The 72,089-nt window shown below is 42.7% G+C and overlaps 1 protein-coding gene across 1 annotated transcript; it reads left to right on the top strand.

The window, feature by feature from the left end:
* The first annotated feature begins 24,625 nt into the window (after positions 1 to 24,625).
* Positions 24,626 to 53,192, top strand: LOC118395681 (histidine-rich glycoprotein-like). The gene is made up of 3 exons (XM_052464342.1): positions 24,626 to 24,774; positions 49,005 to 49,067; positions 49,153 to 53,192. The coding sequence occupies exons 1-3, from the start codon at positions 24,626 to 24,628 to the stop codon at positions 50,627 to 50,629; spliced, it is 1,689 nt and encodes a 562-aa protein (XP_052320302.1). The 3' UTR covers positions 50,630 to 53,192.
* Positions 53,193 to 72,089: the final 18,897 nt, after the last annotated feature.

The following is a 72,089-nucleotide window of genomic DNA, read 5'->3' on the forward strand; positions in this document are numbered from 1 at the left end:
GTGGCGGTTCCGGCTCGGGACGTGGACCCCACTCCATTAATGTCCTAGTTCCTCCCCTTCGCGTCCTGGGATAATCCACCCTCGCCGCCGACCATGGCCTAATAGTCCTCACCCAGAACCCCACTGAACTGAGGAGCAGCTCGTGACTGAGGGGCAGCTCGGGACTGAGGGGCAGCTCGGGACTGAGGCAGCTCGGGACTGAGGGGCAGCTCGGGACTGAGGGGCAACTCGGGACTGAGGGGCAGCTCGGGACTGAGGGGCAGCTCGGGACTGAGGGGCAGCTCGGGACTGAGGGGCAGCCCGGAACTGAGGGGAAGCCCAGTACTGAGAGAAAGCCCAGTACTGAGAGGAAGCCCAGTACTGAGATGATGCTCAGGCAGGTAGTAGGCTCCGGTAGATCCTGGCTGGCTGGCGGATCTCGAAGATTCTGGTTGACTAGCAGATCTGGAAGATTCTGGTTGACTGGCAGATCTAGCTGCTCTATGCAGACTGGCAGATCTGGAAGAGACAGGTTGACTGGTAGATCTAGAATAATCTGGTTGACTGGCAGATCTAGAAGATCATGGCTGACTGGCAGATCTAGCTGCCCTATGCAGACTGACAGCTCCTTGCAGACTGACAGCTCCTTGCAGACTGGCAGCTCTTTGCAGACTGACAGCTCTGGCTGCTTCTTGCAGACTGATAGCTCTGGCTGCTTCATGCAGACTCACAGCTCTGGCTGCTTCATACAGACTGACAGCTCTGACTGCTCCATGCAGGCTGACAGCTCTGACTGCTTCATACAGACTGACAGCTCTGGCTGCTTTATGCAGACTGACAGCTCTGACTGCTCCATGCAGGCTGACAGCACCCTGCAGACTGGCAGCTCTTTGCAGACTGACAGCTCTGGCTGCTTCTTGCAGACTGATAGCTCTGGCTGCTTCATGCAGACTCACAGCTCTGGCTGCTTCATACAGACTGACAGCTCTGACTGCTCCATGCAGGCTGACAGCTCTGACTGCTTCATACAGACTGACAGCTCTGGCTGCTTTATGCAGACTGACAGCTCTGACTGCTCCATGCAGGCTGACAGCACCCTGCAGACTGGCAGCTCCTTGCAGACTGACAGCTCCTTGCAGACTGACAGCTCTGGCTGCTTCATGCAGACTGACAGCTCAGGCTGCTCCGAACAGGCAGGAGGCTCCGGCAGCGCTGTAGAGGAGGAAGGCTCTGATAGCACAGGCGGGAGACTCCGACAGCACAGGAGAGGCGCACTGTAGGCCTGATGCGTGGTGCTGGCACTGGTGATACTGGAGCGAGGACACGCACAGGAAGCCTGGTGCGGGGAGCTGCTACCGGAGGACTGGTGTGTGGAGGTGGCTGTGGATAGACCGGACCGTGCAGGCGCACTGGAGCTCTTGAGCACCGAGCCTGCCCAACCTTACCTGGCTCGATGCCCACTCTAGCCCGGCCAATACGAAGGGCTGGTATGAACCGCACCGGGCTATGCACCCGCACTGGAAACACTGTGAGCTCCATAGCATAACACGGTGCCTGCCCGGTCTCTCTAGCCCCCCGGTAAGCAAAGGGAGTTTGCGCAGGTCTCCTACCTGGCGTAGCCATACTCCCTGTAAGCCCCCCCCAATAATTTTTTGGGGCTGCTTTTCGGGCTTCCATCCGAGTCGCTGTGCTGCTTCCTCATACCAGCGCCTCTCCGCTTTCCGCCTCCAGTTCTTCCTTGGGACGGCGATATTCTCCAGGATGAGCCCAGGGTCCTTTTCCGTCTAATATCTCCTCCCAAGTCCAGAAGTCCTTTGATTGCTGCTCCTCAAAATTAACAGGGAGAGTAGGCTCAGGCCTGACTCCTGACTCTGCTACTCTCTCCCTGAACCCTCCCCAATACATTTTTGGGGGTGACTTTCGGGTTTCTTTCTGCGCCGCCGTGTCTTTCTCTTCGACTCCATTCTCCTATAGCCCTCTTCGCACTGCTCCAGCGAATCCCAGGCGGGCTCCGGCACTCTCTCTGGGTCGACCGCCCACCTGTCTATTTCTTCCCACGTAGTATACTCCATACCTCTGCTGTCCATAACATCCTCCCTTCGCTGCTGCCTGTTACCACGCCACTCGGTCCGTGTGAGGTGGGTGATTCTGTAACGGCGTTCTTCGTTTGTTGAAAGAGAGTCGGACCGAAATGCAGCGTGGTGGTTACTCATGTCTTTAATGAGACAATCGCGATACATGAAATAACTTCTACAAATGCAAAACAACAAACGGAACGTGAAACCTAATTACAGCCTATCTGGTGAAACTACACAGAGACAGGAACAATCACCCACGAAATACAAAGTGAAAACCAGGCAGATAAGTACTTAGTTTAGGAGACCAAACTGAACGATAATTTATAGCCAAAGATCTCAGTTTCCATTATGTAAGCACTCTCAGAGAATTCATTTATGGACACTGAATTCATCTGAGAGTCACAGGACTATGGTGAAGCGCATATAATTAAAGATGGTACTTTATGATAACTCTGACTTGTGTGTGGTTTGTTCTCTCATGATTCGGTAATACAGGAAATTTCCACGACAAAGGTAGGGGAGAAACCCAGTCAGTATCTGGTGTGACCACTATTTGCCTCGTGCAGCACGACATCTCCTTTGCATAGAGTTGACCAGGCTGTTGACCAGGCTGTTGATTGTGGCCTATGGAACATGCTGTCGTACACGTCAACCCAGCGCAACCCAAACATGTCTCACATGCCTCGTGAGTATGCAATCCACGGAATAACTAGGACATTTTCAGCTTCCTGGAATTATGTACAGATCCTGTTGACATGGGGCTGTGCATAATCACATGAGGTGATGGTGGTGGCCTCAGGATGTCGTTACATTTTCTGCGCATTCACTCTGTTCTTAACGTTGACATCAGCAAACCGCTCACCCACACGACGCCATACATGTGGCCTGCGGTTGTGAGGCCGGTTGGATTTTGTTAAGGGATTTTTTTTTATCAATAATGACTAATTATGTATACATTTCAACCAGGACTGAATAATCAGAATACTATTATGTTACTGTATAGATGTATGAATTTTCTTTTAATCCTAGTATTGAATATAATGTGTGTAAATATAATCAAGAATTAGAACAATGACTGTCTGTTCCTTGGTAGAAATGAATGAACTTATCGTCAGTCTGGCTAGAATGCTTATCTACACAGGAAGACCTTGGCTCAGTCATAAATTATATAAAATTGGTGTGGGAAGGCTTGAGATACTGCCTTTGTATCAGGGTGAAGAAGAGACGGGACAGTTCGAAAACTAATGACGACATTTTCAGTTTATAACCTGTGGAAAACTGTATCGTGTTCAGTACTCTCGAGAATAAACGCTACAGATTGATTTTGAGACTGGTCTCTGTCCATTTTATGCAAATAAGAGTCTTACAAATTCTTAGGAGTGGACAGAGTGTTTAATTTAATTGGGTATTAAAACATATAGGAATTTAATTCCCGTAACAGATATACTGGCAAATTCTTTAAAATTACATTTATTATTATTATTACATTTCAGGTGGCGTATTATGTTAGTGAAATGAACATTAAAATGTATCTTGCGACAGTGCTGGTAGACATTCCTGCAATTGCACACTCCCTCAAAACTTGAGACATCTGTGGCATTGTGCTGTGTGACAAAACTGCACATGTTAGAGTGGCCTTTTATTTTCCCCCTGCACAAGGTGCCCCTGTGTAATGGTCATGCTATTTAATCATCTTCTTGATATGACACACCTGTTAGGTGGATGGATTATCTTGGCAAAGGAGAAATGCTCACTAACAGGGACAGAAATACATTTGAGAGAAATAAGCTTGTTGTGCATATAGAACATTTCTGGGAAATTTTATTTCAGCTCATAAAACATGGATCCAACACTTTACATGTAGGGTTTACAGTTTTGTTCAGAAAGTATTCATAAAACTTGACTTATTCCACATTTTGTTGTGGTACAGCCTGAATTCAAATATACATTTTTGTCTTATCCATCTACATGCCCATAACGATAAAGTGAAAACATGTTTTTTTAGAAATGTATCCTAATGTTTAGAAAATGTAATGCATAAATATCCAATTTACATAAGTATTCACACTCCTCCTGAGTGGGTACTTTGTAGAAGCCCCTTTAGCAGCGATTATGCCTGTGAGTCTCAAAGCTTTCCACACCTGAAATGTGAAACATTTTCCCATTATTCTTTTTGAAATTCTTCAACCTCTGTCGAATTGGTTGTTGATCATTACTAGACAACAATTTTCAGGTCTTGCCATAGATTTTCAAGTAGATTAAAGTCAAAACTGGAACTCGGCCACTCAGGAACATTCACTGTGTTCTTGGCAAGCAACTCCAGCTTAGATTTGGCCTAGGTGAATTCAACTCCCAGTGTCTGGTGGAAAGCTGACTGAACCAGGTTTTCATCTAGGATTTTGCCTGTGTTTAGCTACATGCCATACATTTTTTCTTCTGCAAAACTCCACAGTCCTTACCGATTACAAGCATACCCATAACATGATCTAGCCACCATTATGCTTAAGAATATGGAGAATGGAACTCAGTAATGTGTTGTATGGGATTTGCCCCAAACGCAAAACTTCATATTCAGTTCTCTCCAATCACATCCGTTAAACTACTGTTTAAAAGTCACCATTGACCTCATGTTGAAATCCCTGAGCGGTTTCCTCCCTCTCCGACAACTGAGTTAGGAAGGACGCCTGTATCTTTGTAGTGACTGGGTGTATTGATACACCATCCAAAGTGTTATTAACAACTTCACCATGCTCAAAGGGATATTCAATGTCTGCTTTGGTTTTGTTTTACCCATCAACAGTAGGTCCTTCTGTGGCTCAGTTGGTAGAGCATGGCGCTTGTAACGCCAGGGTAGTGGGTTCGATCCCCCGGGACCACCCATACGTAGAATGTATGCACACATGACTGTAAGTCGCTTTGGATAAAAGCGTCTGCTAAATGGCATATATTATTATATTATTATCTACCTATACGTGCCCTTCTTTGAGAGGCATTGAAAAACCTCCCTGTTTTATTGTGGTTAAATCGGTGTTTGAAATGCACTGCTCGACAGAGGAACCTTTACAGGTAATTTTATGTGTGGGTGCAGATATGAGCTAGTCATTCAAAAACCAGGTAAAACACTTTCATTGCACACAAAGTGAGTCCATGCAACTTATTATGTGACTTGTTAAGCACATTTTAACTCCTTGACCGTATTTGGGCTTGCCATAAGGGGTTGGAAACTTATTGACACAAGATAGTTCAGCTTTTTCTTTTATATTCAAGGGGTGTGAATATTTTCTCTAGGCACTGTATATTCAGTATAAGGTAACATACAAGCAATTCATGGAAGCAGTAAACAGGGGATTCTGTGGATAATAAACAACTATTATAAAGAGCAGTGTAATTACACGTTTGGGACACATGATGGTGCCAAGCAACATATTCCTGCACAAGAGGACTGCGAAATATATGTAAAAATATGTGACTCACCACCTGGATTCGGTCTTAGGAGGCAACATTTGAATTTCAGTATGTTACATTGGATAAAAGTAGAGACTGGTATATGCTTATGTGGAAAAAGTTACTTGGGCCCCAGAGAGGGGAGAGTTCAGGCTTGTCTTTATATGTAAACATATATTTTAAACCATGTGAAGGGATGATTGAGGGGGAACCAATTATCTCTTGGCTCCACAATGTCTGTGTGCCAGTCACTCCCTACATTTCCCATTGGGGAGAGGAGGATGGCAGTGTCTGGAACCATTGTATGTTCCCTCTGAGGTTGCCCTTATCTTGACCTAGAGGCTCACTCTTCTCTCCGTGAGCTTGTCCAGGAGGGGTTGTATTTTTGATGGGAGTGTCTAGAATTGACAATTGATATATGCCATTGGATGAGTGTAACGGTTCTCTTCTATCTCCTCCTCTGACGAAGAGGTGGAACAAGGATCGGACCAAAATGCAACGTGATGATGATTCATGATATTTTAATGAAGGAAAAAACTATACATGAAGAAACTACAAAATAATGAAATGTGAAAACCGAAACAGTCCTATCTGGTGCAAACACAAAGACAGGAACAATCACCCATGAAATACTCAAAGAATATGGCTGCCTAAATATTGTTCCCAATCAGAGACAACGATAATCACCTGACTCTGATTGAGAACTGCCTCAGGCAGCCATAGACTATGCTAGACACCCCACAAAAACGCACCACAATAACCCATGTCACACCCTGGCCTGACCAAATAAATGAAGACAAACGTACATACTTCGACCAGAGCGTGACAGACCCCCCCCCCTAAGGTGCGGACTCCCGGACTTACATCAAAACAATAGGGAGGGTCCGGGTGGGCGTCTGTCCATGGTGGCGGTTCCGGCTCGGGACGTGGACCCCACTCCATCAATGTCTTAGTTCCTCCCCCTCGCGTCCCTGGATAGTCCACCCTCGCCGCCGACCATGGCCTATTAGTCCTCACCCAGAACCCCACTGGACTGAGGGGCAGCTCGGGACTGAGGGGCAGCTCGGGACTGAGGGGTAGCTCGGGACTGAGGGGAAGCTCAGCACTGAGAGGAAGCTCAGGCAGGTAGTTGGCTCCGGCAGATCCTGGCTGGCTGGCGGATCTGGAAGAGTCTGGTTGACTGCCGGATCTGGAAGTGTCTGGTTGACTGGCAGATCTGGAAGAGTCTGGCTGACTGGCAGATCTGGAAGATCATGGCTGACTGGCGGATCCTGGCTGACTGGAGGATCTAGCTGCTCTGGCTGCTCCATGCAGACTGGCAGCTCTGGCTGCTCCATGCAGACTGGCAGCTCTGGCTGCTCCATGCAGACTGGCAGCTCTGGCTGCTCTATGCAGACTGGCAGCTCCATGCAGACTGGCAGCTCTGGCTGCTCTATGCAGACTGGCAGCTCTATGCAGACTGGCAGTTCTGGCTGCTCCATGCAAACTGGCAGCTCTGGCTGCTCCATGCAGACTGACAGCTCTGGCTGCTCCATGCAGACTGACAGCTCTGGCTGCTCCATGCAGACTGACAGCTCTGGCTGCTCCATGCAGGCTGGCAGCTCAGGCTGCTTCATGCAGGCTGGCAGCTCAGGCTGCTTCATGCAGGCTGGCAGCTCAGGCTGCTTCATGCAGGCTGGCAGCTCAGGCTGCTTCATGCAGGCTGGCAGCTCAGGCTGCGCTGAACAGTCAGGAGACTCCAGCAGCGCTGTAGAGGAGGAAGGCTCTGGCAGCGCTGAACAGGCGAGAGACTCCGGCAGCACAGGAGAGGAGGAAGGCTCTGGCTGCGCTAAACAGGCGGGAGACTCCAGCAGCGCTGTAGAGGAGGAAGGCTCTGGCTGCGCTGAACAGGCGGGAGGCTCCGGCAGCACTGTAGAGGAGGAAGGCTCTGGCTGCGCTAAACAGGCGAGGCGCACTGAAGGCCTGGTGCGTGGTTCTGGCACTGGTGGTACTGGACCGAGGACACGCACAGGAAGCCTGGTGCGGGGAGCTGCCACCGGAGGACTGGTGTGTGAAGGTGGCACAGGATGGACCGGACCGTGAAGGCGTACTGGAGAGCCTGAGAGCATGACTGGCACAGGACGTGCAAGGCTAGTTAGGTACACAGGAGGCCTTGTGCGTGAGGCTGGCACAATTTTCACCAGCCGACTAACACGCACCTCAGGACGAGTATGGAGCGCTGACCCAGGTGCCATTAAATCCCCGACACGCTCCGTTGGGCGAATATCGTATTTAAAGCACCAAACTAGCAACTCCCTCATAACTCTCTCCTCCACTTTCCCCATTATCTCCTCCACAGTTTCTGCTTCACTCACCTCCAACACCGGCTCTGGTTCTGGTCTCCTCCTTGGCTCCTCACGATAAACAGGGGGAGTTGGCTCAGGTCTGAACCCTGACTCTGCCACACTCTCCCTGAGCCCCCCCTCCCCAATACATTTTTGGGGCTGACTCTCGTCTTCTGTCCGCGCCGCCATGCTTGCTTCGCCAACTCCATTCTCCGATAACCTGCTTCGCACTGCTCCAGCGAATCCCAGGCGGGCTCCGGCACTCTCTGGGTCGACCGCCCACCTGTCTATTTCCTCCCAAGTAGTGTAGTCCCGATATTGTTGCTCCTGCTGCCGCTGTTGCTTCTCCTCATACCAGCGCCTCTCAGCTCTCGCCGCCTCCAGTTCTTCTTTGGGGCGGCGATATTCTCCAGGCTGATCCCAGGGTCCTTCTCCGAACAATTCATCCTCCCATGTCCATTCCTCTCTTTGTTGCTTCTGCTGTCGCTGCCTGTCACCACGCTGCTTGGTCCTGGTGTGGTGGGTGATTCTGTAACGGTTCTCTTCTATCTCCTCCTCTGACGAAGAGGTGGAGCAAGGATCGGACCAAAATGCAGCGTGATGATGATTCATGATATTTTAATGAAGGAAAAAACTATACATGAAGAAAATACAAAATAATGAAATGTGAAAACCGAAACAGTCCTATCTGGTGCAAACACAAAGATAGGAACAATCACCCACGAAATACTCAAAGAATATGGCTGCCTAAATATGGTTCCCAATCAGAGACAACAATAATCACCTGACTCTGATTGAGAACCGCCTCAGGCAGCCATAGACTATGCTAGACACCCCACAAAAACCCATGACAAAAACGCACCACAATAACCCATGTCACCGCCTGGCCTGACCAAATAAATGAAGACAAACATACATACTTCGACCAGAGCGTGACAATGAGGTAATGTTTTGGTTCTAAGTGATACCAAGAACGAGATAAGAACTTAGTTTAGGAGACCAAACTGAACGATAATTTATAGCCAATGCTTTCTGGCTATGTGTGTCTTTGCCATAAAGGATCTCAGTTGCCATTATGTAAGCACTCTCAGAGAATTCATTTATGGACACTGAATTCATCTGAGAGTCACAGGACTATGGTGAAGCGCATATAATTAAAGATGGTACTTTATGATAACTCTGACTTGTGTGTGGTTTGTTCTCTCATGATTCGGTAATACAGGAAATTTCCACGACAAAGGTAGGGGAGAAACCCAGTCAGTATCTGGTGTGACCACTATTTGCCTCGTGCAGCACGACATCTCCTTTGAATAGAGTTGATTGTGGCCTGTGGAACATGCTGTCGTACACGTCAACCCAGCGCAACCCAAACATGTCTCACATGCCTCGTGAGTATGCAATCCACGGAATAACTAGGACATTTTCAGCTTCCTGGAATTATGTACAGATCCTGTTGACATGGGGCTGTGCATAATCATGCTGAAACATGAGGTGATGGTGGTGGCCTCAGGATGTCGTTACATTTTCTGCGCATTCACTCTGTTCTTAACGTTGACATCAGCAAACCGCTCACCCACACGACGCCATACACGTGGCCTGCGGTTGTGAGGCCGGTTGGATTTTGTTAAGGGATTTTTTTATCAATAATGACTAATTATGTATACATTTCAACCAGGACTGAATAATCAGAATACTATTATGTTACTGTATAGATGTATGAATTTTCTTTTAATCCTAGTATTGAATATAATGTGTGTAAATATAATCAAGAATTAGAACAATGACTGTCTGTTCCTTGGTAGAAATGAATGAACTTATCGTCAGTCTGGCTAGAATGCTTATCTACACAGGAAGACCTTGGCTCAGTCATAAATTATATAAAATTGGTGTGGGAAGGCTTGAGATACTGCCTTTGTATCAGGGTGAAGAAGAGACGGGACAGTTCGAAAACTAATGACGACATTTTCAGTTTATAACCTGTGGAAAACTGTATCGTGTTCAGTACTCTCGAGAATAAACACTACAGATTGATTTTGAGACTGGTCTCTGTCCATTTTATGCAAATAAGAGTCTTACAAATTCTTAGGAGTAGACAGAGTGTTTAATTTAATTGGGTATTAAAACATATAGGAATTTAATTCCCGTAACAGATATACTGGCAAATTCTTTAAAATTACATTTCAGGTGGCGTATTATGTTAGTGAAATGAACATTAAAATGTATCTTGCGACAGTGCTGGTAGACATTCCTGCAATTGCACACTCCCTCAAAACTTGAGACATCTGTGGCATTGTGCTGTGTGACAAAACTGCACATGTTAGAGTGGCCTTTTATTTTCCCCCTGCACAAGGTGCCCCTGTGTAATGGTCATTACATTTACATTTAAGTCATTTAGCAGACGCTCTTATCCAGAGCGACTTACAAATCATGCTATTTAATCATCTTCTTGATATGACACACCTGTTAGGTGGATGGATTATCTTGGCAAAGGAGAAATGCTCACTAACAGGGACAGAAATACATTTGAGAGAAATAAGCTTGTTGTGCATATAGAACATTTCTGGGAAATTTTATTTCAGCTCATAAAACATGGATCCAACACTTTACATGTAGGGTTTACAGTTTTGTTCAGAAAGTATTCATAAAACTTGACTTATTCCACATTTTGTTGTGGTACAGCCTGAATTCAAATATACATTTTTGTCTTATCCATCTACATGCCCATAACGATAAAGTGAAAACATGTTTTTTTAGAAATGTATCCTAATGTTTAGAAAATGTAATGCATAAATATCCAATTTACATAAGTATTCACACTCCTCCTGAGTGGGTACTTTGTAGAAGCCCCTTTAGCAGCGATTATGCCTGTGAGTCTCAAAGCTTTCCACACCTGAAATGTGAAACATTTTCCCATTATTCTTTTTGAAATTCTTCAACCTCTCTCGAATTGGTTGTTGATCATTACTAGACAACAATTTTCAGGTCTTGCCATAGATTTTCAAGTAGATTAAAGTCAAAACTGGAACTCGGCCACTCAGGAACATTCACTGTGTTTTTGGCAAGCAACTCCAGCTTAGATTTGGCCTAGGTGAATTCAACTCCCAGTGTCTGGTGGAAAGCTGACTGAACCAGGTTTTCATCTAGGATTTTGCCTGTGTTTAGCTACATGCCATACATTTTTTCTTCTGCAAAACTCCACAGTCCTTACCGATTACAAGCATACCCATAACATGATCTGGCCACCATTATGCTTAAAAATATGGAGAATGGAACTCAGTAATGTGTTGTATGGGATTTGCCCCAAACGCAAAACTTCATATTCAGTTCTCTCCAATCACATCCGTTAAACTACTGTTTAAAAGTCACCATTGACCTCATGTTGAAATCCCTGAGCGGTTTCCTCCCTCTCCGACAACTGAGTTAGGAAGGACGCCTGTATCTTTGTAGTGACTGGGTGTATTGATACACCATCCAAAGTGTTATTAACAACTTCACCATGCTCAAAGGGATATTCAATGTCTGCTTTGGTTTTGTTTTACCCATCTACCTATACGTGCCCTTCTTTGAGAGGCATTGAAAAACCTCCCTGTTTTATTGTGGTTAAATCGGTGTTTGAAATGCACTGCTCGACAGAGGAACCTTTACAGGTAATTTTATGTGTGGGTGCAGATATGAGCTAGTCATTCAAAAACCAGGTAAAACACTTTCATTGCACACAAAGTGAGTCCATGCAACTTATTATGTGACTTGTTAAGCACATTTTAACTCCTTGACCTTATTTGGGCGTGCCATAAGGGGTTGGAAACTTATTGACTCAAGATAGTTCAGCTTTTTCTTTTATATTCAAGGGGTGTGAATATTTTCTCTAGGCACTGTATATTCAGTATAAGGTAACATACAAGCAATTCATGAAAGCAGTACACAGGGCGAGAAACATCAAAATTAAAGTAACAAAAAAAAGGAATTAATAAAGTAAAGAATCTAAAAGACAAAACAAAACACAAAATAAATTTTTTCGCAGTTGTGTTGTTGTGTATTCTGTGGATAATAAACGACTATTATAAAGAGCAGTGTAATTACACGTTTGGGACACATGATGGTGCCAAGCAACATATTCCTGCACAAGAGGACTGTGAAATATATGTAAAAATATGTAACTCACCACCTGGATTCGGTCTTAGGAGGCAACATTTGAATTTCAGTATGTTACATTGGATAAAAGTAGAGACTGGTATATCATACACATCATTTTTGAGGAACAATCGGAAAGTAATTCTACTTTGAAAATTGGTAAACTCACTTTTGAGAAAAGGGTCTTTGAAATTGTTGGTACCTACTGGAGAGCTCTCCTTTGTCTACACCCATTCAGCATTATTCACACCCTCTTAAGCCAGCCCCACACATCTCTTCAAGGATGCACATGAGGTCCTGAGTTAAAGACTAAAAGCGGTAGTAGCCTACAATAAGGAACAATTCCAGGTAAACAGAGTGTCCAGATAAAACTATTTTATAAATATTAGATGATGCTTACCCAGATACACTTGTCTAAATTGATGGGTCATGTGAAAGAAATGCTATAACCCCCAGCCACATCCAGTGGTGGAAAAAGTACTACATTGTCAATCTTGAGTAAAAGTATAAATCATTTCAAATTCCTTATATTAAACTAGACGGCACAATTGTATTTAAAAAATAAAATTACAGATAGCCAGGGGCACAATGTACTTAAGTATCAAAAGTAAAAGTATAAACCATTTCAATTTCCTTATATTAAGCAAACCAGACAGCACAATATTATTTTTTATTGATGGATAGCCAGGGGCACTCCAACACTCAGACATCATTTAAAAATGTGGCATTTGTGTTTAGTGAGTATGCCAGATCAGAGGCACAATGGATGTGTCACGTTCTGACCTTTATTTCCTGTGTTTTGTATTTAGTTAGTATGGTCAGGGCGTGAGTTGGGTGGGCAGTCTATGTTTGTTTTTCTATGTTTTGGGGTATTTCTATGTTTCGGCCTAGTATGGTTCTCAATCAGAGGCAGGTGTCATTAGTTGTCTCTGATTGAGAATCATACTTAGGTAGCCTGGGTTTCACTGTGTGTTTGTGGGTGATTGTTCCTGTCTCTGTGTGTGCACCAGATAGGACTGGTTTGAGTTTTCACATTTTTTTGTTTTTGTTAGTTTGTTCATGTGTACCTTAACGTATTAAAAAGTACCATGGACAATTACCACGCCGCGTATTGGTCCTCTGATCCGTTTCGCCTCTCCTCTTCGGAAGAAGAGGAGGAAATTCATTACAGGATGACCAGAGATGTTCTCTTGATAAGTGTTTGGATTGGACAATTTTACCGTTAAAATGTAACAAAGTACTTGGGTGTCAAGGAAAATATATGGAGTTAAAGATACATTATTTTCTTTACGAATGTAGTGAAGTAAAAGTTGCCAAAAATATAAATAGTCAAGTAAAATACAGATACCACAAAACACTACTTGAGAACTACTTTAAATTATTTTGATATCACTGCCAAAATGCCTTCACAAGAAATACATTGACGTACTTTATATACTGTTACACATGCACTTATCACATAGTATTCCATACATAAGTTAAGGCCATGAAACCTGAGTAAGGAGCATGATGCAGGATTGCTGTGCTATGCAAATGGCGGACGGAAGACAGGGTGGTGCGGCAGGTGCCGCTTCACATTCGAATGCTGTAATTTTATCTAAACCATCAGGTGTACGCCGATCCCAGTTAAGTAACTCATGCAAAGAGTTAAAGCGCAATAATGCGTTTTATCTCCAGTACTCTGCCATGACTGTCAGTTATGTAGCTGCTCTACTGATAATCTCAGTGCGTCCTTGCTGGGATGACACAATCAGTCTACTACCGGAGAATATCAACACCAAACACATTGGTTCACCGTTCCACGGGAGCGGACAGTACACAGCATACCATAATGTTCTGAATAATGGCCAAGTCTACCTCGCTCCTTATTCTACTGAACCGCTTAGGCGTAACAAACACAAGTCCAACATTTATCGGAAACTGTTAAACTACCTGGTTTCTCTCGACTCACCCGGCTCCAGTATAGATTTTGACTCTTCAAACATACCAGAGTCGCTATATGCGATCCCTGACTCTGCTTCTGGTACGCAAGCTATTTTAATTAGTTCCCCGCATCCAGTGCAGGCGGAGGGATTGTTAATTGCGCTACCGAACTGCCCCTAATCAAAACGGCCTAAACCCAGCCTTCAGAAAACACCGAAATTTTTACTTTTTCAATGTGTCAATCACTCTCGAGTCATCTGGGACCCACGAGCTAAGCCCAAGGGACTACTAGGGGGCACTTGAACATTCGTAGTGTCATTCCAAAAAGTGATCAAATTCAACATCTACTCACAGACTCCAACCTTGACTTTCTCTGCCTCTCAGAGACATGGCTCCATAAACACTCTCCATATGCTGCTTTGATTGTGCCTGGCTACAATGTTTTCAGGAGAGACAGGATTGAAGGAAGAGGAGGGAGGGGTGTGATGATTTACATTAAAGAACATATCCGATGTAAACAAATTGAGTGGTCATATGATAATGAACTAGAATGTATCGGCCTGAACGTTACACTGTCTCCCCAAATGTATTTTACCCTCATTGGAATGTATAGGCCACCTTCCACCAAAAGTGTGTTTTTTGATCAGTTTAATACCATGCTTAGGGAATGTGATTTTGGGAAAGAGGTCATCTTAATGGGAGATTTTAACATTAATTATGAAGACAAGTGTTGTAGGAAAACCTCAAACGGATCACTAATACCTTTGACCTTACACAGCTAGTTAAAGGGCCAACCAGGGTGACTTGTTGCTCTAAAACACAGATTGATTTGGTGTTCAGTAATAAACCAGAGAGAGTGACTAAATCATTCAATATGGTTACTGGGCTGTCTGATCATAATCTGACACTTATAGCCAGAAAGCTGTCTAAGAGCAGGTTTAACCTCTCTACTGTTAGAAAGCCGGATCAACTCAGAATACCTAAGAGTGAATTAAACTATTTTGAAAAATCAATTAAGGGAATAAACTGGAATGATCTCTTGTCCTATACAGACGTGGAAGCTGGTAGTCAGGTTTTTCTATCCACAATCCAGACTACAATAAATGGCTTCCTAAAGAAAATCAAATCCAAACCTGGCCAAAAGAGCACTCTTCCTTGGCTAAATGGAGAAATCTGGAAATTGATGAAAGATCGAGATTATGCTCTAAAAACAGCCCTAAAATCTAAATTAGAGCATGACAGACGTAGGTTTACCATGTTGAGAAATAAGGTGATAAAAGAAATCAGACAGGCCAAGGCAAACTTTTTTATTAACATAATTGGTGAAGCAAAGGGAAATTCTAAATTGATATGGGAGAATCTAAAAAGTTAACAGGGAAAGACCATAGTAACACTGCAAAAGACTAGAAATCATGGTGAATAACAATCTAACACAGGATGCAGTTGAAATAGCAACAGCCTTCAATTCCTACTTTATTGACTCTGTTAGGTTACTGACACAGAACCCCTCCACTGATTTCTTGGGCTCAGTGCTAGTGAATGACACTCAACCTGTCTTCATCATAAGGGAGGTTTCTGAGTCAAAGGTGAACAAGGTGATTGCTCACTAAAGAACTCTAAAGCCAAAGATGTGTTTGGGATGGACTCTACCTTTCTTAAAAACTACAAAGAGTCACTCATTGGCCCCATTACTAAGGTCACCAACACATCTATTGGTCTCGGTGTGTTTCAAGGGTATGGAAGTCGGCCATAATAACGGCCATCTTTAACTCAGGCGACCCTGCTGACGTGAGTAACTACAGGCCCATTAGTATACTACCTGTGGTGTCAAAGGTTGTTGAAAAGTGTGTAGCAGAACAACTGATTGCCCACCTCAACAACAGCCCTTTCACATTACACTCCATGCGGTTTGGCTTCAGAGCGAAACACTCCACAGAAACGGCCAACTGCTTTCTTCTGAAAATGTGAAGTCCAAGATGGACAAAGGGGGTGCTGTTGGGGCTGTGTTTCTGGACCTAAGGAAGGCTTTTGATACTGTTAACCATGAGATTCTCATCACAAAATTGTCCAAGTTCAACTTTTCCCCTGATGCCTTGAGATGGATGAAATCATACCTTGAAGGCAGAACTCAGTGTGTCAGAGTGAGCAATGAGCTGTCGCCCACTGTAGCTATGATGTGGGCGTGCCCCAAGGGTCAATACTGGGGCCCCTCCTGTTCAGCCTGTACATTAATGATCTGCCTTCTGTCTGTACTGGGTCTGAAGTTCAAATGTATGCAGATGATACAGTGATATATGTGCATGCAAAGAGCAAACAACAAGCTGCACAAGAACTCACTACTGTAATGGTCCAGGTTACAAAGTGGCTCAGTGACTCGTGTTTGCATCTCAATGTGAAAAAACTGTTTGCATGTTCTTCACAAAGAGGGCAACAGATGCTACTGAGCCAGATGTCTATGTGTCAGGGGAGAAGCTCCAGGTGGTATCCGATTTGAAGTACCTTGGCATCATACTTGATTCCAACCTCTCTTTCAAAAGCATGTGAAAAAGGTAATTCAAATAACTAAATTCAATCTAGCTAATTTCCGATTTATACGAAATTGTTTGACTACAGAGGTAGCAAAACTGTACTTCAAATCTATGATACTCCCCACTTAACATACTGCTTGACTAATGGGCCCAAGCTTGCTGTACAACATTAAAACCTATTCAGTCTGTCTACAAACAGGCTCTCAAAGTGCTTGATAGGAAGCCCAATAGCCATCATCATTGTCACATCCTTAGAAAACATGAGCTCTTGAGTTGGGAAAATCTTGTGCAATACACCGACGCATGTCTTGTATTCAAGATCCTTAATGGCCTGGCTCCCCCTCCACTCAATATTTTTGTTAAACAGAAAACCCAGACATATGGCAGCAGATCCACAAGGTCTGCCATGAGAGGTGACTGTATAGTTCCCCTAAGGAAAAGGACCTTTAGTAAATCTGCATTCTCTATGAGAGCTTCCCATGTCTGGAATACACTGCCATCCGACACACATAACTGCACCACATATCACACTTTCACAAAATGCTTGAAGACATGGCTAAAGGTCAATCAGATTTGTGAACATGGTCCCTAGCTGTGTGTTGCCGCTTTCCATGTTGTCTGTAGCTTATGAGGTGTGGAAACACTTTGTTGCTTTTATGAATTTTGTCTTGCTGCTTTTTGTTCTGTCTGTATGCTATGTCTTGCTTGTCCTATGTTGCTATGTTGCTATGTCTATGGTGCTATTGTCTATATTGTAATTGTTTTTAATAACCTGCCCAGGGACTGCGGTTGAAAATTAGCCGGCTGGCTAAAACCGGCACTTTTACTGAAACGTTGATTAATGTGCACTGTCCCTGTAAAAATAAAATAAACAAAAAAAAAAAAACTAAAATGTACAGTACATAAACAGATGCACGCGCCATATATTTAAGTGGTGGACACTTGATACGGTCACATGATATTGTTGTGGTATGCCACAAAATCATGTTACACTGCAGATAGTGCTGATGACTGGCCTGTCCAAACCACACATGAACGAGGGAATCTATATTCAGAGAGCCTGTTTCTGTCCCGTCCTTGACTTTGGTGCAGAGCATGTGATGTCCGTAGGCTCTTCGTCACAAAACTCACTGATTTTGTCAAAAATATAGTTTGTCTAGCGATGTCCAGTCCAGGTGGTGCTTTTACAGGCAGAACATCTATTTAACATCTATTTATCTAACATTTATATTTTTTTATTTCACCTTTATTTAACCAGGTTGGCTAGTTGAGAACAAGTTCTCATTTGCAACTGTGACCTGGCCAAGATAAAGCATAGCAGTGTGAACAGACAACACAGAGTTACACATGGAGTAAACAATTAACAAGTCAATAACACAGTAGAAAAAAAAGAGAGTCTATATACATTGTGTGCAAAAGGCATGAGGAGGTAGGCGAATAATTACAATTTTGCAGATTAACACTGGAGTGATAAATGATCAGATGGTCGTGTGCAGGTAGAGATACTGGTGTGCAAAAGAGCAGAAAAGTGAATAAATATAAACAGTATGGGGATGAGGTAGGTAAATTGGGTGGGCTATTTACCGATGGTCTAAGTACAGCTGCAGCGATCGGTTAGCTGCTCAGATAGCAGATGTTTGAAGTTGGTGAGGGAGATAAAAGTTTCCAACTTCAGCGATTTTTACAATTCGTTCCAGTCACAGGCAGTAGGGAACTGTAAGGAAAGGCGGCCAAATGGGTTGTTGGCTTTAGGGATGATCAGTGAGATACACCTGCTGGAGCACGTGCTACGGGTGGGTGTTGCCATCGTGACCAGTGAACTGAGACAAGGCGGAGCTTTACCTAGCATGGACTTGTAGATGACCTTGAGCCAGTGGGTCTGGCAACGAATATGTAGCGAGGGCCAGCCGACTAGAGCATACAGGTCGCAGTGGTGGGTGGTATAATGTGCTTTAGTAACAAAATGGATGGCACTGTGATAAACTGCATCCGGTTTGCTGAGTAGAGTATTGACATCGCCGAAGTCGAGGATCTGTAGGATAGTCAGTTTTACTAGGGTAAGTTTGGCGGCGTGAGTGAAGGGGCTTTGTTGCGGAATAGAAAACCAACTCTAGATTTGATTTTAGATTGGATATGTTTGATATGAGTCTGGAAGGAGAGGTTACAGTCTAGCCAGACACCTAGGTACTTATAGATGTCCACATATTCTAGGTCGGAACCATCCAGGGTGGTGATGCTAGTCGGGCATGCGGGTGCAGGCAGCGAACGGTTGAAAAGCATGCATTTGGTTTTACTAGCGTTTAATAGCAGTGTTGTATGGCATTGAAGCTCGTTTGGAGGTTAGATAGCACAGTGTCCAAGAAAGGGCCAGAAGTATACAGAATGGTGTCGTCTGCGTAGAGGTGGATCAGGGAATCGCCCGCAGCAAGAGCAACATCATTGATATATTCAGAGAAAAGAGTCTGCCCGAGAATTGAACCCTGTGGCACCCCCATAGAGACTGTCAGAGGACCGGACAACATGCCCTCTGATTTGACACACTGAACTCTGTCTGCAGGGTAGTTGGTGAACCAGGCAAGGCAGTCATTAGAAAAACCGAGGCTACTGAGTCTTAAGTAATCCTTAAGTAATCATCCTTGAAGTCACAGCAATAACTTATTTATTTTATATCTATTATAACTCAACATTTTATTCGTGGAATTATGCACTTTAGTTCAGTATTACACAACAATGCTTTGAGTACAACCATAGCTGCTTTGACAACATCAACAGCAGCAACCACCACAATCACAGGAGCTGCCACCACATCCACTTCTGCTCCTACTACAACCACAGCTCCTGTCATTACAACCACAGATGCTCCAACTACAACCACAAATGGAGTCACAACATCCACAGTTTCTCCCACAACAACCACAGATGCTCCAACTACAACAACAAATGGTGTCACAACAACCACAGTTTTTCCCACAACAACCACAGGTGCTGCCATCACAACCACAGGTGCCGCCAAGGTCACCACAGCAGGCGTCATAACTACCACAGTTGCTCATTCAACAACCACAGCTGCTCCAACTACAACCTCAACTACGTCCAAGATGACCACCACAGTTCCTGCCATGACAGCGACAACATTTTTGAAAATGTTGTTTCTGAGATACAGTTCATATAAGGAAATCAGTCCATTGAAATGATTTGAAATGTGGCCCTCATCAATAGATTTCACATGACTGTGAATGCAGATATGCATCTGTTGGTCACAGACACCTTAAAATAAAGGATGGATCAGAAAACCAGCCAGCATCGAATGTGACCACCATTTGCGGAACTGGAACATGCTGTTGTACACGTCAATCGAGAGCATCCAAAACATGCTGAATAGGTGACATGTCTGGTGAATATCCAGGCTACGGAAGAACTAGGACATTTTCAGCTTCAAGGAATTGTGTTCAGATCCTTTGATCTTCTATTTCTCCTCACAATTGACCAACACTTTGTTACGTTCATATTTTTGTTCGGTGTTGGTTTGAAATTCACTGCTCGGCTGAGGGATCTTACAGATAATTGTATGTGTGGGGTACACAGTCTTTCATGTTGAACACTATTATTGCACACAGAGCGAGTCCATGCCATGTATTAAGTGAGTCCATTTTACTCCTGAATGTATTTAGTCTCGCCATATCAACTGGGTTGAATACTTAATGACTCAAGACATTTCATATTTTATGTTATTATGTTTTCATTCTTAAAACATAATTCCACTTTGACATTATGGGGTATTGTGTGTCGCCATTGACACAATGTCTCAGTTTAATACTTTTTTAATATTGGCTGTAACACAACAAAATGTGGAAAAAGTCCAGATCCTGTAATACAGCTATTCTTAGATCATTATCATTGGCATAATAATAGCCTTTATTTACTTTATCAAAGACGTGGTTTGGAGAAGTGCACATCCTGGGTGTCATCAATGGTTGTCTTCATACGTATGCGGAAACATATGGGTGTGCTGTCATTGGATAAATAACCTTGTATGTTTGTGGTTTTGGCATTTCCTTAGGAAAATTAGCTTGATGAAAACAAAATAAATGTATCACAAGGATTATGTAATAGATGAATTTATATTATGTATTGCAATCAAATACAATTTATACATTAAATGGGTCCAGGGGTGTAATCATTACAATGGTGTTTCTATTGAGCAAGTTCAGCAAACAGGGAGGGACCTTTCTGAATCTGTACAATAGAAACAATAGTTGTAGTTGTAAAACAGAAGATTTTGCAACTGTTTGTACAAATGATTGCACCCCTGGTATGTGTGTCAGTTGTCTGTGGCCTCAGCTGAGGATCAGGAGAGGGATGTGGATATCTTTTTTGATATGATAACAGCTGGTGAGGACTCAATTTACGATCTAGAGGAGGTAAATGAGTTTCTGGATCAGACTTTTGGGAAATCTGTCAAATTGGCAGATTATTTTGTTGCTGATAAGTTTGTGAGGTCAGCTGTGATGTTACAGAAGACGGTGGCGTTAGACCAATTGATTGAGAAGAAGTTGTTTCGCTTGAGGAAATATTTTACTGCTGTTGCAGCAGCAAAAGGTGGTGGGAAACGTGGTCAGGTTAAGAGAAGAATAAAATAATGATGATGATCATGCTTCATAGGGTGTCTTTTTTCGCTTTGGTTTCTCTGTGGTTTCTTCTGCTATTCTTTTCTCTTTTCTATATGTAGGTACTAAGGGTCGGTTCTCTCAATATTAATGGGGGAAGGAACAGGAATAAGAGGGCTTGGGTATTAGAAGTAATAAAACAGAAAATGCTTAATGTAGTTTTTCTACAGGAGACACATAGTGATGAGGAAAATGAGGTTGACTGGGGTATGTGGTGGGAGGGGCAGCATGTACTCAGTCATGGTACTAATTTCAGTGCTGGGGTGGCAATCTTGTTTTCCTCAGGTTTAGGGGTGACTGTGGTATCTACAACAGAGATTGTCAAGGGTCGGGTTGTATTGGTCAAGGTGGATGTTATGGGTTTAAAAAAAATGTTTTTAAATGTTTATGCTCCTAATGAGGGTACACAGCGTATTTCTATATTTGATCAAATAAGGGAAACCTTAAGACAGTGTGATCAAGAGGGGTGTATGGTTTTAGGAGGTGACTGGAACTGTACAGTGGATTTTACAGTTGATCGCACCGCTGAAGAACCTCACCTGCGGTCAGCCACTTGCCTGTCTGACCTATTAACTGAGTTTGAGCTTTCTGATGTGTGGAGAGGAAGGAATGCAAAAGATAGGCACATGGCTAAAGATTAATGAAGGTCGTATCAGTGCAGCAAGGTTAGACAGGTTGTATGTATCTGAGCAATACTGTAGTAGGGTTGGAAAGTGTGCCATTACTCCTGTGGGTTTCTCTGATCATCAGATTGTTACTGTTGATATTCACTAGTCATGTCCATGAAGGTCATCACCTTACTGATATTTTAATGTTAAATTGTTACATGATGTCTTGTTTTGTGACAGGTTTTTGTTGTTTTGGGAAAAATGGAGGGTTACAAAAGGGAATTTTGAGTCCTTGAGACAATGGTGGAGGGTTGGGAAGGCCCAAATACGATTATTTTGTCAACAGTATACTGCTCTGTCTCAAATTAAAGTTAAAGAGACTATCAAGGCCCTTGAACAGGACATCAAGTCTATTGAATTGAAGCTGCTCACTCAGAAAGACCCTGGACTAGTCATGAACTTACAGGACAAGAGACATGAACGGAGGTCGTTTCTGCATGGAAGAGTGAAGGGTGCCTTGATTAGGTCTCGTTTCTCTTCCCTCAAGGATATGGATGCTTCTAGGGCTTTTTTAAAAACCTAGGACAGTCGACATTGCAACGTAAACAGATGGTCTGCCTTCGTCTCCCTGATGGGAAGGTGACCGCGGATGACAGTGAAATGTGTCAACATGCCGTGGATTTCTACTCGGCCCTCTATAAGGCGGAGGATTGTGACTCTCTATGTACTGAACAGTTGTTACACGGTCTTCCTTGGACCTGAGCAGAGAGTCGCATTGGACTCTGACATTACACTGCAAGAGCTGTCCACAGCAGTTATGCAGCTCTCAACAGGCCGAGCCCCTGGCATCAATGGTTTACCATTGAGTTTTATTAGCACTTTTGGGGGTTTATTGGGGAGGATTTTTATGAAGTGGTGTGTGAATCTTTTCATGAGAGTTCTCTTCCTGTATCCTGTCAATGTGCGGTGCTTTCACTGTTGCCAAAAAAGGGGGGATTTGGCTCTCATAAAAAAATGGAGACCTGTTGCTTTGCTGTGCGCTGAATACAAAATTGTTTCTAAATGTCTCTCAAACAGGTTGAAAGAGTATCTGGGATTGTTGGTCCACAAGGACCAGTCCTACTGTGTACCTGATTGCTCTATTGTTTACAACTTGTTTCTGATAAGAGATGTTTTAGACATTTGTAAACTGTCTGATATAAATGTGGGTTTACTTTCTTTGGATCAGGAGAAGGCTTTTGATCGTGTGGACCACCAGTACTTGTTTAAAACAATGAAAGCCTTTGGGTTTGGGGATGTTTTTTTTGTCTTGGATGAATTTACTGTATGCTGGGGCCTCGTGTATGGTGAAGGTGGGGGGTGGTTTGAGTTGCCCCATCCCTGTCCAATTTCAGGGCAGTTATATAGTCTGGCGATTCAACCAATGCTTTGTTTTTTAAGAGCGAAGCTTACTGGTTTCTCTGTGCCAGGTGTAATGAAGGGTCCCACGATAGCACTGTCTGCGTATGCAGATGACGTGATAGTTTTTATTACAGGGCGTAACGGTTTTCTTGTGTCGAAGGAGAGGCGGACCAAAACGCAGCGTGGTTATTATTCATGGTTCTTTAATAAAAAAACTATACATGAATAGACTAACAAAACAGGAAATGTGAAAAACCAAAACAGCCCTATCTGGTACAAACACAGAGACAGGAAAAATCACCCACAAAACCAAACACCAAACAGGCTACCTAAATATGGTTCCCAATCAGAGACAATGACTAACACCTGCCTCTGATTGAGAACCATATCAGGCCAAACATAGAAATAGACAAACTAGACATGTAACATAGAATGCCCACTCAGATCACACCCTGACCAAACAAAAAACATACAAGAAACATACAAAGCAAACTATGGTCAGGGTGTGACACAGGGGTGAGAATGTTAAGGTTCTCTCAAAAGATTAAAGGGTGTATGAGGGGGCCTCCTCAGCTAGAGTCAATTGGGGAAAGAGTGAAGCGCTGTGGGCAGGTCATCTTCAAACGAGGTCCGCTCCATGGTTACCAGGGGGGCTTCAGTGGGGCTTCAATTGGATGAAGACATTGTTTTTTTTCTAGGCTCCGATGTCTTTCAGAAAAAGAACTGGGAGTGTGTATTGGAGAAATTGTGTGCCAGACTGTCAAGATGGAAATGGGTGCTGCCCCAGCTGTCTTATAGGGGAAGGGTCCTGGTAGATAATAATCTTGCTGCCTCTAACCTGTAGCACAGACTAATGATTTTGAAGCCACCAAAGGGTCTGATATAAGGGCTTCAGAGGACCCTTGTCAATTTCTTCTGGTCTGGACAGCACTGGATTAAAGCTGCAGTCCTGTACCTGCCACTGCACGACGGTGGGCAAGGCCTGGTGGACATTTCCTCTAGAATCATGGCTTCCCGACTTCAAGCAGCCCAGAGATTGTTGTACAGAGAGTCGAATCAGCCTACACATTGATGAGGAGAGCGGGCTGTTTGGGCTTAGACAAGCACCTTTTCCTCTTAAAGCTGGGGGGGGTGATTTGCCTGGCCTGACTCTCATTTTATGAGTCTGTTATGCAGGCTTGGAGAGTCCTTGTCAAGTCCCGTAAGGCCTGCACGCCACCTATGATGTGGCTTTTTGAAGAGCCTCTTTTTCACAACACTGCCATCCAGTCCCGTGTTTTGAGTTCAGCTAGCCTATGTTCATGCCTGTTAGGCGTGGGGTGTACCAAGCTGGGTCATCTGATGCGGAGCAGGAGCAGATCGTTGGAGGAGCTGGGAGAAAGAGCGGGGATCCGATCATCTCACCATTTGAGGAAGGTCGTTGCTGAGGTCTGTGACTCCTTGCCAGTACTTCATCTGCAGTATGTTACTGACACTTCCAATTCTGATCGGTGGAAGGAGGGTCTGGATTATGTGTTCCCTGCGCTGATTGTTAGTGCTGCGATGGGGGCAATCGAGGAGGACGTGGGGATGCTGCTTTCCTTCGATACCCCGGAGCTGGGGGAGTTCAAGGAGGTGGGAAAGAAGGCCATGTACAGAATACGTGTAAAGGTGGCCCATGCCTCTTCCCTGGAAGGGGTAAAATCGACGAGGTGGGCGGGTGTGCTTGATTGAGGTGCCTCTCCAAAAGGCTGTTGGCGATCATTATACAAACTGCCTATTGATAAGAGGACAGCTGACCCCCAATGGAGGATAATACATGGAGCTATAGCCACCAACATGCATCTGGTACACCTGGACCCTACTGTTGGGGAGGGGCGTCCATTCTGTGCTGAGTCTGAAACTCTGGCACATCTTTTTTTACTGTGTCCCAGGTTGGTTGGGATGATTGAACTGATCACTGATTAGTTCTCAACGTTGGGAGAGTTTTTTTCTTCCCAACTGTATATATTTGGGCCAAAGTACAGGTTCAGTCAAAGGGTGTAGAACAGTTTTCGGGGACAGGGGTCTGTGGATGTGGTGGGAATGCTGGAGGGAATGTTGGCAGCGAGACTAAGGGTTGAGTTTGCCTAATATAAACTTGTCAACAATATTGATCTGTTCTTGAGTATATGGGGTATTCAGAGGCTGTTGTGTTTAGTTACTGTGGAGGAGGAATTGGAGTTGTGTTTTTAATTGATGTGTAACTGTGGTATTGTGTGGTGGACCCCCAAACCCAATAAGATGATTTAAATCTCTCTCTCACACCATTGCATATCTGCTCAGTGCCTATTGTCCACCAGAATGGCTATATCATCACTGTTCTCTCTCTCTCTCTCTCTCTCTCTCTCTCTCTCTCTCTCTCTCTCTCTCTCTCTCTCTCTCAGAGTGGACTGTTCAGAGTGATTCATTCGTTTTGGAATGGATGTTTCGGCGGTTGCCTTTCTTCGCATTCAATGATACCGGATTCCTAGCTGCAGACTAGTAATTAATATCAAAGACTTGTTCTTATTCTGTCGGTATCGATAGTCTAAGAGTTTAACCACGTGGTATGGTTAAAAGATTCAGCAATGGTCTAGAACCTTTGTCCTCCCGTGATTGAGAGAAAAATCTGGGTTTTATTCAGAATTGCAGAAAAGGGGCTGTCCCTGGATGCCTGACCCTAACTGGGCTCACGGGCGGTTCTCTGATTTAGATCAACTCAAAAGGGAATTGGAGTTTCCTTCATTAAACAGTCCAAAATCCCGTTACACAATTTTACAAACAGTATCATACTCACTCGTTCATCTTATACAACAATTAGATGTAAACCTCATATCTGAGGCTATTATATAAACAGCGTTATGGTAATGTGGCCACACGTCTCCCATGAGCTTCCCCAAGTTGTAACAAACGGACCAGTTTGTAGCTGGATTCTTCACCGATCTTTTATACCTTCTCTGGAACATAAACGTTGTTCGGACCTCAAGTTCTGTGAGGTGGAAGGATTTCCTTTGTTCTCTATGAAAATGTACTCTCTCTATACTGCCCTGGGAATTTACGACCTCACTGACCACAGCAGCCTGGTTGAATGGAGCAAAGAGCGGGGGATGGTGTTCGCTGTACCTAAAGAGGGCAACGTCATGACATATGTCTTGGGGGAATGACATGAAATTCTGGACTTACTCATCTGGTTAAGAAAAGTCTGGATTGTCCGTCTGTAGACACTATACAAATACTCACAATATCAACAAACTATCCGTTGATAAACAACTGCTTCCAAAGATTCCGGATATGTTTAGAATAAGGGTTAGGGTAAGGGTTACATTTCTGGTTAGGGCAGAGGTTAAGTTTAGGGTTAGAGTAAAGGTTATGGTTATGGTTAGGGCTAGGGTTAGTTAAAATGTTACTGATAGTCTGTAGACCACCTACAGATGGACTAATCCAAATAAGTGTTGCCCAGTGCAGTCGCAGACATCAACACATCCAGAGCTCTTAGATCATATCAGTAACAAAGAAGTCAACCGTCAAAGGATAACAAATACTGGAACACACACACATACCAAACCCTTTGTTCTTCCTTAGTCTGCTGTGAAAACACCCCATGATAGCATAAACAAGAGTATTTTTTTAGGATGTAGACGTCAGGTACTAGGCATAACCAAATATTATTTTATCCAGACCTGGGACTATTCTGGTTTGTGCTGGTTTTCTGATGTCTTGACAATGCCAACTGAAAAAAAAGTGTAATAACTGAATGGATCAATGAATGAACATACAAATGAAAGGATGAATGAATTAAATTGCTAGACAATATTTTTTATTTAATCTTTATTTAACGAGGCAAGTCAGTTGAAAAAAAATCTTATTTACAATGACGGCATAGGAAAAGCCTTGTTCAGGGGCATAACGACAGATTTTTACCAGGTCAGCTCAGGGATTCGATCTAACAACCTTCTGATTACTGACCCAACCACTTGGCTACCTGCCACCCCTATATCAAGATCATTTGTTACATTTAGATGTACTAAAGCCTTACACTGGATTACATGGTTGTCACACAATAGATAAAAACCTGTGATATCAAAGCAATAGTTAAACCCCAAAATCAAAGTTTAGGCCGAGCTGCAATGCAAATTGACCCCTAGACCTGGCAGTGTGGTGTCAGACAACAACCTCTCCCTCAATGTGAACCAGACAAAGGAGCTGATCATGGACCACAGGGGGCCGAGCACGCCCCCATCAATATCGACAGGGCTGTAGCGGAGCAAGTCAAAAGCTTCAAGTTCCTCTGTGTCCACATCACTAAGGACCTGTCATTGTCCAAACACACCATCACAGTTCTGAAGAGGGCAAGACAACGCTTTTTACACCCTCAGGAGGCTGATAAGATTTGGCATGGGCCCTCAGAACCTCAAAAAGTTATTCAGCTGAACTATTGAGAGTCTTGACTGGCTGCATAACTGCTCAGTATGGAAACTCCTCAGCATCTGAACACAAGGTGCTACAGAGGGTAGTGCATATGGCCCAGTACATCACTGGTGCCAAGTTCCCTGCCATCGAGGACCTCTATTCCAGGCGGTGTCAGAGCAAGACCCTCAAAATTGCCAGCCAGGTCGTAGACTGTTCTCTCTGCTATCGCACAACAAACGGTACCGGAGTTCCAAGTCTGGGACCAAACATCACCCGAATAGTTTCTACCCCAAGCCATAAGTTCTGTAAATAGTTAGCTATTTGGCTAACTATTTAACTATCTGGACTATCTGCATTAATCTATTTTGCAATAACTTTTTGACTGAACAAATACACTGCTGCTACTGTATATTATCTAACACTTTATTCCTAGTTATATGTCCATATCTACATTTACATTTACATTACATTTAAGTCATTTAGCAGACGCTCTTATCCAGAGCGACTTACAAATTGGTGCATACACCTTATGACATCCAGTGGAACAGCCACTTTACAATAGTGCATCTAAATCTTTTTAGGGGGAGGGTGAGAAGGATTACTTACCCTATCCTAGGTATTCCTTGAAGAGGTGGGGTTTCAGGTGTCTCCGGAAGGTGGTGATTGACTCCGCTGTCCTGGCGTCGTGAGGGAGTTTGTTCCACCATTGGGGGCCAGAGCAGCGAACAGTTTTGACTGGGCTGAGCGGGAACTGTACTTCCTCAGTGGTAGGGAGGCGAGCAGGCCAGAGGTGGATGAACGCAGTGCCCTTGTTTGGGTGTAGGGCCTGATCAGAGCCTGGAGGTACTGAGGTGCCGTTCCCCTCACAGCTCCGTAGGCAAGCACCATGGTCTTGTAGCGGATGCGAGCTTCAACTGGAAGCCAGTGGAGAGAGCGGAGGAGCGGGGTGACGTGAGAGAACTTGGGAAGGTTGAACACCAGACGGGCTGCGGCGTTCTGGATGAGTTGTAGGGGTTTAATGGCACAGGCAGGGAGCCCAGCCAACAGCGAGTTGCAGTAATCAAGACGGGAGATGACAAGTGCCTGGATTAGGACCTGCGCCGCTTCCTGTGTGAGGCAGGGTCGTACTCTGCGGATGTTGTAGAGCATGAACCTACAGGAACGGGACACCGCCTTGATGTTAGTTGAGAACGACAGGGTGTTGTCCAGGATCACGCCAAGGTTCTTAGCGCTCTGGGAGGAGTACACAATGGAGTTGTCAACCGTGATGGCGAGATCATGGAACGGGCAGTCCTTCCCCGGGAGGAAGAGGAGCTCCGTCTTGCTGAGGTTCAGCTTGAGGTGGTGATCCGTCATCCACACTGATATGTCTGCCAGACATGCAGAGATGCGATTCGCCACCTGGTCATCAGAAGGGGGAAAGGAGAAGATTAATTGTGTGTCGTCTGCATAGCAATGATAGGAGAGACCATGTGAGGATATGACAGAGCCAAGTGACTTGGTGTATAGCGAGAATAAGAGAGGGCCTAGAACAGAGCCCTGGGGGACCTCAACTACATCGTACTCCTGCACATAGACTCAGTACTGGCACCGGATGTAAATGTAGCCAAGTTGTCGTTACTCATTGTGTATTTATTATTACATGTTTAGCTTTTCTATTATTTCTCTATTTTCTTTCTTTCGGCATTGTTGGGAAGGGCCCGTAAGTAAGCATTTCACTGTTAGTTTCTACCTGTTGTTTCTGGAAGTATGAGACAAATAAAATATTATTTGATTTAGAATTAGGAATGGAATGGAATGACAAAACTATCAATTGGGTCATTATTCCTTCGTGGTACTAAGATGCGACGATTCCAACTCGGTCCTTGTTCGGGTTCCTCATCTTTGATTTGTTATTTTGCCATATAATTGACTGCATGATTACATCTGCAAACTCACTTGAGTTTCAGGTGACCCAAAGCAGAGTTTTAGCAATGCTTACGTAGAATAGCACACCAAGCGTTTAAGACTCAAGAGGGAATATCAAAATCCTTATACATAATTAAAGGGAGGGTGACAGTGTGGTAGCAATTAGAGAGGTGTATCTGTACGATCACGGTCTTGAAAGAGACATAATTCATGACAGTGGAGAAACACTGAAGACAACCTTAACTGTCACTGTAAGAAGAAGAGTATTTGTGTCTTTCATTGCTGATGTTAGATAAACTATATAGCAGAAACTCCATCTAGTTCAATAACACATATTCAGTTGTTTCAGGTCAAGTTGCCTAATGGTAAGTTATTGGTTTGAATCTGGGCACGGTAAATATTTTCCCTGACACTTTCCTGTTTTCCTGTACTGCAGTGTCACTCCTTAAATTACATGGCCGGCTTGTGTCTTTCATAAATTATTGTTTGGGCGGCAGGTGTGGGGTTGCAGGTGTGCAAATCAAGGCTCCATCGGTGGGGACAGGACATACAGTATCATGGAGGCACCGGACGACAAATGTGACTTAAGGTGGCTCTCGGCAGAACCACACCTGTCTCTCTGAATCAGACATACAGCATCTGTCATGACTATAGGTGATGTTTCGAAGATAACAAGGATGTAGCCTTTTCATTATGCAACTAATTGTACTTTCAAACCATGAAATATCCAAATACTTACCTTGAAATGTATTTGAAAGTAATTGAAGTAAATTCAATTGTATTTGAACCCAGGTCTGTTGTTTACAAGTATCATGCAGCGTGTATAAGTTATATTCAAGTATCAATGGCTATGTTCATTTAAATGTCCAAAAATGGGACAGGACATATCAGGGAGGCAACAAATGTGACTTTGTCCTACATTACGTGACTTTAAGGTGCCTCTCCACAGAACCACACCTGTCTCTCTGAATCAAAGACATACCTGTCATATGGTATGTGGTAACGAGAGAGAAGGTGACTTGGCAAAAACAACAAGGAAGCAAACAAGGATGCTGCCTCCCTACAATCTTAATAATAACAATACACTATTTATTTATGGAGCACCTTTTGTATAGCCAAGGATACTAACATTTAAAGCTACAGTCGGGCATTTGGAATACAACAAAACTACCGCCCGCCACTCAAATGTATAAACAATGCTATGTAACCAAGGACTGACAATCCATGAGATCTAAATTCTAGTTTTAATTACTAAGGGTCTAAGCCATACAATAGCCCATAACAGTGGCGCAACTTTGGTTTTAGAAGTGGGGGGAGACATAACCTGAACGGGGTCAGCGGGTCCTCCCCTTTTTTGGGGCAGCTAAAGCTCATTTCCTGCATTTCTACACAATCTAATATGACCCACGGTCCTTCTAGCCATCTCTATTTAGAACAACAAAAAGTAAGCAAAAATGCCCACAGTCATCAAGCTACGGTAAGAGATCATCATAAAATAAGTTTGAGGGATTGATAAGACTGAACTTGATCAATGGTAATTAAATAATCAATATTGTCTTGCACCTTTAACTGTTAGCGTTGCAAATGAACAACTCTTACAAATAAAGTACAAAGACTTAACTTTTGATTCAGAAGGTCCAAAATACTTCTTAACAGCTTCTACCCCCAAGCCATAAGACTCCTGAACAGCTAATCAAAGGTCGACCCAGACTACTAGCATAGCCCCCCTCCTTTTACACTGCTGCCACTCAATGTTTATTATCTATGCATAGTCACTTTATTTTTTAGGTAATTTTTTATATTTTTATATAACCTTTATTTAACTTTATTTAACTTTATTTAACAGTTAATAAAGAACAAATGCTTATTTACAATGACATCCTACCCTCAGTCAAACCCGGACAACGCTGGGCCAATTGTGTGCCACCCTAGGGACTCCCAATCACGGCCGGATGTGAAACAGCCTTTAACTCCACCTACATATTACCTCAATTATCTCGACTAACCGGTGCCCCCACACATTGACTCCGCACCGGTAACCCCTGTAAATAGCCTAGCTATTGTTTGTTTTTTACTGCTGCTGTTGAATTATTTGTTACTTTTATTTGATTGTCTTTATTAAGACATCCTCTATATCGAAATTCAGCCAGACCGACGAGCCAGCCCAAGCCGCCTGCATGCCCGACCCCCACCACTCTCTCCCCAACATCTTCCTTTAAGAAGTCCTGCCCGTAGGGGTCCACAGCTCCCTAAATTCATTATTGGCCCCCCAACATTCATTATTGGTTTCAGGTGTGTTAGGCCAAGGCCAGAGTGAAAACCAACAGTATGGCAGACCCCCAGGGACCAGACTGAGCAGCCCAGCAGCTAGGGACTACCTTAATATAAGTCATTTTAAATTATTTACACTTACTTTAAATACTCAAGAATATTTTAGCAATTAAATTTACTCTTGATACGTAAGCATATTTAAAACCAAATACTTTTAGTCTTTTACTCATGTATGACAATTTACTACTTTTTCCACCATTGTGGAAGGCCGCCGGTCAAATGCAGTGGTTATAGGAAAGGTGACTTGATCCTCTTAACACAGGATTAGTTTACCTATTTTTGTAATTTATTATGCCAACAAAAGGGTGTTTCCTAATTATTACAGTCCAGAAGTGTTGGGTATACTTACCTAAATGTTGGTAATTCATGTGGTGTTTTATTTCAGTGCAATCGTGTTGAACTTATCTGCTTACTAAGTGAAGTGAAGTCTTCCCATTTGTGTGAGACTTGGTATAGTCCTAAGGGGGAAAGGCGGTTTCACTCTTATTTCAGCAGTCTGTTTCAGACCTTCAAAAACAAAGGAGGTGCACAAAACTGTTAAAGCTCAGTCCCAACTCAAAGCAGTTTTGATATAGATTCTCATACGTTGGCTAAACTTTGAATGTTTTCAGCCTGACTGTCTTTGTTTTTTATTTAAATACACTGAACAAAAATAAAACGCAACATATAAAGATCCATAGATGACGCTATCTCAATCGCACTCCCACACTGCCCTTTCCCACCTGGACAAAAGGAACACCTATGCGAGAATTCTGTATGATCATTGACTAAAGCTCAGAGTTCAACAGCATAGTGCTCACAATAGGCTAAGAACCCTGGGATTAAACACCTCCCTCTGCAACTGGATCCTGGACTTCCTGACGGCCGGAGCTGATCGTGGACAGGAAAAGGCTGGCTGAACAGGCTCCTATTAACATCAACGGGGCTGCAGTGGAGCGGGTCGAGAATTTCAAGTTTCTTGGTGTCCACATCACCAACAAATTATCATGGTCCAAACACACCAAGACAGTCGTGGAGAGCGCACTACAACATATTTTTCCCCTTAAGAGACTGAAAAGATTTGGCATGGGTCCCCAGATCCTCAAAAAGTTCTACAGCTGCACCATCGAGAGCATACTGACCAGTTGATCACCGCATGGTATGGCAACTGCTCGGCATCTGACCGTAAAGGAGCTACATAGGGTAGTGCGTACGGCCTATACATCTCTGGGCCAAGCTTCCTACCATCCAGGACCTATACACTAGCCGGTGTCAGAGGAAGGCCCAAAAAATTGTCAAAGACTCCAGTCACCGAAGTCATAGACTGTTCTCTCTGCTATCACACGGCAAGCGGTACCGGAGTACCAAAGTCTAGCACCAAAAGGCTTCTTAACAGCTTCTACCCCCAAGTACCCCCTGTATATAGCCTCGTTATTGTTATTTTTTGTGTTACTTTTTATTTTACCATTTTGACTTTAGTTTATCTACTAAATATTGTCTTAACTCTTTCTTGAACTGCATTGCTGGTTTAGGGTTTGTAAGTAAGCATTTCACAGTAAGGTCTGTATTCGGAACATGTGACAAATACAATTCAATTTTATTTTATTTGGTCCCATGTTTCCTGACTTAAAATAAAAGATCCCAGAAATGTTCTGGAGGCACAAAAATCTTGTTTATCTCAATTGTTGACACCCTTGTTAGTGAGCATTTCTCCATTGCCAAGGTAATCCATTCACTTGACAGGTTTGGCATATCAAGAAGCTGATTAAAGACCATGATCATTACACATGTGCACCTTGTGCTTGCAACAATAAAAGGCCACGGCCACTCTAAAATGTGCAGTTTAGTCACACAGCACAATGCCACAGATGTCTCCACTTTTGAGGGCGTATGCAATTGGTATGCAGTAATGTCCACCAGAACTGTTGCCAGAGAATTGAATGTTCGTTTCTCTGCCATAAGCCACCTCCAACGTTGTTTTAGAAAATTTGGCAGTATGTCCAATTTGCCTCACAACCAAATGTATGTATGGGGTTATGTGGGCGAGTGGTTTGCTGATGCCAACATTGTGAACAGAATTCCCCATGGTGATGGTGGGGCTAAGGTATGGGCAGAATAAGTTAAGGACAATGAGTGCAATTTCATTTTATCGATGGCAATTTGAATATACATAGATACTGTGACGAGATCTCGAGGACCATTTTGAGGCCAATTTTTTAAAGCTATCTGTGACCAACAGATGCATATCTGTATTCCCAGTCATATGAAATCCATAGATTAGTGCCTAATTAATTTATTTCAATTGACTGATTTATTTTTTTGAACTGTAACTCTACAAAATCTTAGAATCTCTAGAGACAGCAAGAGTGGTAGAAATACTCTGAATGATCGGCTATGACAAGCCAACTGACATTTACTCCTGAGGTGCTGACCTGTTGCACCCTCGACAACCACTGTGATTATTATTATTTGACCCTGCTGGTCATCTATGAACATTTGAATATCTTGGCCATGTTCTGTTATAATCTCCACCTGGCACAGCCAGAAGAGGACTGGCCACCCCTCATAGCCTGGTTACTCTCTAGGTTTCTTCCGAGGTTCTAGGGTGTTTTTCCTAGCCACCGTGCTTCTACACCTGCATTGCTTGCTGTTTGGAGTTTTAGGCTGGGTTTCTGTACAGCACTTTGTGACATAAATTGATTTGATTTGATTTGATTCTACCTGGAACCAAAAAGGGTTCTCCTCTGGGGACAGATGAAGAACCCTTTTGGAAACCTTTTTTTCTAAGAGTATGTCTTATGTTTAGAATTGAATATGTGGATGGATTCTGAATCTCTGAAAGGTGGTTGTGAGAAGAGGGTTTTTCTCAGTTGGAAGGCAGTAGCTCTACACAACATACCATGGAACATTGTTGCTGTGAGAAATATTGAGGGATGGCCAGCATCTGAGGAGTGTTGACTTTAGAGTGCCAGTGGGAATATATGACTGTAACAGGTCATGAAAGTCTCCTGATCTGACCAACAGTGCAGTATCTCTGCCACTTTCCACCGCAGATGTGGAATGAAAACAGAGGCAGATGTGGGGGATTAAAACGCAGCCCATGCAAGAAAACAGATATCACTACCTTAAACTAACAGATTTTGATGGGCGATCTAAAAAAAGATTATGTGCCAAAGTTTTGTCATGAAAATGTCATCAGATGGCATAAACATTTAATGGCCTGTCTCTTGATGGCGGAGAGAAAATGTAAGTTACAAAGTAAATTTCCTGTAATTCTACACATTCTGCCATGATTTATGCCATGTTAATAATATCTGAGTGAGAGTGACTAACAGAATCAATAGGGGCCCCCTAGATGTCAGAGCCATGATTACAGGCCCAGGTTCGATTCCAGCAGGCATCACAACTACCACAGTTGCTCATTCAACAACCACAGCTGCTCCAACTACAACCTGTTCACATACAACATAAATACCACTTTATTTCTATGATAGGAATGAGATATGAATATCAGAAGATCGATTTCAAGCCGAACAGGACATTTGTTTACAACGGCAACAGCAAAAAAAGACAATGCAATCTGGTTTCAGAGCTGGTCATGTGTGCACCACAGCCACGCTCTAGAGCCTAAACGATATCAGAACCGCCATCGATAAGAGACATTACTGTGCAGCCGTATTCAACTACCAGGCTAAGGCTTTCGACTCTGTCAATCACAACATTCTTATTGGCAGACTCTACAGCCTTGGTTTCTCAAATGATTGACATGCCTGTTTCACCAACTACTTCTCCGATTGAGTTCAGAATGTGAAATTGGAGGGCCTGTTGTCCGGATCTCTGGCAGTCTCTATGGGGGTGCCACAGGGTTCAATTCTCGGGCCGACTCTCTTCTCTGTATACATCAATGATGTTGCTGCTGGTGATTCTTTGATCCAGCTCTGCGCAGACGACATTGTTCTGTATACCTCTGGCCCTTCTTTGGACACTGTGTTAACTAACCTCCAGATGAGCTTCAATGACATACAAGTCTCCTTCCATGGCCTCCAACTGCTCTTAAATGCAAGTAAAACTAAATGCATGCTCTTCAACCGATCGCTGCCTGCACCTGCCCGCCCGTCCAGCATCGTGACTCTGGACCGTTCTGACCTAGAATATGTGGACAACTACCTTATCTCAGGTCACTGGACACCATAGCAGCACCCACCTGTGGCACGCGCTCCAGCAGGTGTATCCCACTGGTCACCCCCAAAGCCAATTCTTCCTTTGGCCGCCTCTCCTTCCAGTTCTCTGCTGCCAATGACTGGAACGAACTGCAAAAATCTCTGAAGCTGGAGACTCTTACCTCCCTCACTAGCTTTAAGCACCAGCTGTCAGAGCCGCTCACAGATCACTGCACCTGTACATAGCTCATCTGTAAATAGCCCATCCAATCTACCTCAGCAACATACTGTATTTATTTCTTTATCTTGCTCCTTTGCACCCCAGTATCATTTTAACATTTAACATTTAAGTCATTTAGCAGACGCTCTTATCCAGAGCGACTTACAAATTGGTGCATTCACCTTATGACATCCAGTGGAACAGTCACTTTACAATAGTGCATCTAAATCTTAAAAGGGGGGGGGGGTGAGAAGGATTACTTATCCTATCCTAGGTATTCCTTAAAGAGGTGGAGTTTCAGGTGTCTCCGGAAGGTGGTGATTGACTCCGCTGTCCTGGCGTCGTGAGGGAGTTTGTTCCACCATTGGGGGGCCAGAGCAGCGAACAGTTTTGACTGGGCTGAGCGGGAACTGTACTTCCTCAGTGGTAGGGAGGCGAGCAGGCCAGAGGTGGATGAACGCAGTGCCCTTGTTTGGGTGTAGGGCCTGATCAGAGCCTGGAGGTACTGAGGTGCCGTTCCCCTCACAGCTCCGTAGGCAAGCACCATGGTCTTGTAGCGGATGCGAGCTTCAACTGGAAGCCAGTGGAGAGAGCGGAGGAGCGGGGTGACACAGCCATTGAAAAGGAGTAGAACAACATTCCACAGGCCACAATCAACAGCCTGATCAACTCTATGTGAAGGAGATGTGGTTCACTGCATGAGTCAAATGGTGGTCACATTCACATACAGTCAGATAGCGAAAGAGCTGGCCAAGGACGGCACGTTCAAGAGTTTTGGAGAGAAAAGAAAGAAGGGATACTGGTCTGTAGTTGTTGACATCGGAGGGATCGAGTGTAGGTTTTTTCAGAAGGGGTGCAACTCTCGCTCTCTTGAAGACGGAAGGGATGTAGCCAGCGGTCAGGGATGAGTTGATGAGCGAGGTGAGGTAAGGGAGAAGGTCTCCGGAAATGGTCTGGAGAAGAGAGGAGGGGATAGGGTCAAGCGGGCAGGTTGTTGGGCGGCCGGCCGTCACAAGACGCGAGATTTCATCTGGAGAGAGAGGGGAGAAAGAGGTCAGAGCACAGGGTAGGGCAGTGTGAGCAGAACCAGCGGTGTCGTTTGACTTAGCAAACGAGGATTGGATGTCGTCGACCTTCTTTTCAAAATGGTTGACAAAGTCATCTGCAGAGAGGGAGGAGGGGGGAGGAGGATTCAGGAGGGAGGAGAAGGTGGCAAAGTGCTTCCTAGGGTTAGAGGCAGAAGCTTGGAATTTAGAGTGGTAGAAAGTGGCTTTAGCAGCAGAGACAGAAGAGGAAAATGTAGAGAGGAGGGAGCGAAAGGATGCCAGGTCCGCAGGGAGGCGAGTTTTCCTCCATTTCCGCTCGGCTGCCCGGAGCCCTGTTCTGTGAGCTCTCAATGAGTCGTCGAGCCACGGAGCGGGATTGGAGGACCGAGCCGGCCTGGAGGATAGGGGGCATAGAGAGTCAAAGGATGCAGAAAGGGAGGAGAGGAGGGTTGAGGAGGCAGAATCAGGACATAGGTTGGAGAAGGTTTGAGCAGAGGGAAGAGATGATAGGATGGAAGAGGAGAGAGTAGCGGGGGAGAGAGAGCGAAGGTTGGGACGGTGCGATACCATCCGAGTAGGGGCAGTGTGGGAAGTGTTGGATGAGAGCGAGAGGGAAAAGGATACAAGGTAGTGGTCGGAGACTTGGAGGGGAGTTGCAATGAGGTTAGTGGAAGAACAGCATCTAGTAAAGATGAGGTCGAGCGTATTGCCTGCCTTGTGAGTAGGGGGGGAAGGTGAGAGGGTGAGGTCAAAAGAGGAGAGGAGTGGAAAGAAGGAGGCAGAGAGGAATGAGTCAAAGGTAGACGTGGGGAGGTTAAAGTCGCCCAGAACTGTGAGAGGTGAGCCGTCCTCAGGAAAGGAGCTTATCAAGGCATCAAGCTCATTGATGAACTCTCCGAGGGAACCTGGAGGGCTATAAATGATAAGGATGTTAAGCTTGAAAGGGCTGGTAACTGTGACAGCATGGAATTCAAAGGAGGCGATAGACAGATGGGTAAGGGGAGAAAGAGAGAATGACCACTTGGGAGAGATGAGGATCCCGGTGCCACCACCCCGCTGACCAGAAGCTCTCGGGGTGTGCGAGAACATGTGGGTGGACGAAGAGAGAGCAGTAGGAGTGGCAGTGTTATCTGTGGTGATCCATGTTTCCGTCAGTGCCAAGAAGTCGAGGGACTGGAGGGAGGCATAGGCTGAGATGAACTCTGCCTTGTTGGCCGCAGATCGGCAGTTCCAGAGGCTACCGGAGACCTGGAACTCCACGTGGGTCGTGCGCTGGGGCCACCAGATTAGGGTGTCCGCGGCCACGCGGTGTGGAGCGTTTGTATGGTCTGTGCAGAGAGGAGAGAACAGGGATAGACAGACACATAGTTGACAGGCTACAGAAGAGGCTACGCTAATGCAAAGGAGATTGGAATGACAAGTGGACTACACGTCTCGAATGTTCAGAAAGTTAAGCTTACGTAGCAAGAATCTTATTGACTAAAATGATTAAAATTATACAGTACTGCTGAAGTAGGCCAGCTGGCAGTGGCTGCGTTGTTGACTTTGTAGGCTAGCTGGCAGTGGCTGCGTTGTTGACACTACACTAATCAAGTCGTTCCGTTGAGTGTAATAGTTTCTACAGTGCTGCTATTCGGGGGCTAGCTGGCTAGCTAGCAGTGTTGATTACGTTACGTTGCGTTAAAAGAACGACAATAGCTGGCTAGCTAACCTAGAAAATCGCTCTATACTACACAATTATCTTTGATACAAAGACGGCTATGTAGCTAGCTATGTAGCTAGCTACGATCAAACAAATCAAACCGTTGTACTGTAATGAAATTAAATGAAAATGTGATACTACCTGTGGAGCGAGGCGGAATGCGACCGGGTTGTTGAGTTCTATTCGGAAGACGTTGGCTAGCTGTTGGCTAGCTAGCAGTGTCTTCTACGTTAAGGACGACAAATAGCTGGCTAGCTAACCTCGGTAAATTAAGATAATCACTCTAAGACTACACAATTATCTTGGATACGAAGACAGCAAAGACAGCTATGTAGCTAGCTAACACTACACTAATCAAGTCGTTCAGTTGAGTGTAATAGTTTCTACAGTGCTGCTAATCGGTGGACGTTTGCTAGCTGGCTAGCTGCTGGGCAGAGCAGTGAAGACTACGTTAGGACGACGAAATACGATAATTACGCAATTATCTTTGATACAAAGACGGCTATGTAGCTAGCTAAGAAGAAATTGCTAAGATTAGACAAATCAAACCGTTGTACTATAATGAAATGTAATGAAATGTAATGAAAAAGTTATACTACCTGTGGAGCGAAATGCGGATGCAGTGTAATGATCGTGTAATGATCTGTGTAATGATCGTGCTGTTTAATGCGGATGCAGGAAATGCGGATCCAGCAACATTGTATCACTACTTGCACATTCATCTTCTGCTCATCCTACCATTCCAGTGTTTCATTGTTATATCGTAATTACTTTGCCACCATGGCCTATTTATTGCCTTACCTCTCTTATCCTACCTCATTTGCACATGCTGTATATAGATTGTTCTACTGTATTATTGATTGTATGTTTTTGTTTATTCCATGTGTAACTCTGTGTTGTTGTATGTGTCGAACTGCTTTGGTTTATCTTGGCCAGGTTGCAGGTGCAAATGAGAACTTGTTGTCAACTAGCCTACCTGGTTAAATAAAGGTGTAATAAAACAAATAAAAAAATTAAAATAAAATCCATTTATTGAAATTGGTAACAACATTATCCAAATAAGAGCATCATTACAACACTAATCTAATCTAAAAACGATATTGTGTGCCTCTGTGTGGGTGGTGTGGGGAAGAAAGACAAAGAGAGAGCAAAAAGTTAACATCGGGATTTGGTACAATCCTAGATCTATGATCAGGGGCAACTATTCAGGGTAAGGGGGTTCAGAGGCGGTGATACACACAACGAGACAGTTTGAGCAGTAATGTCAGCGCAGCATCAGCTCTGTAATAATCAACCTCAGTTCTGATTTGCTAGCTCTTCTCAACTTTAATTAGGACAAGCATAGAAAAAGAAAGAATAGAATGGGAGACAGAGAGTACAAGGGCTGTTACTCTGAGGGTAAAAAGACAGGTGACAAGGGAGATGTCAAACTGGTGTTGTATGTGTGTATATGTGTGTGTGTACTTACCTCACTAGAGGTCTTAATTCAAACTCTGAGATCTTGGAAGAATGGGGCAAATGGAGGGGTTGAGAAAAGCTGGCTTCCTTTGGGCCACCTTGTCATGCACTTTGTTCCATCTTCAGGGTTCATCATCTTGGGTTGATTCCAACCTACAGCATATATCCTTTTTTTCTGTGCCACCAAATGTTTGCATGCCACTTGTAAAGTGAACAGGTTAACTAATACTGTTATATTGTATGGAACAATGTTGTTTAAATTCATCAAAATGGTGAGCGGGGAGAGGGTACACCGACACTCCTGGCCTGCAAAACAATGACCGATGACATATGTCGCCCAGCTGAGAGCCGACCGAACGAATCCCACAGGGTTGAGGAGGTCACTGTGTCCTGGTGTGGTTGCCGTCCATGCTCTCCCCATTGACTAGTAGACTATATCACGGTGACACCTAGATGGCTAGCAATATGAGTTCATTATTGTGTAGGCTGCCATCTTGCCTGAAATGTAATCATAGGAGGGAAACGTTACTCGCTACCGCCCGCGACACTGTGATAGGCTACAGCTGCCACTGCACCATAGGTCAGCAAGCTGCTCAATACAACACTGGTCATTCGCACATGGTTTACTGGTATGTGTAAAATGCTGCCTGTCAACCCGGAAAAAAACGTTGCACTGGTAATATACAGTGGGCTCCAAAAGGGTTGGGACAGTGACACATTTGTTGTTTTGGCTCTGTACTCCAGCACTTTGGATTTGAAATGATACTATGAGGTAAAGTGCAGACTTCTTACAGACAGCTTTCAGTTACAGGAATTTTCATCCATATCGAATGAGCCGTTTAGAAATTACAATACTTTATTTACATACTTCCCCATTTCAGGGGACCAACAGTATTTGGATAAATTGACTTATATGTGTATTAAAGTAGTCAAAACTTTAGTATTGGCACAAAATTATTACATCAAGCTTGTGACTCTACAAACTTGTTGGATGCATTTGCAGTTTGTTTTGGTTGCGCTTCATATTATGTTGTGCCCAATAGAAATCAATGGTGAATAATGACGAATGAGATAGTTCGACACACAAATTTCATACACCCTTCAAACTGCTAACCTTATTGTAATGGTGAGAGGTTAGCATGTCTTGGGGGAATGACATGAAATTCTGGACTTACTCATCTGGTTAAGAGAAGTCGGGATTGTCCATCTGTAGACGCTATACAGACGCTCATACTATCAACAAACTATCTGTTGATAAACAACTGCTTCCTAAGATTACGATTAGGTTTAGATGGTTAGGGTAAGGGTTACATTTCTGGTTAGGGCATAGGTTAAGTTTAGGGTTAGAGTAAAGGTTATGGTTATGGTTAGGGCTAGGGTTAGTTAAAATGTTACTGATAGTCTGTAGACCACATACAGATGGACTAATCCAAATAAGTGTTGCCGAGTGCAGTCGCAGACATCAACACATCCAGAGCTCTTAGATCATATCAGTAACAAAGACGGCTTTGATAAGAAGTCAACCGTCAAGAAATAACAAGTACTGGAACACACACAGATCACATACTAAGCCCTTTGTTCTCCCTTAGTCTGCTGTGAAAACACCCCACGATGGCGTAACCAAGTATTTTTTTAGGATATTGAATTCAGGTACTAGGCCTAAACAAATATTATTTTATCCAGACCTGGGACTATTCTGGTTTGTGCTGGAATTCTGATGTCTTGACAATGCCAACTGAAAAAAAAGTGTAATAACTGAATTGATCAATGAACGAACATACAAATTAAAGGATAAATTAATTAAATTGCTAGCCAATATATTTTTTATTTCATCTTTAATTAACTAGGCAAGTCAGTAAGAACAAATTCTTATTTACAATGACGACCTTGGAACAGTGGGTTAACTGCCTTGTTCAAGGAAGAACAACAGATTTCACCTTGTCGGTGTGGGGATTCGATCGAATAACCTTTCGGTTAGCTGCCCAACGCTCTAACCACTAGGCTACCTGCTGCCCCGATATCAAGATAATTTGTTCCATCCGATTGAACGGAGATTTAAACATACTCAAGCCTTACACTGGATTACATGGTTGTAACACAACAGATGAAAACCTGTGATATCAAAGCAATAGTTAAAACCCAAAATCAAAGTTTAGGCAGAGCTGCATTGCAAAATATTTCTCCTGTCTTATCCGGTATCCTGTGTGAATTTAAGTACGCTCTATCTAATTTTCTCTCTCTTTCTCTCTTTCTTTCTCTCTCTCCCTGTTACTAGTAAATGAGTGAAGAGGTGTGGAGTCAGGCGCAGAGAGCAAAGGATGTGGGAAAAACAACACGCTTTAATGTCCTGGAAACATAACATGAACAAAAGTGGAAACACAAATGAACAGAAATATAAACGGACAGCGTGAAACCCAAAATGCCAACAAAAATACACTCAAAACAAGGAAACAGGAGAACAAGCCCGCACGAAACAGAAGCGGGCTGAACAGACTATATATAACCCTATCCTAACAACCAAACTAGAAACAGGTGCTACCAATTAGACAAAACTAAACGAACACAGAACAACGGATCGGCGATAGCTAGTAGACCGGTGACGACGACCGCCGAGCGCCACCCGAACAAGAAGGGGAGTCACCTTCGGTAATATTCGTGACACTCCCTCTAAGGACCTGCCTCAGGACTATCTGGCCTGATGACTCCTTGCTGTCCCCAGTCCACCTGGCCGTGCTGCTGCTCCGGTTTCAACTGTTCTACCTGCGGCTATGGAACCCTGACCTGTTCACCGGACATGCTACCTGTCCCAGACCTGCTGTTTTCAACTCTCTAGAGACAGCAGGAATGGTAGAGATACTCTGAATGATCGGCTATGAAAAGCCAACTGACATTTACTCCTGAGGTGCTGACCTGTTGCACCCTCGACAACCACTGTGATTATTATTATTTGACCCTACTGGTCATCTATGAACATTTGAACATCTTGGCCATGTTCTGTTGTAATCTCCACCCGGCACAGCCAGAGGAGGACTGGCCACCCCTCACATTCTGGTTCCTCTCTAGGTTCCTTCCTATGTTCTGGCCTTTCTGTGGAGTTTTTCCTAGCCACCATGCTTCTACACCTGCATTGCTGGCTGTTTGGGGTTTTAGGCTGGGTTTCTGTACAGCACTTTGTGACCTAAATTGATTTGATTTGATTTGATTCTCCCTGGAACCAAAAAGGGTTCTCCTCTGGGGACAGTTGAAGAACCCTTTTGGAAACCTTTTTTTCTAAGAGTATGGAGGTATGTCTTATGTTTAGAATGGAATATGTGGATGGATTCTGAATCTCTGTCAGGTGGTTGGGAGAAGAGGGATCTCCTAATTTGGAAGGCAGTAGCTGTACACAACCTACCATGGAGCATAGCTTGTTGCTGTGAGAAATATTGAAGCATGGCCAGCATCTGAGGAGTGTTGACTTTAGAGTGCCAGTGGGAATATATGACTAACAGGTCATGAAAGCACAATGTGTGCCAAACAAAATTATGCATTGAAGGTTTATAAGATAATTGTGAAGATGGTACGAATAGGCAGCCAGGGTAGACAGCCAGTGTTGCATAGTGGCAGTATGTAGGCACTCCCAGGGTTTGGTATACGCTGATCTGGTGATTGTATTGATATCAGTATTCATAGGCCTAAATCATTAGTAAACACAGAATGTATAAATTAATATATATATATATTGTCTACATTTACATTTACATTTACATTTAAGTCATTTAGCAGACGCTCTTATCCAGAGCGACTTACAAATTGGTCTATGCGATATATATTGTCTATGTCGATGCTCAACTCAAATATGTTACATTTAAAGACATAGATATCTCTGAAGGTAAACTTCATGTATACATATCCATTAAGGCACACCACAATGTTTATTGTTGGTATTTTTGGCCAAGCCATTTCCTGGAGTATAGCCAGCCTCATCCTCTTTGTCAGGTGATTTTCACGAAGACTGTCCTGCTACTCTTACTAAAACAACAGGTTATCATTCATTTTGTGAAGCACCCAGCTGGGGGGGGTTCTACCCAACTACTAAACTAACATATGGAATTGTTTCGTGACAGTCATATCATGGATAATTTAGCTACATGATTTTGAATTTTGGTGTAACTTCATTTGTCTACATTATTATTATTTTTATGAAAAGTCGAATTTGGCCTTTACTGTTATAGCCCGAAAAAACATATTGAATAACACATTCATAATTGGCAAAAAAAGACAGTCAAATGAGTAATGAGGAAAAAGTGTTTGACGTGTCTGTCCTGTATCTATGAGACATAAGAATGCTTGGGATATATATATATATATATACTTTTTATTACATTTTTTACACATATTTATCCCCTTATTTTTGTTGGGGCGAAACTACAGTGCCTCCATCCATATATTTGTATGGGTTACATTCAGACAAGTCCCATGGGGCTTGTGGGGGGTCGTAGAGGAAAACGGAGAACATCATGTTGTTTCTGAGATTCTCATCTTTCCATAGAGTGGTCATATTAGACAGATATCTCTACCTTAAATTGACCGATTTTGATCGGCGATTTTTTTTTAATTACGTGGTAAAGTTTTGTCATGAAAATGTCATCAGATGGCATAAACTTTAAACATTTAATGGCCTCTCTCTTGATGGTGGAGAGAAAAATGTAAGTTATAAAGTCAATTTCCTGCAATTCTACACATTTTGCCATGGGCTTAGAGAACATTTTGCTATTTAATCAGACATTTCTTGCAAATCTACTTGTTTTGCCAAGGGGCAGAGAGACATTTTAGCTGTTTTTAAGCACATTTACTGCATATCTACACATCTTGCCATGGTTCAGAGAGATAATTTTGCAATTTTATATCAATTGTCTGTAGAGACATTTTGCAGTTTGAAAACACATTTTCTGCAGTTCTATATCTTTTGCCATGGGGTGGAGACAACCTTTAGCAATTGTATAAAATATTTCATGCAATGCTACTCATTTTGCCATGGGGCAGAGAGACATTTTTGCAGTTTTTAAACACATTCCTGCAATTCTACACATTTTGCCATGATTTATGCCATGTTAATAATATCTGAGTGAGAGTGACAAACAAATGAATAGGGGTCCCCTAGATGTCAGAGCCCTGGGCAAGTGCCCGGTCGGTATTCGGCCATGATTACAGACCCTGGTTTGATTCCAGGCTGTATCACAACCGGCCATGAATGAGAGTCCCATATGGCAGCGCACAATTGGCCCAGCGTTGCCCGGGTTAGGGTTAGGCCATGGTAGGCCATCATTGTAAATAAGATTTTGTTCTTAAATGACTTGCCTAGTTAAATAAAGGTTAAAGTAATGATTGACTGTCATTTCTCTTTGCTTATTTGAACTGTTCTTGCCATAATATGGACTTGGTATTTTACCAAATAGGGCAATCTCCTGTAAACCACCCCTACCTTGTCACAACACAACTAATTGGCTCAAACACATTAAGAAGGAAATATGAGCTATGAGCAGCAAAACACATAAAGAAACTTCCAGATTCTACCAGTGAAATGAAAATGTGTTCATTCTAGCCTGTGTTTTGGATCATTAAGATATTTGTGAAAATAACGTAATGTTGTTCATATAACTATATGCCGTGGCAGAGCCAGGGTGAAATTTCGCTTTAAGCCTGTTAAGAAATTGATAATGTTTCTGACTTCTACTGTTGCCTGCATATTTGAGTATATTATTTTTTAGTAATCTGGTATTTGTCGTTTATTACAATACAGAAGCAAGCAGATTAAGTTTAAACCATTATCAATCGTAATGTGCAACATTGGTTTTGGGGGCAGCCAATTGATAATCAGCACTTGGTCCAAATAGAATTTGTGAAGGCATTGTTATTGATGGGAGTGAATGTGTTGTATCAGTTATTCAGATATGTTCGGAGTGATGCAATTGTGACAGGAAGCTCAAAATGATTTTATTTATTAGGATCCCCCATTAGCCGATGCTTATGGCGACAGCTAGTCTTACTGGGTTCCGACATATAACGAAAAAGACATTACAGACTAAATACTTTTCAATTTACATATATTTTTAAATATGAACATGTAGTGTGTGTGTGTGTGTGTGTGTGTGTGTGTGTGTGTGTGTGTGTGTGTGTGTGTGTGTGTGTGTGTGTGTGTGTGTGTGTGTGTGTGTGTGTGTGTGTGTGTGTGTGTGTGTGTGTGTGTGTGTGTGCATATCTATCAGTTACACATACTGTACATGTCAGTACATGTACACAACAAGTAGATCACATGGAGGAGAGACATTGTGCCGTGAGGTGTTAGTATATTTGTTTTTTGAAACCAGGTGAGCTATACAAACCACTTGAGCTATACAAGATGGAAGGGAGTTCCATGCACTCATGTCTCTGTATAATACTCTATGTTTCCTTGATTTTGTTCTGGACCTGGGGACTGTGGAAAGACCTGGAGACTGTGAAAATACCCTTGGTGGCATGTCTGGTGTGTGTGTGTGTGTGTGTGTGTGTGTGTGTGTGTGTGTGTGTGTGTGTGTGTGTGTGTGTGTGTGTGTGTGTGTGTGTGTGTGTGTGTGTGTGTGTGTGTGTGTGTGTGTGTGTGTGTGTGTGTGTGTGTGTGTGTGTGTGTGTGTGTGTCAAGTCTTTCCTCAAATCTTAGCCAAGAGAGACTGGCATGCATAGTTTTAATATTAACCCGCTGAGTACAACGACGTGCCACAATATTCTGGGCCAGCTGCAGCTTAACTAGCTCTTTCTTAGCAGCACTTGACGATACGACTGGACAATAATCAAGATAAGATAAAACTAAAGCCTGCAGGACATTAGCATCTCTTTATTACAGACAGACCTCTCCTCATCTTTACAACCATCGAATCTATATGTGTTGACCATGACAGTTTACAATCTAAGGTAACACCAAGTAACTAAGTCTCCTCAACTCGTTCAACAGCCACACCAGATTCATTACCAGATTCAGCTAAGGTCTAGGACTTATGGAGTGATTTGTACAAAATACAATGCTCTTAGTTTTCGAGATGTTGTTGGGCAACAAAATGACCATTTATGTTGCAATCATATTTCTATGAATACTTCTGACCAGTTGTGTTCATCATTTCAGCTCTTGATTAGTTGCGAAGGAATGCAGAATGATTTGATTATGTTTTGTGGGGAGATTGTGGTATGTTCAGAATTTCACAAATCATAGAATGAGTAGCATTCTGAATCTATAGAGTGGAAGACAATTCCCCAAGTTTTCATTCAACCTGTCAGTCATATTTGTTGTCAATGTTGTATGCTGTACCAAGTATACGTCCCCAGAAATGTTCTACTTGCATTAATATTTTTGATTTACTGGTATACGCCCACACCATTCTGCAGTTGGGGTACACCTACACCATTCCAACACTTTTTAATATACTTAACTATCATTTATGGGAAGGGAAACTATTTCACTCTTAAAAGTATTTCTAGGTCATATTTAAATAGAAATCTGGAAACACTGGACAATTACTTTATGCTGGATACACTGCTGGGAGAGCATACTTAAGCACTATTGAGGAGTAAACCATACATCTTTTAAGATGGGTAGATCTTTTTTAATTCCCAATGAAGTGATCATTTCATACTGTTCATGAATTTAAAAAAAACCTGTGTGTCATCATTGTGTGTGTGTGTTCTCACATGTGCATATGTACATTTGTTTTGGTTTTAGAATTGCCTTGGGATATCTGAATAACAAACAATACAATTACTGATCAAAGTCATGTATAAAACATTACATTATGTATTACAATCAGTTATACTTTATACATAGTGTGTCTGGGGATGTGTAGTGTAGGTCCATATCCTGCTGGATAGGATTAGGACTTAATGACTCATTAGTTGGAGAGAGTTGACACTATTTTCAGCAGAAATGGAGGATAGGACACAACTGAGCACACCTTTTTTGAGGTGACTCGAAACCAAAGTTTCCATTACATCAGCCTTCATCATAATGATGTCATCAAGACTGTTCCTCATACTATAAAAGCTGTAGCAATACTCAGGTGTATACTCAGGTGTATCATCACAATTGAAGAGCATTGTTGAACTGCCAGCCCTTTTTAGGAGTAAACTGAAAAACCTACATCCATAACCACATTTTTGTGGGTAAGTCTGTTTTTAATTGATGTATTATTTTATTTCTTATTTAACCAGGCAACTCAGTTAAGAACAAATTCTTATTAACATTTTTTTTTAGGATATTGACTTCAGGTACTAGGCCTAAACAAATATTATTTTATCCAGACCTGGGACTATTCTGGTTTGTGCTGGGTTTCTGTTGTCTTGACAATGGAAAGGCCACCTGACAAAAAGTGTAATAACTCAAATGTATCAATGAATGAACATACAAATGAATGGATGAAATTGCTACCCAATACATATATTTTATTTATTAACGTTTATTTAACTAGGCAAGTTCATTAAGAACAAATTCTTATTTACAATGACCACCTAGGAACATGGGTTAACTTCCTTGTTCTGGGGTAGAACGACAGTTTTTTTACCAGAAAAAAAATTGTGAAGGGCATTTACTATAGTGATCTCCTATATTTAATGTGTCATTGTCATTCTGTTTGTCATTATTTGTCTTTTACCTTATGAATGATGTTGTCCTAATGACTTCACCCTTATTCTGTGATATTAGAATAATAAGAAAACCGTTTGAAGATGAATGCAACAATTATCGCAGTCCTTCTTCTGATTATAGGTAAGTTGATCCATTCGTCTGTAAATTGTAAATCATTTGAAATTGCTAAAATATATTCTAAAATTGATTCTTTAATTTACAACAGCATCAGGGAATTCACAAAGCACAATAAACAATGCCCTCACAACAACCACAGCTGTTGCCACGACAACCACAGCTGCTGTAACTACAGCCACAGTAGCCGCCAACACAACCACAGCTGCTGTAACTACAGCCACAGTAGCCGCCAACACAACCACAGCTGCTGTAATTACAGCCACAGTAGCCGCCAACACAACCACTGCTGCTGTAATTACAGCCACAGTAGCCGCCAACACAACCACAGCTGCTGTAACTACAGCCACAGTAGCCACCAACACAACCACAGCTGCTGTAATTACAGCCACAGTAGCCGCCAACACAACCACTGCTGCTGTAATTACAGCCACAGTAGCCGCCAACACAACCACAGCTGCTGTAATTACAGCCACAGTAGCCGCCAACACAACCACTGCTGCTGTAATTACAGCCACAGTAGCCGCCAACACAACCACAGCTGCTGTAACTACAGCCACAGTAGCCACCAACACAACCACAGCTGCTGTAATTACAGCCACAGTAGCCGCCAACACAACCACAGCTGCTGTAACTACAGCCACAGTAGCCACCAACACAACCACAGCTGCTGTAATTACAGCCACAGTAGCCGCCAACACAAATACAGCTGCTGCCACAACAACCACAGTTGCACCAACTACAACTACAGCTGTCGCCACCACAACTACAGCTGGCGTAACTACCACAGTTGCTCCCACAACAACCACAGCTGCTGCCACATCAACTACAGCGGCTGCCATGTCAACCACAGCTGCTGCCACATCAACTACAGCGGCTGCCATGTCAACCACAGCTGCTGCCACAAGAACCACAGCTTCTCCGACTACAACCACAGCTGCTGCCATGTCAACCACAGCTGCTGCCACAAGAACCACAGCTTCTCCGACTACAACCACAGCTGCTGCCACAAGAACCACAGCTTCTCCGACTACAACCACAGCTGCTGCCATGTCAACCACAGCTGCTGCCACAAGAACCACAGCTTCTCCGACTACAACCACAGCGGCTGCCATGTCAACCACAGCTGCTGCCACATCAACTACAGCGGCTGCCATGTCAACCACAGCTGCTGCCACAAGAACCACAGCTTCTCCGACTACAACCACAGCTGCTGCCATGTCAACCACAGCTGCTGCCACAAGAACCACAGCTTCTCCGACTACAACCACAGCTGCTGCCATGTCAACCACAGCTGCTGCCACAAGAACCACAGCTTCTCCGACTACAACCACAGCTGCTGCCATGTCAACCACAGCTGCTGCCACAAGAACCACAGCTTCTCCGACTACAACCACAGCTGCTGCCATGTCAACCACAGCTGCTGCCACAAGAACCACAGCTTCTCCGACTACAACCACAGCTGCTCTAACTACAACAACAGCTGCTGCCCTTTCAACCACAGCTGCTCTAACAACAACCACAGCTGCTGCTACGACAATCACAGCTGCTCCAGCTACAACTACTAAAAAAGCCACGGTTGCCACAACAACATCCATTGTTGCTGCATCAACCACAGCTGCTGCCTCCAGTGGAATATGCTTCAAGACAAGTCTTCTCACAATCTGCCTGGCTGTGATGTCATATCTGGTTCACTCATACCGGTAGACTAATCATCATCTTGATAGCATACCTCAAAATACATGTATCAAATCCTATTCATAATTGTTTATAGAGCGGTTGATTCGAGCCAAGAATGCTGATTTGCTGAAAGCCATAGCCGTATACCATGGGTATGACAACAAAAAAAAACTTTACTGGTCTAATTACACTTGTAATCAGTTTATAATGGCAATAAGGCACCTCAGGGGTTTGTGGTATACGGCCAATATACCATGGCTAAGAGCTGTATCCAGGCACTCCGCATGCCTAAAAACAGCCCATAGCTGTGGTGTATTGGCCATATGTATTGGCCCATAGCTGTGGTGTATTGGCCATATACCACACCTCCTTTGGCCTTATTGAATATAATGAAATATATATAATGAAAATATAATAATATGTATTTTGAAGACAGTAAAGATTCCTAGAGAGAAACTGAAATATCTGTAGGATCTTCTTAAACAACTGCTGCTACTCGGTCCCCTTTAACCTTAAATAATCATCCTTGTAGTCACAGTTATAACTTCTTTAGTTATGTTGTACTTATTTTAACTAAACTTTGTATTTTGTGCTATTATGCACCTCACCTTAATTCAGTATTAAACAAAAACTCTTTAACTACTTTGAATAAATTGTGATCAATCTACACACAATACCCTATTATGAAAAATAAAAAACTGGGTTTTAGACATTTTTGCAAATGTCACAAACACCTTTTTTACATAAGTATTCAAACCCTTTGCTATGAGACTGGAAATTGAGCTCAGGTGCATCCTTTTTCCATTGATCATCCTTGAGATGTTTCTGCAACTTGGAGTCCACCTTTGGTAAATTCAATTGATTGGACATGATTTGGAAAGGCACACACCTGTCTTTATAAGGCCATACAGTTGACAGTGATTGTCAGAGCAAAAACCAAGCCATGAGGTGTAAGAAATTGTCTGTAGAGCTCAGAGACATAATTGGGTCGAGGCACAGATCTGGGGAAGGGTAGCAAAAATGTTCTGCAGCATTGAAGGTCCCCAAGAACACAGTGGCCTCCATCATTCTTAAATGGAAGAAGTTTTCCAAAAGGCATCTAAAGGACTCAGACCATGAGAAACAAGATTCTCTGGTCTGATGAAACAAGATTGAACTCTTTGTCCTGAATGCCAAGCGTCACGTCTGGAGGAAACCTGGCACCATCCCTTCAGTGAAGCATGGTGGTGGCAGCATCATGCTTTGCTGATGTTTTTCAGTGGCAGGGACTGGGAGACTAGTCAGGATCGAGGGAAAGATGAAAAGGAGCAAAGTACAGAGAGATCATTGATGAAAACCTGCTAGTGAGCGCTTAGACCGTGGTGAAGGTTCACCTTCCAACAGGACAACAACCCTAAGCACACAGCCAAGTGTCACAACGTGGCCCTTTGGGGTGTATATTGTGGCTATTTATTGACAAAATTGGAGGATTAGACAATATTTATATTTTTGAGAATGTGGGAATGGCCCGTGGGTATTTAAAATAACAATCCTGTCGAAGCTGTGTAATTTTGTGACATCAGGAAGGGCGGTAAGCACAGAATAACGGTAGCTTTGGAAGTGTACATTTCTCAGTTATTAGTTTTCTTCCTGAATGTAGTGTAAAATATATGATAGAATATGAACTATTTGTGAGAAGATGTAATGTCATGTTGGCCTTCTAAACGAGATACTTGTTTAGTTATAGAGTTTTAACTAGTCAGTGGCCCCATGAGCCCAGACATTACATCAGGCATCATAGAACCGCCCCTTTTTCCACAGAGTATAAAACCCTTCTTCCTACAAAATATACGTTAAGTCAGAGAACGCCGGGACAGAGTCCCCACTTTGGAATGGCTACAATTCTATAGACCATTAGACCATACAGCTGTAGTTTTGGCTACACGGCTGGAAATTGTTAAACTCTGAATCTATTGATCACTAGAGAATAAGAGCAAATCTTAGACGTATAATTACTAGTCTGCAGCTGGAAATTACGTACGTCTAGTATGGGCATACCAACAACCATCGAAACATCTATTCTATGCGACAACCATGGGTATGCATTATGAACACAACCAGAGACTTTCTGCCGATTGACTCTCCAGCAGACGGACTGGATTCCAACAGAGAAGACAAGAATGACATACGGGTGTAAATATATACGTTGCAATTATTCTCGAATGAGTGGCCGTTCATGTGCAAAGGATTAGCATTTAAATGAATATAATTACCATCTGTGTGTAGTGAATCCATTTTGTCTTTCTCACTCTTTCTCAGTCCCCATCCCTTTCCTTTGTCTACCAAGCCGTCGTATCGGTTATGTCGGCTCGGGACATTTTCTTTGTATCATGTATTAACCCAAGTACCTACTGTTCTTTATGTGATTCTATGTGATTATTTAGTTAGTTAGTAAATAAATAATTAAGCCAATTTGTATATCTCTGATTCATGATTTAGGCTAGGGTTTGTGCAAATATACAAGATGATTTAATAATAATACATTAATGAGAACGACTAATCGATCAGATGTTAAAATATCTGAAGAGTTATATTAAGAAAATTATAACTCTGTAAATCTCAACATTTTCCATGTTGCTCCGAATTTCCTAGTTAATTCATGTTTACATGATTAGTTTAATCACAGTAACAATTAATCCTAGAGAACTGATTTGATATAAATAAGTCTTCACATATGATGATAATTCAGAAACAACATATTGATGCCCCGTTCGAGGAATCTAAAATGAAATGAGATCTTCATGATTGAATTAAGTATATTAATTGTGCAAACCGATTACTGTACAAACAGACTGTGTGAGATACGAATAGAGCGGTTTGATGTGTGCGTTGCCCATAGAAGTTGTCCTGGTGTCGCATATCTGATGACATCAGAGTGTCTTATGAGTTGGTATTTAGCGATTACATTTCTAGTGCTAGGATACAATCCAGCTACTTATAGAAATTTGACAAATAGATGCACTGGGCCTAACGTGCTATTTCTGTCTCCCGCGTTTCAGAACCGGGTAGATTAGGTAATTATTAATTTATTGTGCGAGGACACAGAGCCAGTCAAATGAAATTTGAGGAGAAATTAGCTGACCAAGCGATAAATCTCGGTCCCCTGCGTTTTCAGTAGCCTGGGTAGGGCACTTTTTCATTGTCATGCTCGTTGAAAAGATTGGACCAAGGCGCAGCGTGCGTAGAGTTAGACATATTTTAATTAATAGAAACTCACCAAACAAAACAAACAAGCACAAACTAAACGTGAAGCTACTGGTGTGCACACAGGCAACTATCTTTGGACAAGATCCCACAAAACACAATGGGGAAAATGGATACCTAAATATGATCCCCAATCAGAGACAACAATAAACAGCTGTCTCTGATTGGGAATCATACCAGGCCAACATAAATCATTAATCACCTAGATGACCCACCCTAGTCACTATCACGCCCCAACCAACATAGAGAATAAACACCTCTCTATGGTCAGGGCGTGACATTCATAAAATATCTGCGAGTTCCGGTAACTTAGTGCTAGCAAAGAAGATCGCCGAAAAGGGTTTGAACTTAAGACGTTACTAGTAAAACCATTCTCTTTTTTAAGGGGATCCTATGTTGTGCTTGAAAGTGTACAAAGTAGGATTAGCTTGCACGAGATGCTAAACTAACAAAGGAAAAGCAGACATTTTGTTTTTCTGTGTCACGTTGAAATTCCTCCGTCTTGGGCGACGGAAGTACCGCCCTTTGTAATTCTATTTGATTTCAGCCTTCTGTGATCAGTGACCCCTGGGGGTGAAGAATCGTTAGTACATTTAAAAAATATATAGATACAGTGGGGCAAAAAAGTATTTAGTCAGAAACCAATTGTGCAAGTTCTCCCACCTAAAAAGATGAGAGAGGCCTATAATTTTCATCATATGTACACTTCAACTACGACAGACGAAATTACTGAAGAAATCCAGAAAATCACATTGTAGGATTTTTTATGAATTTATTTGCAAATTATGGTGGAAAATGAGTATTTGGTCACCTACAAACAAGCAAGATTTCTGGCTCTCACAGACCTGTAACTTCTTCTTTAAGAGGCTCCTCTGTCCTCCACGAGTTACCTGTTTGGCACCTGTTTGAACTTGTAATCAGTATAAAAGACACCTGTCCACAACCTCAACAGTCACACTCCAAACTCCACTATGGCCAAGACCATAGTGAGCTGTCAAAAGAGCTGTCAAAGGACACCAGAAACAAAATTGTAGACCTGCACCAGCCTGGGAAGACCGAATCTGCAATAGGTAAGCATCTTGGTTTGAAGAAATCAACTATCAAGAAATCAATTATATTTGGAAAATGATAACTGTAAATCTCAATATTTTCCATGGACTCCCGACTTCTTAGTTAATTAATGTTTACATGATTAGTTTAATCACAGTACAAATTAATCCTAGAGACCTGATTTGATAGAAATAAGTCATCACATTTAATAATTGTCCAGACATGACACAAGACAATAATATAATAATAATAATAACAATGCAGGAGTGGCTTCAGAACAAGTCTCTGAATGTCCTTGAGTGGCTCAGCCAGAGCCCAGATTTTAACCTTATTGAACATCTCTGGAGAGACCTGTTAATAGCTGTGCAGCGATGCTCCCCATCCAACCTGACAGAAGTTGAGAGGATATGCAGAGAAGAATAGGATTAACTCCCCAAATACAGGTGTGCCAAGCTCGTAGCGTCATACCCAACAAGACTTGAGGCTGTGATTGCTGTCAAAGGTGCTTCAACATAGTACTGAGTAAAGTGCCTGAATCCTTATGTACATATTTAATACTTTTACAAAAAATTCTAAAAACCTGTTTTTGCTTTGTCATTATGGGGTGTTGTGTGTAGATTGATGACGAAAACAAACAATTTAATCAGTTTTTGAAAAGGCCTTAACAAAGTAAATGGGTCTGAATACTTTCCGTGTGCACTGTAAATACTGAAAAATACATAAACGCAGCAGGTAATCCTTTCTAGGATTTTACAGAGTTACAGTTCATGTAAGGAAATTAGTCAATTTAAATAATTTCATTAGGCCCTATTCTATGGATTTTCCATGACTGGGAATGTAGATATGCTACTGTTGTTCTAAGATACCTCAAAATAAAGGTAGATGGATGAGAAAATCAGTCTGGTGTAACCACTATTTGCCTCATGCAGGGTGACACATCTCCTTCGCACAGAGTTGAACAGGTTGTTGATTGTGGCCTGTGGAATGTTGTACCACTCCAAGGTAGAGGTTCTCATGATGAGCTGTAGACTACGCTATCTACCTAGAGAGTTTATATCTTTTTTCCGTACCTGTCTAAATACCCCCACAGACCGAGGCTGGCACTAAAACTGCACTCAATGACCTCTCTGGGAAATGTCTCATACATACAAGTATTTTAAAGATAAAAGCACAATTTTAAAGATAAAATTCTCATTAATCCAGCCACAGTGTCTGATTTCAAAATGCTTTACAGCAAAAGCTCCACAAACGATTATGTTAGCTCACCACCAAGTCACAGAAAAACCAAAAGTAATTTTTCCAGTCAAAGAGAGGAGTCACAAAAGCACGAATAGAAAATAATTAATCACTAACCTTTGATAGTCTTCATCAGAAGACACTCATAGGACTTCATGTTACACAATACATTTATGTTTTGTTCGATAAAGTGCATATTTATATCCAAAAATCTCATTTTACATTGTCGTGTTATGTTCAGAAGTTCCAAAACATGCTGTGATTTTGCAGAGCCACATCAATTCACACATATACTCATCATAAATGTTGATGAAAATTCAAGTGTTATGCATGGAACTTTAGATCAATTTCGCCTTAATGCAACCTCTGTGTAAGATTTTTTTTTAAACTTCACTGAAAAAGCATGATCTGAGTACAGCGCTCAGAGCCCAAAACAGCCAAAAGAAATATCCGCCATGTTGCACAGTCAACATTAGTCCAAAATAGCATTATAAATATTCACTTACCTTTGATGATCTTCATCAGAATGCACTCCCAGGAATCCCAGTTCCACAATAAATGTTTGATTTGTTCGATAAAGTTCATCATTTATGTCCATATACCTCCTTTTGTTAGGCGTTTGGTAAACAAATCGAAACGTGCGTGCAAGTCCAGTGGAAAGGTCGGACGAAAAAGTTATATTACTGGTCGTAGAAACATATCAAACTATGTATAGAATCATTCTTTGGGATGTTTTGTCATAAATGTTCAATAATGTTCCAACCGGAGAATTCTATTGTCTGTAGAAAAGCAATGGAACGAGAGCTACCTCATGTGAAATGCGTGTGACGAGCGCGTGACTGCTGGCAGACCTCTGACTCATTCCCCTCTCATTCAGCCCCCTTCATAGTAGAAGCCTCAAACAACGTTCTAAAGACGGTCGACATCTAGTGGAAGCGTTAGGAAGTGCAACATAACCAATATCCCACTGTGTATTCGATAGGGGCTGAGTTCAAAAACTTAAAACCTCAGATTTCCCACTTCCTGTTTGGATTTTTATTACAGACTACAAAGGTAAGAACAGCCGAGAGCTGTCCAGTGACAGTATGCCACCATTATCATCGACGGGGCTGTGGTGGAGCAGGTTGAAAGCTTTAAGTTTCTTGGCGTCCACATCACCAACAAACTAACATGGTCCAAGCACACCAAGACAGTCGTGAAGAGGGCACAACAAAACCTATTCCCCCTCAGGAGACTGAAAAGATTTGGCATGGGTCCTCAGATCCTCAAAAGGATTTCATCACTGCCTGGTATGGCAACTGCTCGGCTTTCGACCACAAGGCATTACAGAGGTTAGTGCGTATGGCCCAGTACATCACTGGGGCCAAGATTCCTGCCATCCAGGACCTCCATACCAGGCGGTGTCAGAGGAAGGCCCTAGAAATTGTCAAAGACTCCAGCCACCCTTGTCATAGACTGTTCTCTTTGCTACCGCATGGCAAGCAGTATCGGAGCGCCAAGTCTAGGTCCAAGAGGCTTCTGCCCCCAAGCCATAAGACTCCTGAACAGCTAATCCAGGGGTGTCAAACATACGGCCCGCGGGCCGGAACCGGCCCCCAAGGAGGTTCGATCAGGCCCGCAGGATAATTTGAAAGTGGAAAAAAATGCATAAAAGACATGGAATTAATATTTTTTTTTTTTTAAGACAAGCCCACATCACTGAGACAGACTGAAAACAGCAGACGGTATCAATGCGCCATCTGCTGCTTGTTACGACGTTGTTAAGATTGTTAAAGTCTCTACCTCTCCACTACACCCTCATTAGCCAAAATGTCGTTATCAAACGGAGAAAAGTAGATAAGGAGTGTAGAATTTAAAGAAAAATGACCACGTCCTATTTATTTACAGAGATGCACGGAAAACCTTTGTGCTTGGTGTGTTTGCAACAAGTTTCGGTATTGAAGGAATATAATATTCGACGCCACTACGAGACTCATCACAGCGAAAAATATGACGGCTTGCAAGGACAACTGAGAAGAGATAAGATTAACGAATTGCTGGCGGGTCTGAGGAAACAGCAGTCAACTTTCATCCAGAGCCGAGAAGTCAGTGAAGCAGCGGTAAAAGCCAGCTACCTAATTGCTAGCGAAATAGCATTAGCATCGAAGCCGTATTCCGACGGTGACTTTGTTAAACGATGCATGATGAAGGCGGCTGAACTTGTATGTCCCGAGGCGACAAGCTTTTGCCAATATTAGCCTGACGAGGAATACTATAGCAGAGAGGATTTCGGAACTATCGGCAGATTTAGACAGTCAATTGAAACAGAGAGTCAAGTCATTTATTGCATTTTCCGTGGCAATTGACAGAGCACTGACATCACAGACGTGGCCCAACTGGCCATATTTATTCGAGGAGTTGATGAGACATTGACTGTTACTGAAGAGTTTCTTGAGTTGGTGCCAATGATGGACACCACAACAGCCGAGGACATTTTCGGCTCTGTCCTTGCTGCATTGGACAGAGTTGGAGTGGACTGGTCCCGCGCTGTCAGCCTGGCTACAGACGGCGCGCCATCCATGGTCGGAAAGAAAGCAGGTGTCGCGACAAAGTTCAAAGACAAAGTACAAGCCCTTAATGGAGGAGATCGTTTCTGGACATTTCACTGTATTTTTGCACCAGGAGGCATTGTGTTGCAAGTCGCTGAAAATGGACCACGTCATGGAGGTGGTTGTTCGCACTGTAAATTTCATCCGGTCAGAGGTCTGAACCATCGTCAGTTTGACAAACTTCTCAGCGACAGCAACATTACCCACAGCCTGCCATACCACACTGAAGTGAGATGGTTAAGCCGAGGCGCTGTGCTGAGGCATTTCTTTGATCTACGAGAGGAAATCGGACAGTTCATGGAGAAAAAGGAAAACCGGTGTTGGAATTACAATCTCAGGAATGGCTACGGGACCTTGCATTCTTGGTTGATATTACTGAACACTTGAACAATCTGAACAAAATGTTGCAAGGCCGCAAAAAAGTTGTCACACAGTTTTCTGACAACATACATGCATTTAAGTTGAAGCTGACTTTGTGGGAGATGCAACTGGCAAATGGCAACCCTGCTCATTTCCCCTGTCTGAGAGATGTGTGTGTGACCAGACCTGATTGAAACGGTACAAAGACAAAATTGCAGGACTACTGCGGGAGTTTGAGAAACGTTTTCAGGTATTTGGTGAACTTGAGACAGAATTTTCAGTTTTTCGCTCACCTTTCACAGTTAAAGCTTCTGATCTGCCGGTCGAAATTCAGCTAGAGATAATTGATTTGCAGTGTGATGCAGATTTGAAGGGCAAATTTGCCTCTGTAGGTCTGGACAGATTTTATCAGTATCTACTACCAGGGTACCCCAAATTAACAGCCCTGGCTGCTAAAATTTTGTGCATGTTTGGGACAACCTACCTTTGTGAACAAATTTTCTCAGTGATGAATATCAATAAAACAAAAATGCGTTCAAGGCTCACAAACAAGCACTTAAATGACATTCTGAAAGTGACAGCTAGTCAGGACATGACACCTGGTGTTGATGCACTTGTACAGGCCAAAAGATGCCAAGTTTCAGGTACAAATACAAGTCCAGACTAGACTAACACCCTTAAAATGCTGCCTTAGATACTGTTTGCATTGAAAGAATACAGCTCTGTGAAGATGAATCCTTACTGTGGTGATTTAAAAATGTGCACTTTAATGTTAGTCAGCAACTTCAAAAGTTGTGTGATGGAATTCTACTGTTCATACAACTCCATAAATTTTCAGTATGTATTGTATGTGTATGTATGTTTCATGTATGAAGTTTACAGATTTACAGGACAGGCGAACACTTTCTTCATTACACATTTAAAATCACTCTCCTTAGTTTGTAAGGTGTACGCAGGGATTACATTTAGATTTTATATGCGTATGTGTAAGTGGTTTAAAAATTCCTTTCTTTAAAAGTCTCATTTAATCTTAAAGTGCATTACTATATTTTTCAGTACCAATTAAAGTTGTGCCTTTGTACAATCAGTGGGATCAGTTGCAATGCATATTTGTGAATGATAAAAGTAAATTGCACATTTGTCTAAGGAAATATGAGGTGTTTCATGAAATGTTTTGTAAAAGGATAGTTCATTAAATTTCAATATTTTCCTAATGTTCTTGTGCTTCTTTACACCAAAACAAAGGAAAGACATGATATTTTGGTTATTTATAGCAGAGTATGGTATAATTTTAATGGTCCGGCCCACTTGACATCTCCCTAGGCCGTATGTGGCCCATGCGAAATGAGTTTGACACCCCTGAGCTAATCAAATGGCTACCCAGACTATTTGCATTGCTTCCCCCCACCCCCATGAAGCCACTGTATATTCAGTATAAGGTAACAAACAAGCAGTTCATGAAAGCAGTTCACAGGGGGAGAAACATCCAAATTAAAGAGAAAAAAATCAAAGAATAAATAAAGCCAAGAATCTAAAACCCAAAATAGATAGCCTTCCTGTGTATTCTGTGGGAAATAAACAACTGTTATAATGAGCAGAGTAATTACACATTTGGGACACACGATGGTGCTAAGACACATATTCCTGCACAAGAGGACTGCGAAAAATACACAAACATACAAACAAAGCATACAAATGAAGCCTATAAAAGCAGCCAAATACACTAAAGGTGATGACTCTGGACATCCTGAAACAGATTAGTCTCCACACAGGGTCCATTCATTTTTTATGTTGACCTCTCTAATATACAAATGTTATTGAACATTAATACACAACATTTATACAATACAATATAGGGTTTAAACCATCTCTTGAGAATAGTTTTTTTCACATCTGTTGAAGCAGCTCAAATGAGTTGCTTTTCTTAAAAATACTTTTTTAAAAGTGGGTTGTAACCAAAGAGCATAACAGCAGGTCAAGTTGCAAGGATCTTACTAAGAATTTTTCTTAAAACGTCAACAATATATTTCCAAAGAGCTTCCACAGTTAAACATTGCCAAGACATATGCACTTTACATTCCTATTTCAGCAAAATAACATTTGGTACATTGATCCTTATTGCATGTGACTAAGGTACGAACATATTAACAGACAGAGACAGAACCACAGTCCCCTCCCCAATTTCATTGTGGGGGACAATCATCAAATTACCTTTATAATCCATCAACACACTACTCTATTGATGCCATCAGGCTTGGATGCTTACATTTATTTAGACAGGGGTCCTGAACAATTTCCCACTAATTTTAGCTGACACTGAGCATATTTCAGGTCTGCTGAGCGCAAACTCGAGTTGTGAAAATTCTGTACAACTTCCAGGGCACGTTTACTGTGAACACTGTAGTCTGTACCTGCTTTAAGTTTGAACAGTGGCCGTGTAGGCTACAGTGGCTATTTGAACATAATGCAGGCCTACCAGAGTGGCCTACCATCAAAAACAATGGAGAAAATACACCCCATAACAATGATCATGGAAATAAATGTTCAATCATTCAGCATTACAGCAGCCAAAGTGTGATGTTCGACGTAGGTCTGCATTCCATGAGACTTTTGAAGATAAAAAACATGCAGGGCTTGACATTAACACGTTTATCCACTTGTTCTTCAGACAAGGAGGTGACTGAAAATGCTGTTGTGTTGTTTGATGCAAGAAACCACTTTACAAAATAAAATGCATTGTTATTCTCGTGACATTATTACAGAGAATCAGACAAATTATGCTACCCTCTGCCTACTGGCTACTTCGCTTATTCAAGCCTTTCTCAAAATACAACACGGCCCATTTAAGGCAACAAAAAAAACTCTTTGCTTGACTTGCTTTTCAAGGATGTGTAGAATTGTATACGTTCTGTGCTGTTGTCGGAAGCAATCACACCCCTATTGCTGATTTCAATGATCTACAACTGGGCTAATAACTTACTAACTAGCAAAGGGTATGGACAAAATATGCACACAGGGCTACATACAGCTCTCTATTTGATCTCAAAACAATTGCATTGCATCACAACTGCTCATGCTGTAAACACAGTCCAGTTCAAAGTAAATGGCACAGATCCATATATGACAATGTTCTATTTGCACATAGGCCGACTGTAGCTCAGATTGTTTATGCGGCACGTGTCTGTGTAGAGTACAGGCTTAGTAGTGTGTGTCAATACAATATAATTCTACTCCGAATGCTTCTGCTGCCAGCAAAATACCTTGCATAGTTCATTTTGTTTTGATATGTTGCATTGAAAGTGGCTAATATTGCATTAATTCGATCAAAACTGCCACAGTTAAGGAAAACGTTGATAGTGTTAAAAACAGTGGTCACCAACATTTTCTGAGTCAATATCACTTTGAGTCAAAACGCAAGCTGAGATCTACCGCTCGGATTTCATTTTAACATGACTTAACGTAAGCCTATTTAACATTAACCAATTAAAAACGGTACTGTAGTAAATATCTTATTAGCTTTGCTTGAATTGCCCTGCCAATGCAATGTTGTTCGGGACATTTTCTTTCATTATGTTTAAAAAATGATAGGTAACTACAATGCCTTCGGAAAGTATTCAGATCCCTTGACTTTGTCCACATTTCGTTAGGTTAAAGCCTTATTCTAAATTGATTCAATATTGTTTTCCCCTCATCAATATACACACAATACCCCATAATGACAAAGCAAGAAGAGGTTTTCTAATTTATAAAAAAGTAAAACAGAAATTGTAACGATCTTCTTCATCTGAGGAGTAGGAAAGATCGGACCAAAACGCAGAGTGGTAAGTGTCCATGTTGATTTAATAAAACTGAACACGAAATACAAAACAACAAAGTGAAACAACGAAAATCGAAACAGTCCTGAAACAGTCCCACAAACACCAGGTGGGAAAGGTGATGGTTCTCAATCAGACACAAAACCAGGAAGAAAACATACAACATAGAATGTCTACCCCAACTCAACACCAGGTGGGAACAGCATTTACCAATTACCTTGGGTAAGTATTGGTTTTGGGGAGTTTCTCCCATTCTTCTCTGCAGATACTCTCAAGTTCTGTTTCTGGATGTTGCTGCTATTTTCAAGTCTCTCCAGAGATGTTTGATTGGGTTCAAGGGCTTTTCATCAAAGACTTGAACTCCTCTTGTCTTGGCTGTGTGAACTTTGCTGACCATTCATCAAAGAACTCTCTGGCCTTCATCTTGGCCTTGATCCTGACTTGTATCCCTGCCTCTGAGCCCCCCCCCCCCCCACCCACATCCCACAGCATAATGTGCCACCACCATTCTTCACTGTAGGGATGGTGCCAGGTTTCCTCCAGACATGACGCTTGGTATTCAGGTCAAAGAGTTGAATCTTGGGTTCATCAGACCAGATAATCATTTTTCTCATAGTCTTTCTCATGGTCTGGAAGCCACTCCTCAGTAAAAGGCACATGACAGCCTGCTTGGAGTTTTCCAAAAGGCACCTTTTTGGAGCTTGGAGTTTGGAAAACTTCAAGCAGGCTGTCATGTGCCTTTTACTGAGGAGTGGCTTCCGTCTGGCCACTTTACCATAAAGGCCTGATTCGGGGAGTGCTGCAGAGGTGGTTGTCCTTCTGGAAGGTTTTCCCATCTACACAGAAGAACTCTGGAGCTCTGTCAGAGTGACCATCCGGTTCTTGGTCACTTCCAGGAGGCCACTGTGTTCTTGGGGACCTTCAATGCTGCAGATATGTTTTGGTACCCTTCCCCTGATTCCACACAATCCTGTCTCGGCGCTCTACGGACAATTCCTTCAACCTCATGGCTTGGTTTTTGCTCTGACATGCACTGTCAACTGTGGGACTTATAGACTGGTGTGTGCCTTTCCAAATCATGTCCAATCAATTGAATTTACCACAGGTGCGCTCCAATCAAGTTGTAGAAACATCTCAAGGATGATCAATGGTAACAGGATGCACTGGAGCTCAATTTAAATTCTCATAGCAAATGGTCTGAATACTTATGTAAATAAACGATTTCTGGTCAAATGTATTGCTAAAATTTCTAAAAACCAGTTTTCGCTGTGTCATTTGGGGAATTGCTGAGGATTTTTATGAATGCAATGCATTTTAGAATAAGGCTGTGTAGCGTAACAAAATGTGGAAAATGTCAATGGGTCTGAATACTTTCCGAAGGACACCGACCAAAAAGGGACACCGTCTTCCAGCTGATTTGAAAACTTGAGTCACACCACATTATTTCTGCCTCATGCACAAATTCATGTTGTTACTCCTATGAACAGAGAAAGTGAAATATTCCTCGATATTAAAAAAGACACAAGCCGCCAATAATAACAACGCAAGCCTGTAGATACACTTTCCTACTCGTTCATTACTGCACAGTGCTTGTTGTAGTGCTGAGTGGAAATAGGAAGAACGCACATTGTATGGCTTATAAAAGTGTTGAATACAGTGTTGACAGTGCTGAGTAAGAACTTAGAAATGAACTTGTAAAAACAGCTGCTCTTTGCTGTATTTGGTGAGAGTCTCTCTCTGGTCATGGATTTAAACATTTTGAAATCTCACACTATCAACTTTGCTGTAGCTTTCTTTTGTTCCTGCTATGTTACTGCTGAAATGGTGATCTGATCCATCCGATTGGGCTGCGGTAACCTATAATGCACTTGATTTGCTCTCTGGGCCCCCCTGCGAAGGCAGAGATTGTACTTTCAGACACATGACATGGTTCAAAACTGTTCACCTACCCGGCACGCAGGACAGCTGATTAGGGTGCAACTACCACAAAAACTCGAGACAAATAAATAAAAAATAATAGTAACACAAGGCTTTATCGTTGTTGTTTTTTTTACAGAAATGTTTGTCGATTGACTAGGAATGCCTTGGAGATCGACCAGTTGATCATGATGGACCGGTTGGTGACCAGTGCTCTAGAAATTTGATTGAAGTTCAATCTGGTTCTTTTCACTGTGGGCTGATATTTCTGCTCAGCAGTCCCTGGGAGAGCTGCAAGGCAGTTTTGGGGCTTCTGCATGGGGCAGTTTTTAGAGAACATTGATCCTGAACTGCTCTGACTGAAAAACAGACCCCAAATACTGTATATACATTTTTTAAAGGAAACAGTAAACCGGCTGTCCCCCATGAATGATGCAGATCCCAACCTTGAGCCAATCAGTGTAAATTTGCAAATGACATATTTCTAAGGCAAGACACACCTTTCAACCAAGTTTCGTCAAAATTGCGCCAGTGTTGTCCATGATGTCAACTGTGACTAAAATACTAAGGACAGAGACAGATCCACAGCCACCCAATTTCACTCAGCGGGACAATCAAGGATACACGCCCAGTTATTCTGGTGGAGGAGATCAATATTGCAAGAGGGTTTTGTACACCATACCGTTTTCAGAGCTGTAGTTTAAAGTAGAAAAACCATGATGAGTCAGGGATTGAGATCTCCTTCAGATCTTCGAATATCAACAAGACCCTGTTGGTTGAAGACAGCACTCAGAGTATAAAGTTGCGGCCATTTATATTGGCATCCATGCACTGTTATTAAATCATTCCCTATTTCTTCTCAAATAAATTGCAATGGAGAAAAAAAACTTACGGTTGTGGGTCTTCCAGCAGGACAATTATCCCAAACACGCATCGAAAGCAACCCCTGGTATGGTTCGATATGAAACACTGGACTGCTCTGGAATGGCCAGCAGAAGAGTTCAGATCTGAATCACATCAATGACGTATGGCAAGTGCTGAAAACAGCAGTTGGTGGAGGGTACCACTCAAACACTGAAGAATTAGAGCAGTTTGTTGCTGAAACATTGCCAGTGAAAAGGTGCAGCAAGCTCATTGGTGACTAGAAGAAGCATTTGTTGGCAGTTGTCTTGGCCAAAGACTGTGTAACCACATTTTTTCCATATAATTTGTCTTTAATCGTAAACTTGACAAAAATGAATTTCACAAAAATCTAAATGGTTTTGCAATGTTGAAAATCCAAAAACAAAATAAGTTCTACTTATTTTAAAAGAAATAGGGAATAAGATATTTTTTGAACTGAAGTTCATCCCTAGACGGAGCTGAATTCTCAGGTAAGTAAAGCTGTATCATAATTCCAGTGGGTCAGAAGTTTACATACACTAAGTTGACTGTGCCTTTAAACCACTTGGAAAATTCCAGAAAATTGTGACATTTTTTTACTTTCATTTAAGTCAGTTGAGAACAAATTCTTATTTTCAATGACAGCCTAGGAACAGTGGGTTAACTGCCTGTTCAGGGGCAGAATGACAGACTTGTACCTTGTCAGCTTGGGGATTTGAACTTGCAACTTTCCGGTTACTAGTCCAACACTCTAACCACTAGGCTACCCTGCCGCCCCAGGCTACCCTGACTTTAGAAGCTTCTGATAGGCTAATTGACATCATCTGAGTCAAGTTGGAGGTGTACCTGTGGATCAGCCAAGACCTCAGAAAATAAGACCTCCACATGTCTGGTTCATCCTTGGGAGCAATTTCCAAATGCCTGAAGGTGCCATGTTCATCTGTACAAACAATAGTACGCAAGTATAAACACCAGGTACCACACAGCCGTCATACCCCTCAGGAAGGAGACGCGTTCTGTCTCCTAGAGAATAATGTACTTTGGTGCGAAAACAGCAAATCAATCCCAGAACAACAGCAAAGCATCTTGTGAAGATGCTGGAGGAAACAGGTACAAAAGTATCTATATACACAGTAAAACAAGTCATATATCGACATAGCCTGAAATGCCACTCAGCAAGGGAAAAGCCACTGCTCCAAAACCGCCATAAAAAAAGCCAGACTTCCGTTTGAAAGAAATAAAAGCTGAAATAAATCATTCTCTCTACTATTATTCTGACATTTCACATTCTTAAAATAAAGTGGTGATCCTAACTGACCTAAGACAGAGAATTTGTATTAGGATTAAATGTCAGGAATCGTGAAAAACTGAGTTGAAATGTATTTGAAAAAGGTGTATATAAACTTCCGAACTTCAACTGTACATATCGATATCATATCAGAAAGAACTGCAACTGATATCCATATAGATTTTCCATTTAAATGCCCGTCTCTAGTTCATATTCACCTTTGTATAACACAGCTGTTCTTAGATCATGATAATGATAGCCATTGTATACTTGATCAATTATGTGGTTTGTAGACATGCATATTCTGTGTGTCATCAATGGCTGTGTGCACACGTTTGCACATACATATGTGTGTGTGCCATTGGCAAAATAATCTTGTATGTTTGTGGTTCTGGCATTTCCTTGAGAAACTCAGACTGATGAAAACACAATACATTTATCACAACCATGATGTAATAGAGTACGTTACATTATGTATTACAATTCATTACAATTGCAACATCTAACAGGTCCAGGTATTCAGTCATGGTATGGGAGAGAGCTCATTCACTCTTCTTCAAGAGAGAATTAGTACAGGACACACCTCAACACACCCTTTTCCAACGTGCTGTCGTGAACAAACATTTTCCTTTGCATCTCAACATTCATCCTAATGATGTCACCGAGGTTGTTCTTTAAGCTATAAAGGCTTTAGCAGTGAAGGAGCTAAAGTAGAGTTTGGAGGTGCACCATTGGAAGAGTACTGAGCTTTCAGAGGATTTCAGCTACAACATTACAACTGAAAAGAATCGCTGAACAGCAAGGACAGTGAAGGAGTGCTATAAAAAAAAAAAAAAAAACATCCATAACCCATTAATTTTTGGGGGGGTAAGTGTGGTTTTCAATTATTGTGTTACGTGTCTTTTCATTATGATCAGAGTTTTAGTTTGTGTTTGTAAAAGTGCAATTTTGTCAGAACAATCTTCATTGACAAGGCAATAACTGGTCCACTTCCTCTCTAACTCTGTTCCTTGAACTCAGTCAACCATGTTCTTATCATCTCAAGTGAAGTTCTTAATCCAGGTACCAGAACTTTTTACCTTGGTCCTGGAATAATTTCAAGAACTCCTTAAAACTGCAATGCTTTGACCTGATAGACGAATTCAAGGCAATCGTTGCCGGCTTGCCGCAGGAAGTGTGTAACTATTTTCACTCTTAATGGCTACATTTGTTTTAATGTGACGGTGGTAAGTGTTTCACTGGTATTCATGTTTTTGCTGTGCATGTGTTGTGGTAAATGTGTAAAAACAGTACATCTTAAGATACTATTCTCATTTGTACATTTGCAAATTTGGCAGGAAATCTATACATTTACAGTTTTTACACAAACACATGCACTGTACTGCATATCCGTTTTTTTATTGAGCTGCCATATATGCCAGGTCTCCATCAAAATAGATACCTTCTGATCTTAATGGGACTTCCTGTATGAATAAATAGTGGTCAAAATATTAATAAATTACTTTTAAAATACAACTGTGAATTAGTCAAATATTCAACCCGAGCAACAATACTGTACAAAAACAGGGACAAAATCAGACAAAAAGTCTGACGTACATTTACCATTCGTGATCTCTTTCCACAATATTCCAATTGATTTTATGTTTGTCAATGTCATTCTGTTTGTAACTATTTGTCTTTTATCTTTACATTAATCTTGTGTGCCCATCTCTCTGTGACTACAGACTAAAAAGAAAACTGTTTCAAAAATGAACAGGAAAATTCTCATAGTCCTTCTTCTGATTGTAGGTAAGTTAATATATGCCATTTATCAGACGCTTCATTCTCTAGTCTTTAAATTGTAGATCATGTCAAAATTCGAAAAGATATTCTAAAATCTATGCTTTTTAATTTGCAACAGTATCAGGGAATGCCCAAAACCCAATAACTAAAGCCCCCGCAACAACCCCAGCTCCCCCCGTGACCATCACAGCTGGCATGACGACTAGCACAATTATGGTCACAACAACCAAAGCTGCATCAACTACAACCACAGCTTCTGCTACAACTACGTCTTCTCCAACTACAACCACAGCTAGCGTTACAACAACCCCAGCTCCCCCCGCAACCACCACAGCTGGCATGACGACTAGCACAATTGTGGTCACAACAACCACAGGTGCTTCGACAACAACCACAGCTGCTGTAACAACAACCAAAGCTGCATCAACGACAACCACAGCTTCTGCCACAACTACGTCTTCTCCAACTACAACCACAGTCGCACAAACAACTCCTATTCCACCCATAAGCACCACAACCACAGACTCAACAGCAGCACCGACAGCGAATGAGGGGTCAGTGGGATTAGGATTCAGAATGATCCGTGCATTCCTCAATGAGTATTCTGACTCTTCCACATCAGCATATCAGGAACTTGCAGCAAATGTTACCAAAGAGGTAATCAGCGTATCTTTCAACGCCATGACACTGACTTCCCTGCTTTAATTACCGATTGAAATGATTGATACTGATACATTTTTCCCCACAGGTGGGTCGTGTTTACAAAAAGGTTCACCCTTTAACATACTTAAGGTGTAGGATTATTCAGTTCACGTAAGTAACAATTGTGTTCTGTAAGTCTATGGATGTCTTCATTCAAATACAACAATACAATCTACAAATACGTTTGAATAACACATAACACAAAGAACACTGCCCTGAAAAGAAAAACAAAATATTTATTTATTTCTTTGTTTACAGGAATGGCTCAATTATTGCCAAATTGGCCCTTATTTTCAAGAACTCGACAGTGGTTCCCAGTGCATCGACTGTAAGGCAAGAATTTATTGACGCTGTGTATCAGGACAACACCATCCTCAATGTTGATGCAACCACCATTACTGCAGGTAAGAAAAATGCATCATTGCCGAATCTTGTCATTGTCATCACTCTCAACATTCACACATGGCACTCTTTGTTGGGTTCATTTTTATGAGTTAACTTCTGTGTTCTTGCAGGGACACCAACTACAGCTTCAAGTCTACTCACAATCTTTCTGGTTGTATTGTCACACCTGCTTCACTACTATTGAGACTGATGACCACAGCGGCAGCGCAACTTGCCAGTCCAATCCAATTATATAACAGTTTTTAATAGAAGTGTATAGCATTAATTCATATTAATTATCCAAATATGTACATTGTAAAGATGAATTGCTATGGAGAACATGACAATGTTGAACACCTTGAGGATAATGTAAAAATCTGAATATGGGTAGCTTTCGTTCTACTTACTGCACTGCCTTGATTTTGAACATTTTTTGATATGCAATATTGTTTTATAATTCAGCATGACCCATGCTTTGAATGAATGAAGGAAACACTGGTTTCATTAGCTTCGCTGTACTAATTAAGAAATTACATGAAAAGACATTCACATCCCTCTTGAGTTACCAAAGTTCAAAATGAATGAACTAAAAGGGTTTAAGCTAAACAGGACATTCTTTGTTTACAATGAGGTGCATCTGCTTCGGACAGAGGGGCAGCTGCTCGGGACAGAGGGGCTCTGGCGCCTCTGGGCTGAGGGGCTCTGGCGCCTCTGGGCTGAGGGGTGGCTCAGGCGGCGCTGGGCAGACGGGCGGCTGAGGGGTGGCGGCGCTGGGCAGACGGGAGGCTCAGGCGGCGCTGGGCAGACGGGAGGCTCAGGCGGCGCTGGGCAGACGGGAGGCTCCGGCAACGCTGGAGAGAAAGGCTCTGGCATCGCTGGACTGAGTAGCTCTGGCGCCTCTGGAATGAGGGGCTCTAGCGCCTCTGGAATGAGGGGCGGGAGCTCTGGTAGCGCCGAACAGGCGGGAGACTCCGGCTGCGCTGGAGAGGAGGAAGCCTCCGGCAACGCTGGACAGGCGGGAGCCCCTGTGGACCGTGCAGGCGCACTGGAGCTCTTGAGCACCGAGCCTGCCCAACCTTACCCGGTTGAATGGTCCCAGTCGCCCTGCCAGTGAGGCGAGGTGGAATAGCCCGCACTGGGCTATGCAGGCGAACCGGGGACACCGTGCGCAAGGCTGGTGCCATGTAAGCCGGCCCAAGGAGACGCACTGGAGACCAGCTGCGTAGAGCCGGCTTCATGGCACTTGGCTCAATGCTCACTCTAGCCCGGCCGATACACGGAGCTGGAATGTACCGCACCAGGCTATGCACCCGCACTGGGGACAACGTGCGCTTCACAGCATAACACGGTGCCTGTCCGGTCTCTCTAGCCCCCCGGTAAGCACAGGAAGTTGGCGCAGGTCTCCTCCCTGGCTTCGCCACACTTCCTGTGTGCCCCCCCCCAGTACATTTTTGGGTCTGACTCTCAGGCTTCCATCCGCGTCGCCGTGCTGCCTCCTCATACCAGCGCCTCTCCGCTTTCGCCACCTCCAGTTCTTCTTTGGGGCAGGGTCCTTCTCCGTCCAATTCGTCCTCCCATGTACATTCCTCTCGCTGCTCCTGCTGCCGTTTCTCCTGCTGCACCTTGTGGCGGCGACACTCCCCTGGCTTTGCCCAGGGTCCTCTCCCGTCGAGGATTTCTTCCCAAGTCCAGAAGTCCTTATTACGCTGCTCCTGCCCGTTACCACGCCGCTTGGTCATGTTGTGGTGGGTGATTCTGTAAGGGTTTTCCTGTGTTGAAGGAGAAGCGGACCAAAATGCAGCGTGGTGGTTATTCTTGTTCTTTTATAAAGGAACTAGACATAAAATAACTAAACAAACAATAAATGTGGAAAACCAAAAACAGTCCTATCTGGTGCAAACACAGAGACAGGAACAATCACCCACAAACACACAGTGAAACCCACAGTGAAACCCAGGCTACCTAAGTATGATTCTCAATCAGAGACAACTAATGACACCTGCCTCTGATTGAGAACCATACTAGGCCGAAACATAGAAATACCCAAAACCTAGAAAAACAAACATAGACTGCCCACCCAGCTCACGCCCTGACCATACTA

The sequence above is a fragment of the Oncorhynchus keta genome, chromosome 16 (assembly GCF_023373465.1).
Source record: "Oncorhynchus keta strain PuntledgeMale-10-30-2019 chromosome 16, Oket_V2, whole genome shotgun sequence".
Taxonomy (NCBI): Eukaryota; Metazoa; Chordata; class Actinopteri; order Salmoniformes; family Salmonidae; genus Oncorhynchus; species Oncorhynchus keta.

Coding starts and splice junctions, on each gene's coding strand:
- LOC118395681 (XM_052464342.1), top strand. CDS start 24,626: ATGGGGGCAATCGAGGAGGACGTGGGGATGCTGCTTTCCTTCGATACC. Junction 24,775..49,004: donor GAAGGGGTAAAATCGACGAG/GTGGGCGGGTGT, acceptor CTGTGATATTAG/AATAATAAGAAAACCGTTTG. Junction 49,068..49,152: donor AGTCCTTCTTCTGATTATAG/GTAAGTTGATCC, acceptor AATTTACAACAG/CATCAGGGAATTCACAAAGC.